The 72,089-nt window shown below is 32.8% G+C and overlaps 1 pseudogene; it reads right to left on the minus strand.

Annotated features, from left to right (window-relative positions):
- Window positions 1-27,957: 27,957 nt before the first annotated feature.
- LOC149254340 (7-deoxyloganetin glucosyltransferase-like) lies at window positions 27,958-30,823 on the minus strand (annotated as a pseudogene).
- Between the last annotated feature and the right edge of the window lie 41,266 nt (window positions 30,824-72,089).

The following is a 72,089-nucleotide window of genomic DNA, read 5'->3' on the forward strand; positions in this document are numbered from 1 at the left end:
GTTCGTTGCTAGCTGAAGAATGCTTGGATTATCCAGAAGCGAAGAGAGATGAGTTTGTAGTAGACAAATATCACAGGGTGCTTGTACGTGATCCTTACAGATTGTAATTAACAACCGACATAGAAAATGATTTGTCATTTATCTTCTAGTAAAGAGAAATGGGATATAAGGACTATTTTTTGTAATATGTTTCTTTAACCTAACTTCTATATATCATGTGGTTATAAGTTTTTTGAACAATTAATTATTGATTATATAGAATTGTTTTCAAATTTCACAATTGGCAAACAGGTGAAATTTTTAGCCATTACTTGGACTAATGAAAACAAAGGTTTCTTTTACAGTTATTATTCAGTGCCCAAGTCTATACTAAAAGTCAATTATGATTTTCTTAGAAAGGTGCACAATAAGGCTGAATTTGTGGCATCATTGAAGGCCTTAAGGTAAGAATTAAGAATAGTATTTTTAAAGGGGACTTGAAGCTGATAATAGATATCCTTAATAAAATGTCTGGAAGCTTTCGATTGGCAAGTGGATCTCGAGGCATGTCAAATGAGAACGTACATAAGATAGATGAGGAAGTGAGTGCATGGAGGCCGGAGCATCAAACAAGAATGGAGGCACAAAGGTTGTGGAGAAGACGTTGCACTAGAGAGAGGCAGAGGTATAAATTATAATAACTCTAGGAGGATTCCAACTCATAATTTATGGCTCAAGTTATCAATTGAAAGTCATCATATAGTACTATGAGTCACCATTTTCCGATTTCTTTCCCAATTCTAGGTCATGATATTACGATCAAGGGGCATGGGCTTTACAAAAATAATGCAACATATGCTACTTGTGCATAGAAAGCAACAAAACTTATCCTCAATCGTTATTAATAATTATGATTTCATATTGTTTTGCATTAAGATACAAAAAAATTATATTAAAATCTGGTAAGCCAAAGGTAGTTATGCTATTAGTCAAGACACTTAGTTAAAAATTTTAACCAAAATAACCACTGGTGAAACACTGGACATCCAAACCAACATTGGCAGCTATTGGTTTGAGGGATATTGAAATATGAACAAAACATCCCTAGAGATAAGTGTAATAGTGAGCTAAGGTAGCTTTGAGGGAGCTAACTAGAACCTATATTATTCTTTTATAGTTGTAATTTTTTTGATTTGTCAATCACACAAATCAACATTTTCTAATTTGTCTCACATATCATTTTGTTCTATTCTTCTATCCAACATTAGGGTGGGCCCCAGCCAAGGCTCAACCTAGTTAGAAAAAAAACAGTATTGCTCTTATCCCTATTTAATGCAACATGTAACCAAGGAAATTACTAAGAAAAATGTAAGTATAATATTCTATATAAAAAAAATGTTTCCTGACAACTTGCATTTTTCTATAATAAATGTTGTTTTATAGATTTAAAAAAAAACATCTCTTAGCCCTTTTACCTCATGACCTATTCCATCTCTCTAACAACTATCAAATGCTAGTATTCTATCTATGTCCACAAAAGGTTGTCTAATGTGCGAGTTAAGTAAGGAAACATGAAAAACTACAACAAGTTTGTAAAGTGCTCATCATTCCGAAATGTGGGCTAAAACCAAAAGTTGAAACTATTAAAGGACTTGACATCAGAAAATATTTCATCTGAGACTTCTCTTTGACAGGTTCCTTAAAGCAAGCCCACCTAAAAGAGTGCAATGGCACATAAAACAAGTCTCCAATGGACTGATATTTGTCAGCGATTCCTTCGATTTCTACATCTTACACTAAAAATTATTTTACCTTGAGGTATTCCAGCCAAGATATGAGGTTGAACAATAGTTGTAACTTCTAAATTGAAAAGATTTAGAAAGAACAATTTTTCTAAGAGATCTGAACAACAACATTAGCATACGACAAACAATCCTCTAAAACCATGTTAACATCCTTGGGCAAAGTTTCATCTTTCTCGGCATTCTATTTGAGGTCAAGAAAGATGTCACAAAAATGGCATGAAGGAACAATTGTGTATAATCGCATCCTAATTCTTACTTAATTCGAGTCCCCAGGGGAAAGTCAACTTAAGTAGGCAATTTATAAGGTTATATTTAGAAGCAAATTAAAATAGGCTAACCTATTTTGTTAGTAAGGCAGAGGTCAAAATCATTCCATAAGGAACCCCAATTTAGTAGACAAACATTTCTACTTTTTGTTTAATCATTATTCCTCCCTCGGTCTTCTGCCTTCCTTAGTAAACACACTTTATAAGTACCCATGCACATTTCAAAACTACTATTCAATGGAAGCAAGTCTTAGTTTGACTGCTTCAAAAGACTAGAAAAATCAGTTATAGATCCTCAACGGTATTTTTATCCCACTGGAATGGTTAGTCCACAATATATTCCATACTCTCAGTCTATTGAGAGAAGAATTTGGCAACATGCACTATTGTTGAATAGCCTCAAGGGTGAGAAATATGACCTGTGAGTGAAGCTGACATTTTGTAGAGAAGGTTCTCAACATCTTTTGATAATATCATGTATTTACATGTCATTCATTACTTCTATTAAATTTTATAGTTCACATATTTCCATGTATTTATCCTTGGGTTTCACCAACAATATGCAGACTTCCTTCAGTATATGAAATTTCCTAGTTGTGTTTTCGCATTAATTTTTGTAGTTGTTTATTCACAAATTTATGCATTCACAATTATATTTGTGAGGTTTAAGGCCATAAAAGCATGGTGACATCAAGGGATGAATGTCATGAAGTTAGGATGGTGTTCCTAATGTGGAAATAGGGTCACAGACAGTTTCTCATAGTCAATGCAATGGATGCCTATTTTTTGAGGCTTAAGGCAACTAGAATAAAAAATCATGATGACATCAAGGGATGAATGCAACAAAGATAGGATATCATGCCTATTTTGTAAACTAGGCTACAGAATGCTAATGTTTTCAACAATATTGTTATGAATGTCTATTTTGGAAATGGGGATTTGCATCTCATAATTGAATTACTTAAGTTAGCCCACGACATGTTTGAATTTTTAGTTGTTGATAGGTTAGAGCATAGTAAACTATGTCAGTGAGACAGCCAAAAGATGATCTCATTTAGATATTAAAAAGATTTGCCTCTAAGATGAGGGTGCCACATAAACTTAATTAACAGTAGTGACATTTCAAGAGATGAGCTACAACATTAAGACATACTAAACGTTAGCTTAAATACTACCCTTGTGATGCATTATCAAATACCATCAAAGAGTATAAAATTTTTGTGCTAACTACAACAGAGACATGAGAATTGTTGTATTATTGAGATTTGGTGGTGAGCTGCTACAAGCATTTCCGCATAATAAAAAAATTTCACATAAAAATATTACTTAGAAAATTCACCTACAACACTACAACCTTTGATTATATGTTTCTTTAACCCAACTTTTGTATATCATGTGGTTATAATTTTTTTGAACCACTAATTATTAATTATATAGAACTATTTTCAAATTTTGCAATTGGCAAACAGGTGAAATTTTCAACATTACTTGGACTCATGACAACAAAGGTTTCTCTTATAGTCATTATTTAGCGCCGAAGTCTATACTATTCTTTGGAATATAGTGTTGGTTATGTACTTTATAATAATTTCTTATTTACTTTCCTCAATTGACTTATTTACTTTATCACAAGAACTTAGTTACTTAGTGTTTTTCCCTGATAGAGAAGGAGAGAGGCTAAATGGAAGGACAGAAAAAAATATCAATATTGATCATCAAGTGTTTTACTATTTCTTGGGCACTAATCAATCTGAGGATATTCTCTTCTGGAAAGATTCAGAACATCCCAAGTGGCTATTTCTCTATCAAGTAACTGAAGATGGAAAGGTTGGTAGAATATCTTGTGTTGTGTTTTAGATAAAATATAGCATCTTAGGTACTCTTTTAGATGGCTACTTCAATTTTATGGTTGTACAATATTGTGTCTTTTTTCTCTTGCACTCGTGCATTCTTGTGCATATTTTTTATAATTTGTATTATTGCATGCTTCTCTGGGTCAGTCACAACATATAATAATATTGCCCTCAAATCCAACTAGTTACTAAAAAGGCTTGTTCATAGATAAGATCTGGGTAATGTTTCTTGGCAAGATTTTATTTGGCTTTAATGTTTTTCAAATATTAAAAAAAGTGTAGCCTTTCAAAAAAAAATTAATCTCCAAAGTGATCTTATTCTTCAACCATCAATGATCATATGTTTCTGAAATTTCACATAATGCAAATTTCTTACAATCCCTCAATCTACGTTGTCTTTTTGTTGTAGTTGTTTTATAGATTTTTAAAAGAACATATCTTATCACTTTTACCTCATGACGTATTCCATATTTCTAACAAATATCAAATGCTAGTATTCTATCTATGTGCAACAAAGGTTGTCTAATGTGCGAGTTAAAGAAGGAAACATGCAAAACTGCAACAGATTTGAAAAGTGCCCATTGTTCCAAAATGTGGACTAAAACCAAAAGTTGAAACTATTGAAGGATTTTACATAAGAAAATATTTCATCTTAGACTCTTCTTTGACAGGTTCCTTGAAGTAATCCCACCTAAAAGAGTGCAATGGCACATAAAACAAGTCTTCAATGGACTGATATTTGTCATCGGTTCCTTTGATTTCTACATCTTACACTGAAAAGTATTTTACCTGGAGATTCAGGGATGTCATAGCTTATGTTGGTAAGCATCCTAAAGGAAACCAAAAAGTCAAAAGTTGGTATTCCAGCCAAGATATGAAGTTGAACAACAGTTGTAACTTCTAGATTGAAAATAACTAGCAAGAACAATTTTTCTGAGAGATCTGAACAACAACATTAGCATATGACAAACAATCCTCTAAAACCATGTTAACATCCTTGGGCCAAGTTTCACCTTTCTCGGCATTCTAACTGAGGTCAAGAAAGATGCCACAAAAATAGAATGAAGGAATAGTTGTGCATAATGACATCCTAATTCTTACTTAATTCGAGTCCATAGGGGGAAAGTTAGCTTAAGCAAGCAATTTATAAGGTTATATTTAGAAGCAAATTAAAATAGGCCAACCTATTTTGTTAGCAACGCAGAGATCAAAATCATTCCAGAATGAACCCCAATTTTAGTAGATAAATATTTCTACTCTTTTCTTAATCATTATTCCTCCCTTAGTCTTCTGCCTTCCTCAGAAAACACACTTTATAAGTACCCATGCACATTTCAAAACTATTGCTCAGTGGAAGCAAGTCCAAGTTTGACTACTTCAGAAGACTACAAAAATCAGTTATAGATCCTCAATGGTATTATTATCCCATTGGAATGGTCAGTCCATAATATATTCCATACTCTCAGTCTATTGAGAGAAGAATTTGGCAACATGTATTATTGTTGAATAGCCTCAAGGCTGAAAACTATGGCTTGCGGGTCAAGCTGACATTCTATAGAGACAGTTCTCAACATCTTTTGATAATATCATGTATTTACATGTCATTCATTACTGTTGTTAAATTTTATGGTTCACATATTTCCATGTATTTATCGTTGGGTTTCACCAAGAGTACGTAGACTTCCTTCAGTAAATGAAATTACCTAGTTGTGTTTTGGCATGAATTTTTGTAGATGTTTATTCACAAACGTATGCACTCACAATTATATTTGTGAGGTTTAAGGTTAGAAAAGCATGGTGACATTAAGGGATGAATATCATGGAGTTATGATGATGTTCCTAATGTGGAAATAGGGTCACAGACAGTTTCTCACAGTCAATGTCATGGATGCCTATTTTGTGAGGCTTAAGGCAACTAGAATAAAAAATCATGATGACATCAAGGGATGAATGCAACACAGATAATATAGCGTGCCTATTGTGTAAACTGGGCTATAGAATGCTAATGCTTTCAGCACTCTTGTTATGAATGTCTATTTTGGAAACGGGGATTTGCATGTCATAGTGGAATTACTTAAGTTAGGCCATCACATGTTTGAATTTTTAGCTTTTTATAGGTTAGAGCATAGTAAACTATGTCAGTGAGATAGCAAAAAGATGATCTCATTTAGATATTGAAAAGATTTTCCTCTAATATGAGGTGCCACATAACCTTAATTAGTAGTAGTTTCATTTCAAGAGATGAGCTACAACATTAAGACGGAGTAAACGTTAGCTAAAATACTGCCCTTGTGCTGCATTATAAAATATCATCAAAGAGTATAAAATTTATGTCCTAACTGCAACACAGACATGAGAATTGTTGTGTTACTGAGATTTGGTGGTGAGCCGCTGTCGGCATTTTCGCATAATAAAATTTTTTCACATAAAATTATTACTTAGAAAATTCACCTAAAATACTACAACCTTTGATTATATGTTTCTTTAACCCAGATTCTGTATATCATGTGGTTATAAGTTTTTTGAACCATTAATCATTGATTATATAGAACTGTTTTCAAATTTTGCAATTGGCAAACAGGTGAAATTTTCATCCATTACTTGGACTCATGACAACAAAGGTTTCTTTTACAGCCGTTATTCAATGTGCAAGTTTGTACTATTCTTTGGAATATAGTATCGGTTATGTACTTTATAGAAGTTTCTTATTTACTTTCTCCGACTGGCTTATTTACTTTATCACAGCTGCTTAGTTACTTATGTTTTTCCCTGACAGAGAAGGAGAAGGGGTAGATGCAGGCACAGAAACAAATACCAATATTGATCATCAAGTGTTTTACCATTTCTTGGGCACTAATCAATCTGAAGATATTCTCTGTTGGAAAGATTCATAACATCCCAAGTGGCTATTTCTCTCTCAAATAACTGAAAATGGAAAGGCTGGTAGAATATCGTGTGTTCTGTTTTAGATAAAATATGGCATCTTAGGTACTCTTTTAGATGGTTGTTTCAATTGTATGGTTGTACCATATCGTGCCTTTTCTTGGTTGCACTCATGCATTCTTGTGCATATTTTTTATAATCTGTATTCTTGCATGCTTTTGTGGGCCGGTCACAACATATAATATATTTCCCTCAGATCCAACTAGTTACTAAAAAGGCTTGTTCATAGATAACATCTTGGTCATGTTTCTTGGTAAGATTTTATTTTTCTTTGATGTTTTTCAAATATCAAAATAAAAAGTGTAACTTGTCAAAAAAAAATTAATCTCCAAAATGATCCTATTCTTCTACCATCAATGATCATATGTTTATGAAATTTCAACTAATGAAAATTTCTTACAATCCCTCAATCTACGTTGTCTTTTTGTTATTGTTGGTCCATCCACATTTTCGCCCTTATTTATTTGATATCTTTCCTTAGGATTTTGACAGCCATCATATTTTGAGACAAAGCAAAACTTTTATTAAAACCATGTTACAACAAGAAGTTCAAATTTAATTTAGTTGTATCAAGTTTAATTCATTTTCCTCTAACACCAATATGATGCATGTTCACTTACGGGGATACTCAAAGACTTTGTTTGTACAAATTAGTCCCCATGAAAATGAAATGCGAGAAAATCTGTGCTCACTGAACTTTTCCAGTAGAGTTCAAGGATTAGAGCTTGGTCCTACTCGGAGGCAGCAAGATGTAAGATTTCACTGTAGCATGGTCCTTGCCTTTTCTTGATATTTTTTGCCTTTCAAAATTGTCAAAGGAGCATTAATTAGCGTTATATGCTATTGCCTTATGGCGTTTCCATTGCAACATCTAGTGCAATTGCTAGTTTTAATGTTATTGGGTTTCTAATTAGAGTGTTGGCATTGTTTTGTCATATATTTTTGGTGTTTTAATTTTTAATGTTATTTGGTTGAATTGTTCTACCTTGATTTATCTTGTCTAACTATGGTCCAAATGCACCAAAACGCTCCGAAGAGAATCCCTATGATTATCAGGAGCCCCTACTCGATCAAAACATTCTATCCTAAGAATATGGGCATATGATGCAGTGCCAAAGGACTAGAAATGATGCACCTAACATTAATGCTAGTATCATATCACCATATTCTCAACACATAACATTTTAATTGACAAAATGAAAAATTTGATCAACGAAGAGGACGTCAATGAAAAACATGATGATATCATGTCCATTGAACAACCTTGATGCTTCTTGGTAACATATTTTTCTCACTTCTATTGTTACATGTTCATTTATGTTTCCTTTTTCATTATGTCTAATTCACTTTGCTTCCCTATTTGATTGGACCATGGGTCTTATTAGCTTCCTAAGATGAGGCATAATACAGTTAATTGAAGGTTCTTGTACTTCCTCTTTTCAAGTAGTAGTTTCTTTTTGAGATACATCTTTTTGATTTCTATTTTGTTGGGTGCATGAGATTGAAGCTAATTAGAGTGTTGGCATTTCTTTTCCATATATATTTAGGTGTTCTAATTTTAATATTATTAGGTTGCCAATTAGAGTGTTGGATTTGCTTTGTCATCTATTATAGGTGTTTTAATTTTAATATTATTGGGTTGTTAATTATAGTGTAGGCATTTCTTTGTAATCTATGTTTGGTGTTTTAATTTTAATTTTATTGGGTTGACTTGTTCTACCTTGATTTATCTCGTAGAACAACCTTGATGCTTCCTGGTAACATACTTTCCTTGATTTTGTTGTGATATGTTCATTTATGTTTCCTTTTTCATTATGTGTGATTCACTTTTCTTCCATATTTGCTTGGAACATGGGTCTTATTAGCTTCCTAAGATCAGGCGGAATACACTAAATTGAAGGTTCTTGTACTTGCTCTTTTCAAGTAGTAGTTTCTTTTTGAGATACATCTTTTTCATTTCTATTTTGTTGGGTGCATGAGATTGAATATAATTAGAGTGTTGGAATTCCTTTGTCATCTGTTTTTGGTGATTTAACTTTAAAGTTAGTGTTTTACTTTTAAGAAGGCAACATAGATATTAAATTTAATAGAATAAAACTCGGTCTATCAATTTTCATTTTAATTTGTTTTCCTCCTTCTTAACTATATTTTGAAAGAAGCATATATAAATAGACCCATTTAGGCCATATAAGTAAACATTTAATATAGTTTTAGTAACAAAATTTTATAACAAGGTAATATATGTGTTAAATTTACTAGAATAAAACTGGTCTATCATTTTTCATTTTCATTTTGGTTTTCCTTTATTAACTATATTTTTTAAATAATAATATAAATAGACCCATGTATGGCATATAATTAAACATGTATTATAGCTTTAATAAAAAAAAATTGATAACAAGGAAGAATAAGTGTTAAATTTCCAAGAATGAAAATAAAAATAAATTAAGAAATATTTCAAACTTGGGTGATTTGAAGCTAAGTTGAATTAGAAAGATTTGTATTTGTGGAATGAACATAAAAGTAAATTAGTAAATACTTTCAACCTTCAGTTGAGTTGAAGCTAGGTTGAATGAATTAGATATTGGAGTTGAGTTGAATTAGATTTCTCTAGTGTTTTCTCCTCGCAATTCTCCAACCATCCAACCAAGTAGAAACAACCTTTCTTGTTGCCTAGCCTTCTGATAGATTTTTCTAAACAATAGTTAGAATTAGATATTTGTAGTTGAGTTGAATTAGATTTATCTAGTTTTATCTTCTTGCGATTCTCCGACCATCCAACCAAGTAGAAACAACCTTTCTTGTTGCCTAGCCTTCCGATAGATTTTTCTAAACAATGGTCTTTTGCACAACCGAACAATACATGTATAAATATATCAAATTAATTTTATTGATTTATTTTTTTTATAGGGATCATAATATCCATTAAACATGGTTGAAAAAAGGACATTATGCATAGAAGTTTCTTTTTATCCCAATCTTGGGCAAGAAGTGATAACTTATTTGTTATGCAATATTGTGATGAAAAATGTCATCCAAAGGAAAATGAATGTACTTGGAAGAACGACAACAAATTAAGCATATTATATTTCATTTTTGGAAGGCTTTGGAACAATGAGGGAGTATGGATCCAATAGAATTGTGGTCTTCACCAACTCTCAACTTGTGTGCAACCAGATGAAAGGTGTGTACCAAGTTAAAAAAGAGAGGTTAAAACAACTGGATGGAGAAGCAAAAAAATATTGTTAGTCAATTTATATCATTTAACATAATACATTTTGCAAATGTTAATAGGATTTATAGTGATCTATTGTATGTGGCAATGCCAATTCAAGGTTTGTGTATGGAAGATGAATTAGTGATAGCACTCTTGTTTCTTCATGTATCATTGTTTTTCCTTGTTGTAGTAGTGCAAATTATTCTTGTAGCTTGAGGGTCTACTTGGTAGTCTTAGTCTTCTTGGTTCTTGGTCTATTTTGTGAGGGTTCCATAAATTTTACCATGGTTTTGGAGGAGGTTATCTCTTCGGATTACTTCTCTTTCCCCTCTAATTCTCCCCCTCGATGGTTGCATGATCCTTCAATAGTGATGGAGGTTTGTGAGGGTGGTTGAGGCTTCCCTTGCTTGATCCCATTACTCCTTCTTACGTTGAAGTACATAGGTGGTTGTCTTGGTTTCTTCACCTTTGGTTTAGTATAGGTACTTAGGGCTACTAGGGTGGAAACAACCTCTTCTTATGTATTCCCCTCTGAAGTACTCTGCTTCCACTCCCCTTTCCTTCTCTTTTGTGGCCTAGAATATGTCCCAATGGCCTTTGGAGTCCTTTATTCTACTATTTTTGTTACAATACACTTAATTGGTTCTTTATTAGGCATTTTTATTTTGGTTCATAGTTTAGTTTGTGCCCTTGCTTATCCTTCTTCCTCCTTTACTTCCTTTTCTAGTTTTTCTTTTTCTCTATGATGTTCTTCTTCTTCATTATCCTCTTCCTCATCTTCTTCTTCAAATTATTCTTAGACATATCCCTTCTTTGTTTCCTCTTCTATAAGATGTAATTGGGCTTGTGCTTTTGTTTCAAAGAAGCCTCTTTGTCCATGTCCACAAAGTCAACCCAAGGTGTAGGGTTTTAAAGACCCTCCAAAGTATCTATAACAATTAATTTGATGAGCCCATAGTGTGCTATGTATTTATTTTTCGCTCATATTAATTTTTGGCTCATCTATGTGATGGACTGGTAAAGAAAGTGAGAAATGCTCAATCTGTCTTGGATGGTAAATTTCATTTGGAACCTCACCTAAAAGAGCATTCTAAACTGATAGGAATAGATAATGTTAAGTATTTCTTCACAAGATATGTACTTAAAAACATAGTATGCTACCTCATCCCAGGGATAGGGTAAAATTTCTCTTGTAACTCCATTTTTATCCTCAATGGGATTCTCTTTTGGGAGGAAAATGTTCTTCTTGGTTATGATAACAACTATCCTCTCTTCCTTCTTCCATCTTACTCTTAGGGAGAATGTTGTTACTCTATTGATAACTTCTTCATTCAAATGGATGATGATTCCACTTACAATAGTAATGGCATCATCCTTTCCTTGAGGCTGGAGACTGAAAACAAACTCTTGAGTAATATCATCATCAAATCCTCTGAACTTTTCAAACAACCCTAGCCATTGATGATTGGAAAATAGATATTTGACAACATTTTATTGGTGAATAATTGATGAATATGTGGGCTCTCTATGGTTGAATCAACCCTGATTATCTTTAATAGAAATTTTCTAAAGTTGGAATGGAAATTCTCCCCTCAACTGTTGTTTTTGGAGATGTATGTGTAATTAGAGTTTTTAGAAAAGAGGTAGAAGGAACAATTTGTTTACACTTTTTGGAATATGGAAGATTTCATGTTTAACTCACAAAAATTGAAATTACCCTTCTTATCATGTTCAATTCAAAATAAACATCCATACTTCATCTTCTTCTTATTCCCAAACTTCTACTAGGAATTGCTACACAATGTATTATTGAAACATTGAAATTTTTTGAAAGTTTTAAGTCAAAAGATGGAAAGGAAAAATATGTACTTACCATCCCTTTTGATGCTACTCCTTGAATTCTAGGGTTTGGGTGATGAAGTTTCTCAGAATTAGGCTCTTTTCATCTCTTTGGACTTTCCACTAACACTCAAAACATATCTTGTAGCACTCAATGTCAATCTTGTAGCAATACCCTACAAGTCCTATAGCCTCTTTAGTTGTGGTCTATGAAAATGATGGCATAGGTAGCTCTATTACCAACATGGAAAATTTTAGGGGCTAATATTCGCAAGTGGGCTAATTTTCCATAATTTTTCCAAAAAAAAGATTCGCCAATTTCCATTTTTTATAAAAATGGTTCACCCAAATTTTACAATATAAAATTATTTTTACCTTAAAAATCACCAACATTATATATAGAGTATATCTAAAATCATTATAAATTTGAATAATTTTAAAAATACATCAATAAACATTTTATAGTTTGCATATTAGGGAATAGTGAGATTCGCTAATGTTTTTAAACTTCAAGATAATTTTCCATCCTTAAAGTTTCCCCTGATTACCAATTCTAGTAGCATGCTTCCTTGTATTTTAAAACATTATTTTTATGCCAAATGAGGCTCGGGCTTGAATTATGTTATTGGTGGTTAGGTGGTTGGAATCAACACATTGTGTGAGCTGGCCCCCACCTACCACCTTCACAAACCTATCATATGCACGTTGGTCCACTCTTCGTAGTTATCACCCCATTTTTGTTTCTTCTTTTTTTCCATGTGTAATGGATGAAGGAGACAACTTCAATTAATTGTTGAAGCTAGCAGAAGCTACTAAACCATCCCTATCTTATAAAATCTCTCTTATCGTGAATTGATAAAAAAATTTAAACCGAGATGTACTTGTAAGAAATGGTTAAGAATTTGCATACTTAAGGTTACTTGATGATGCTCGTGCTGACATGTTGTGGCTAATGATTTGACAATTTGATGCCTGAGCGAGGTTGTTGGAACATGGTTGAGACTATTTGAGTTCCCTCTGAGGTGCAATTTGTTTTCTTCATCGGTCCATTCACTATATTGATTTATTTTTAATGATCATGATTGATTGAATTTCTAGGACTCTAGTGATTAGAAACTAGGTGCGTCCATTGACCAAATGTTGTTGTGTTTGAATATTGATGATCCTGTAGTAGCTTACAAGGGTTTTGTAGATGCTCAAGACTAGTGTTAGGTCCTCCTAAAACTTTATAGTACCCATAGCTCTCGACCTGGTGTATCAAATGTGATCATGTAGGGTTTATGTAGACTGTTATATGATTGTGTGTCTTCCTGTAATAGTCATATAGACCCCTTAGGATCACCATTTTCAATAAGAATTTATTTTCAAAAATATTCATAATTTATAGGAAGGCTACTGATGCAGGTTATGGAGTTTTTATGCGATGGAGATGGGTGGAAAGGAGATGAAGGATTAGGATATTGAGGGATGGTGAGTGGAATATTGTGTGGAAAGGTGAAATCTTATGGAATGGATGGATGATTGGACTCTTATTGTCCCCCTCCCTCATTCTAAAGTGAAAAACTTTGAATTTTATTCTTCCTTTCATGTTGACCATATCCCATAGCAGTACAAGAGAAATCTTATAGTAATACAGGACATTGACATAATCATGTGGGAGAGGCCATGACATGATGTGGAAAGCTTGCGAAAGGTCAATGGATGGATGGAGTGCTCACATAGAGTATGTGAAGATTAATTTTGATGTTTCTTCTCTGACTATGTCGACATTCAATGATTTTCACTGGAACCCTATTATGCATGCAGAAATGTTAGAATGAATAATGTAAGGCCTCCTTTTCACTTTCCTTTTCTTTTTGGTTTTTATTCTTCTTTTAGAATTGTAGGCTACCTCAAGGGAGGTTTTCAACCTATAGGACTAACCCATGTTCCTTAAAAGAGGTTTTCACCTGGGGATATTTTTATTCCCCTTTTCTTCCCTATTCTTTTAGACTCTTTGGCCACCTCATGGAGGTTTTTAGCCCAAGAGCTTGCCTCAAGTGCCTCATGGAGGTTTTCACCTAGGCTTTTGTTTTCTCTTTTTTTCTGTTTCCTTTTCTTCCTTTTCTTCTTATCAAGGGTTGAATGTATTAGTATATTTGAGGCTCCTAATCACGTTCAAATATTTCATTATTGACACAATAACAAAACCCTATTATTAGCATCCCTTTTTGCTTCATTTTTTGCGTCTAGAGCCCATTTTTGGTGTTATTTGTGTCCATTTATCAAACATGGTGCAATACATGATGCGAAGTTTGTACCGAGTTTTGCACCAAGTCTTACACCCTGTTTAGCACCAGGTATTGTAATAGGTTTTGCAACAAATTTTACACCAGGTTTTACGCTAGGTTTTATGCCAAGTTTTGTGCCATCCTTTGCACCATGTTTTGCATCAATTTTGGCACCTAATTTTGCTTCACCAACTTTTGCATCCTCTATTACATCCACCTTTTGCATCTACACTTGCATCAACTTTTGCATTTATTTGCATCCATTCTTCCATCATTTTTTGCATCCCCTTTGCGCCAAGTTTTGCATCGAGGTTTGTGTCTAGTTTTGCATCTACTTTTGTTGCATCCACTTTCACATCTTATTTTTCATCCATATTTACATCCTCTTTTTCATGTATTATTGTGTCCACTATTGCATCGAATTTTCTTGTGCCATAATTTCCACCTAGTTTGGCACCTCCCTTTGCACCCATTTTTGCTTCTAAATTTGCATCCATGATTGGATCACCATACACATCTAGGTTTTCATCAACTTCAAAATCTATTCTTTCATCTCTTTTTGTATCCACTTTTGCATCGAGATTTGCATCAGGTTTTGTGTCTCATATTGTATCTACTTTTGCATCGAATTTTGTTGCATCAACTTTTGCATCCTATTTTTCATCCATTGTTGCACCCATGTTTATGTCCACTTTTTCATCTACATTTGCTTCTTTTTTTGCTTCTACCATTACATCCACTTTTGTTGTGAAAAAATTCGTGCCATGTTTTGTACTTATTGTTGTACCCACGTTTGCTTCCAATTTTGCATCCATCTTCGCATCCTCTCTTGCATCAGATATTCCATCTATTTTTGTATCCACTTTTCTGTTGGGTTTTGTGCCTCATTTTGTATCTTCTTTTACATATAATTCCATTGCATCCATATTTTTCATCCAATTTTGTTTCTCCTCTTGCACCCATGTTTGCATCCACTTTTACATCCCTTATTGCATCTTGTCTTGCATATTTTTTTTTTCTTATTATTACATCCACTTTATCATCCAATTTTTTTGTGCCACAATTTGTGCCATATCTTGTGCCTATCATTGCAACCCACATTTTATTCCATTTTTTCATCCACATTTGCATCCTCTTTTGTGTCCAAGTTTGCATCAAATATTTTTATGTTTTTTTCCATCCCATTTTGCATCTACTTTTACATCCACTTCTGATGTGTCTAATTTTGTGTCCACTATTGCACTCATGTTTGGTCCATGTTTTCATCCCTTTTTGCATCCAATTTTGCCTCCTTTTTTCATCCAAGTTTGTGTCCTTTTTTTGTTCATTGTTGTATCCAGATTTGTTTCACCACAATTCATGCCAAGGTTTATGCCTACTATTGCACCAATGTTTTCTTCCACCTTTTCATCCATGTTTGCATCCTATTTTGTGTCCAAGTTTTCATCAACTATTGCATCTACTTTTTCATCCACTTTTGTGTTAATTTTCTGTCTTTTTTTGAATCTACTTATGTTGTGTCAACTCTTCATCCAATTTTACGTCTATTGTTGCCCCCATTTTTTTTGTTCACTTTTGCGTCCCTTTTCCAACACTCATCATATTTTTTGCATTGATGATATTTCTTATGACATTGACAACTATGAACAACTGATGACAATGTCAATAATTATGAGTATGATGATAATGAAGATGATGACGATGACATGAGTTGTGATTATTATGATAATGAGAATGATGATAAAGCCGATGGTGGTTACAATGACAATGATGATGATGATGCTAATGACCTTGGAGAATATTCCCAATTTTTAAATGTTGTCATGGTCATAATCATAATCATTATATTTGGCGTCGTCTTCCAAGTCATCATCATTTGATCATAATTATCATTATTTTCATCTTGGTCGTCATCAACAAAAATAATGGCATGAATGATAATTATGATGTTCATGACGAATATGATAACAATGATGATAGAAATTACATTAATTATGTTGATGGGGATGATTAAAATTATAATGACGATGATAATGGTAGTGAAGATGATGATCATCGATCATCTCTCAAAAATAAAGTTGTTATTTCTCTTACATATATCATGTGTCCTAACAACCCTTTTCGAGCGCTCATAATTTTTTTGGGTTGATGATATTTCTTACGAAACCTATAATTATGAACAATTGAAGACAATGTCCATAATGATCATGATGATGATGCTGACATGAATGGCGATTATGATGATAATGAATTGATGACAATAATGATGACGATGGCGGTGGTAATGATGGAGATAATGAAGATGATGACACTCCCTCTAAACTAGGGAGGTACTCATAATGAGACAAAAAGGTACTCTCAAGTTGAAATATTCATATATGAATGAGTCTAGATTGAGAAGCTTAAACGATGGTTTACATCATCATAGCCAACATTTTCAAAATAACAAGGCTTGACTAACAAGTTCTATCTCTCCATTAGATCAGAGCACAATGTTGGGAGGCATAAATTTGGACACCACTACCTCTCGAGGAACTTACCCCACTAGAATGTTCACCAGTTATGTGATCACATGATGATTTCCTAATACACTATCATAATATTTGACACCAAGAAATATCGATCCTCATGACCATTCTTATCTTGGATTAATGTACTTCATTTATGGTAGTTAGTCCTATTCAAAGTACAAATTCTCAAATAATATTGGTCCCGGATGTTTATCTAATCCACCTTTCTCCCTACTGGTGTCTTTACTACGCTTACCACTGTTACTCTTGAACATAGTACATGACATATGGATAATATGGTGTCCACCCTCACTCCCTCTCAACTAGGGACGAGACATCCACAAGAATAATATTTTCTCAAGAATACCCATAATTTTCATAGGGAATAACATCATTAATTTGTTTTCATCACATGATGGCTTTATCATTAAGAATTCATAGATTTGTGGCAAAATATTTCTCCTTTTGTCATTTGTGATGAAAGAAAATAAAAAAGTCAAAGCCAAAATCATTAAAGGCACACTATAATGATTTATATAAGTCTAAACGCTAAGGTTGAAGTGAAAATTCATAAAAATGTTATATCTATGAGTTGTGCCAAACTTATGAAAACCTTACTCCCTAAGTCCTATATATAAGAAAAAGAAAAGGAAATAAAAATAAGGCCCAATGAATTGTAACTCATTTATTCACTCCCTCTTTAGACAACATATGAATATATACACTCCTAGTCACACTAGTTCACATGTTTGTCATGGTTAAATCATGAAGACCTATTTTCCCCTTTCATTTTCACTTCATCATTTAAGCACCTAATTGAGGAACTAGGGAATGTTTGTTGCCTAAGGGTTTCATTTCTACTCTTGGTTTACTTATGTCACACTATGGTCAATTTATGTGACAGAGTGAAATACTTAAGTTTGTGGAATTATTAGAAAAGTGTATTAAGTTATTCACCACACGCACATGTATTACATCTCATTGATCCACATGTGTGGGTTGGAGACTCATTGCTTGAAAAATTTAATGGAGACAACTTTAGGGTTTTAATGGTATATTTTACAAAATGTCTTGGTAAATATTTTGATTCATCCTGTATTTTCCTCAAGACACTTGATAATATCGAAGTCAGTCCCAATAATCCATGGATATGGGGAGTATAAACTACTTGCGCTAGAAATGGAATTGAGAAATAAAGGTTTTCCATTTGTGATATTGGAGTCATAGATATTGGATACATGGTAGTAGTCCTCGATGTTAATTAACTAAAATTGTATTGTCGTAATGCGAAAAGTTGTAAACATATTGGTAACCTTGATGTCCTGATCATTCCAAATAATATCCATTTCACCTAAGTATATCTAAGCATCAATCACTACTTGGAAATTCCTCCCCCATTTTCTAATTATATGAGGTAGAACCTCACTTAATATTTTTGTTTCTTATATCAACATTATTGATGGGTTCTTTGTGTACCATTCTTCTTGTAGGAGTCTTTCTTTTCCTTTACTATTGAGACCCTCATGTTCCATGAGACTATTTTCATGGAGAATTTACACAAAAAGGAAGTATAATGTTACTAAGAAAAACATGTTTTAAGATTTAAGTGCTTGGACAGGGCCACTTCATGATTCCTTAACTTGGGACCGAATGGTGAACTTGATGGCCTTAAGGGAAATTGACCCATGAAAATCTCAAAAATATGTGAATTTTGACTTTATCACATACAAGTTAATATACTAAAAAACTATTCATAACAATTTCATCAATCAATGGATCATTAAAAAAAATATCCAAAACAATTTCATCAAGCAATGAATCATTACATTATAAAATACAGTCTATAAAACTTTTGGGAACTTTGTTCTAAACCATGCTCAAAACCAACATATTTATGAATAATATGGACAATAAAAAAAATTCATAAATTAAATAACATGATATCAAGCCTAAGAAATGTCACTAACAGAAAACTAAAAGGAATGCAACTAATTGGAGTGACCACTCAAGGCCACCATAAGACAATTAACCTATTAGGACCAAGATTAATGGGGACAAATATCTACAAAGGACAAAGGAAAACCTATTTTAACTTTATTGTTTTATTAGGTGCAAATTGAACATCTCAAGATATAATGAAGAGCATAATTAATTTTATTGCATTAAGAAAACGCACGCACATCCTATAACTTAGCAAGGAAGAGATGTATAATACCCATCTCAGTGACACAACAGATGGAATTAAGTTACTTTTTATATATATAATTTAAACTTATATCATAAAATCATGAATTTAGCATGAATGGAATGTTTAAAATCCATTTTTATAAAAATAAAATATTTTTTTTGTTATAAAAAAATAAAAAACGTAAGCAAATAATTTTTTCTTTTTAATTTAAAATAATTTTTAGAATTGTTTTAAACACTTCCCTCCATTCTAAGAAGCAAAAATAACAATAGAAATAAGGACGAACCAAAAATATTCCTTTCCTTGGTAAGTGTTTCCCACCATTTATTCCACTCACTCGCGTTATTCATAAAACAAAAATAAGTGTTATCTCACACTCTTTTGGCAAGGCCTATTGAGCTTCTCCTGTGATATATCTATTCCTTGATGGAGTCCTTGATATATTGATCAAGTTTTGATTCCTTGGAGATTAATTAGAGAAAAAAAAAAACATTAGTACTCTTAATTCCAAGTTCAATGCCTTGGATGGTGGACAAAAGGCAAGGGAGGGGTTGCTATCGTGGTCATAATTCGAAGTTCATTGTCTCTGATGGTGGATGAGGCAAGGGAGGGGGTTGCAGTTGTGCTCATGGTCATGATTTTTTCTCATTTACATTATATTTAGGGAGTTCAAATCAATTTGAATGGAATCATTGTCATCACTAGGTATAATGGATTAAGTGTGATAATGGAAAAATGAAGTAATTATTTGTGAGTATTTGTTCTTGAACGAACATTAGGATCCATTTTATCATAGAGAAAAGTACATGCATTAAAAACAACTCAATATTTCATGTGACATTCATATTTTATGCGACTTATTTTTCATTAAAAAAAATCACATTTTCATGTGACATTCTTTATTTGTTAAAAGAAATTATATTTCTAATATTAATTACAATTGTAATTTGAAATAAAGCTTACATTAACTCTTAATTTTCTAATTGTGCATGGACATCATAAGAAACATTCGCAATATAATATGAAGAACAAATGATTACTTACTTCATATGCATTAAAAAATGCTTCTACTACTTAATTTGAATTACAAGTGTAATCTTAGTGCATCTCCAATATATCGTAAACCATATTCTCATTTTATTTTTTAGTACTATTAAATGTTATTATCTCCTACCTCATTTTATAGTTAGGATTCTAATAAAAATATGCATTGTGCTATAGAATTAGTACTAACATGTAATATTGATATTTTTTCGAGAACACTACAGGTAATGACAATGAAGATGATGATGTAGACTATTTTTAGATTACATAATATATTAGAGACGATGATGATCAGGATGGTGTTGGAGTTGGTGATGATTACATGGATGACATTATCAGGATGGTCAGGATGATGATCATGGAAATGATAATGAGGATGATCTTAATTATGAATTTTATGGTGCTAGCTAGCCATGTTTTATTTTCTATAGTTAGTTGGGATGTCTTAATATGGTAATTATACATTTGAATTTTAGATGATTCAAATAATGTTGACGATACTATCGGTACTATCTTGTTACTTTATTAATATGTTGAAAATTGCTTACATTCCTTTTATGAAGAATTATTGTGTATGATGAGATTCTTAATTTTTTATGGATGTTGTGAATTTACCTTAGAATAAAGATATCTATGAAACATTTTTATTTGGTAATCACACATTTACTTTTAGTTGATTTGATTAAATATGATGATGATATTATCATTTTTATCTTGTTTTATGTATATATTGAAAATTATCAAAATTTTTTTGATGGAGAATTATTATGTATGATGATATTACTATTTTGTTTATGGATGTTGTAAATTTACCTTAGAATAATGGTGTTCACAAAAGATTTTGATCTAATAATCACACATTTGAAACTTAGTTGATTTGATTAAAGATGATGAGGATATTATTAGTATTATCTTGCTACTTTATATATGTGTTGAAAACTTTCAATGTTTTTTGACGGAGAATCATTATGTATGATGATATTACTATTTTTGGATGTAATGTTGTGAATTTACCTTGGAATAATGATATTTGCGATAAGTGTTCATTTAGTAGTCATATATGTATATTGAACATTGTCAATGATATTTTGATGGTGAATTTTTATATATGACAATGCTGCTATCTTTTTTATGAATGTGGTCAATTACCCCTTAAATGTGTTTACAAATATTAATTTATCAATTTGAATTGTGATATCTTCTTAAATGTGTTATACATGACAATACCTCCTCATCATCTTGGAGGAGAAAACTATGTTGTTGGTTGAAATACCCCTTTCTCATAAACTATACAAGACTATAATACAAGGTATGTACCATGAGGACCATGTTATCCTAGTCTATAACAAATTGTCCCCTTCATTTAACTTTTGTTACCAAAATTCTCACTCAGTCACGAGGAAAAAATCTCGAGTTAACTAGAATTTGACACTCTTGTTCACTTTCAGAAACTCATATTGTGGAATGTGATCTCTTTATCCTCATCTTTAGATTTTTCCTAAAAAAGAAAAACATGCAAAAGCGGGAAAGAGCCATAAAGCATGGAGAATATTTTTCCTAAGCCCAAAAGCATCTAAAAAGTGGAAAAGGCCATTTTTATATGAGGAAACATTATTCACCCAAAATCTTTTGCCCAAATTGAACTAATGAGGAATTTGGGAAATATTCATAGCCTTCACTTTCCTATATATTAGAGGCTTGGCTATTGAGAAAAGGATGGGAATTCTTGTATTGTCACGCTGCTGAGATCTATCTTGAGAGGGAGAGTTTTAGAGCTAAGAGTTGGGGGAGGTGATACTACAACTACATCTAATGGTTGTAACTTTCCTCCAACTCCTTTATTAATATAGATCAATTGTTCTTCCTTTTGTATGTTGCTATTCATTCTTTACTTATTCTATTTAACTAATGATTGTATGGGATTTTTGTTTATATTTATTTATTCATTCATATTTATATGTTTATGATAGATTCGATTATAAAGATATTATGTTGTGAAGGTTTCCTTTTTCTCTCTCTTATGTGTAGGACCTAGCTTTAGAGCTAACTAGGAGCACTTCCCAGCTACACTAAAAACTCCAAAAAGACTTGCATGCGAGGACTCACAGGAATTCCTTCTCTTTTTATTAATCTCTACACTAGATCTTGATCAGTCTATCCTATGTTTCCGGGATAAACTGAGAGGGTTTTATGTTCATCTAACCATGTATTAAATCCTACAGAAAAATGATATTTTGAAACTGTAATATATTTCACAGTGTAATTAAAATTAGTAAAATGAACCCATAAAGGGGGTCATAAATGGAAATAAAAGTAAAACTCTAAACAAGAAGCCAAAAGTGCATGTAACCATGGATGCAAAATTGGGAGTAGAATTGTATGTTAAACTAGCCATCAAAACAAGATGCAAACAATGACACAAAAAGGGTTTTAAAGTAGAATTTAAAAAGGGTGCAACACTAGACACAAAGAAGGGAACAAAATAGGGCATACAACAGGATACCAAATTGGTCGCAAACAAGGATGCAAAAATGGACACCAAAATGAGGATGCAAAGAATAGTGTAAAATTAGGATGTAAAATTGGGTTCAAAACGGATGTAAGAAAAGACACAAAACAAGATGAAAAATGGGACTAGAAAAGGGTGAAACCAAGGATGCCAAAAATGATGCATAACTAGATGAAAACCAAAACTAAAATCTAGGTGCAAAATGAGATGCAAATGTGGACACAAAATGTGGCAGAAAAAGGATGCAAATTTGGATGCCAAAAATGATGCAAAATTAGATACCAAAAAGCATGAAAAAATGGACATAAAAAAATGGTGCAAAATTGGACACAAAAGTAGAAAAAACGGTTCAAAAATTTGCATAAAAATGGCTTAAATTTGGATGAAAATTGAGATGCAACATTGGATGCGAAATCAGGTGTAACAAATGATTCAAAACATGGCTCAAAAGCAAATGCAAAAGTAGACGTAAAAAATGGCTCAAAATTGAATGTAACATTAAACACAAATTGGGATGCAAAGGTGGATGCAATAAATGGTTCAACATAGGATGAAAATTTAGATGCTCAAAAGGATGCAAAATTGGATGCAAGAAATGGTGTTAAAAATGATGCTAAATTGGATGCAACAAATTATGCAAAATTAGATCCAAAATATGGTGCAAAATAGGATGCAAAAAAGGAAGATAAATAAAACACAAAAGTGGATGCAAAAATGGATGCAAAATTTGGCACTAAATCAGATTCAACATATGGTGAAAAATTGGATGCAAAAAATGGTGTAAAAAAGGCAAAAAAATTGGCGCAAAAATAGATGTAAAAATAAGTACAAAATTAGAAGCAAAAAATGGCATAAGACTAGATGCAAAAACTGACACAAACTAGATGCAAAAAAAGGCACTAAATCAGATGCAAAAGATGCTATTAAACTCGATGCAAATTATGACACAAAACTAGAAGTAAAGAATGGCACAAAACATGAAGCAAAAAATGATGCAAAAAATGGCACAAGACTAGAAGTAAAACCAAATGCAAATATTGGTGTAAAATATGATGCAAAATTTGGCATAAAAATGGATGCAAAACTTGGCGCAAAAAAGGACGCTTTAAAAATTGTACAATAGAGCCAGATTTTGAGACAGCATGCTCATCCCAATTGAGAAAAAAATGCACTAAAATGTGGTGCTAAGTCTGGCGCAAATTTCCTGTTTTGTTGTAGTGTGAATTGGTAAATTCCTCCTTTGACAGAGGCTTCTCGTAGAGTTTCAACCTATAAAAATTAACCAAAAGTGGGATCTTCCCATCATCAATTGTTTATATCTGAATAAATCCATTGTCATAGAATGTTTCCACTGGGTAGGGATCTAGCCATGTTGTCATCAATTCCCCTTTGAAGTCCTTGAATCTGGATTCATATGAGAGGGCCAAATGACCTTTCTGGAAGGTATTCTCCCTGATTTTTTTCTGATGCCAAACCTTTCTTGTCAATTGAACCACTTCAGTATGCATAAGAGCCTACAATCTGAGTTCATCAAGGGAATTAATTTGTCCTCTCCTCAGATAGTATGATGTCTAGATCAAGTCATGTCTCTATTCTCAAGGTGGTATACTCAAATTCGATATACAATAGTGTTTCCTTACCATAAACCAACTTGAAGGGGGTGAATTTGGTGGTGTTCTTCCATGTAGTATTGTAGGCTGAAGTGGCCTCCACAAGCCTAACTTCCCAATCCATCTTGCTTCTGCCAACAACCTTTGTAAATATGCCTTCCAATCCTTTGTTGGTCACTTCCACTTTCCCATTTTCTTGAGAGTGATATGGGTTGGACTTCCTATGCCTCATGTGACATTTTTTTATTATCTCCTCTATCAAATTAGAATTGAATTGAGTTCCTTTGTTAGTGAGTACTTCCGTTGGGAAACCAAATTTGTAGAAAATTTTCTCCCTTAGTAATTTTTCCACCTTTTATTTTGTTGTTGCTTTAATTTCCTTCACTTTAGCCCACTTTGTTAGAAAATATGTAAATATAATAATATACCACTTTTGTCCAAATGGTGGGTCAACGAGTCCAATGATATCCATACCCCACTTTTCAAATGGCTTACGAACCACTTGAGGTTGTAGTGGAATTTCATCCTTTTGTGTGGGCTTACCCATCCTATGACACTCATCACATCAAGCAGTGTACCTCCTAGAATCTTGATGTAGGGTAGGTCAATAATATCCTGCTTGGAGAATCTTGAAGGTTGTCTTCTTGGTAACGAAATTCCCCCCACAAGGCCCATCATGGCATGCTAATAGGATATCAAAGGCTTCATCTTACCTTACACATCTCATCAAAATCTGATTTGGGCCCAATCTGAAAAGGTTACCCCCAATCCATGTGTAAGGGGTACTCTTTTTCAAAATATTTCTCTTTTCCTTGGAGGATAGATTGGGAGAAATTGTCCAACAACCAAGAATTTTTCTATGTCATCAAACCAAGGTGACATAAATGAAATGGTGAAGAGTTGCTCATCTGTGAGCTGTTAATATATGATCTCTTCATTATGTAAAGGCAAGGTTAGTATATACAAGAAATATGCAACCACATTCTCTTTCCTTGGCTTGTCAATAATGGTTAGATCAAATTATTGCAATAAAAATAACCATCCAATAATATTAGCATTGACATCGGGTTTTTTCATCAAGTACTTAATGGTTTCATGATCAGTGTGCACAAAAACTTAGTACCCTGTAATGTATTGTCTAAATTTATTCAAGGAATGTACAATAAACAAGAGCTCTTTTTCAGTAATTGTATAGTTAAGTTCAACCTTCGATAAATTCCTACTAATGAAACAGATAGCAGAAGGCAACTTACCCTCCAACTGTCCCAAGGTTTCCCTTACAAATTTGTAAGATGCATCTGTGTGAATATTAAAAGGAAAGGCCAAATTTGAGCCATTGAGAACTAGTATAGTTATCAACTTCTCCTTGAGATCTTCACATGCTTATTGACATTGGTCTTTCCAACAAAAATATGAATCTTTTGTTAGTAAAAAAAAACAATGGTGATTCCATCTTATTAAAATCCTTGATAAATATCCAATAATATCCAACTATTCCTACGAAACTCCTAACATCCCATTTTTTCTAAGGAAAATGGACCCTTCTGTTAATGAAAATAATGTCATTGTCAACTTGAATCCCTTCCTTAGAGAGGAAGTGGCCTAGAAAAATCTTTGCAATCATAAAGAAAATCATGTTTTTTTGGACTTAAAAGAGAGATTCATTTCAATTCATATTTTCAAAACTTTACACAAGATATAGAGGGATTCTTGGAATGCATATCCATAAGGAGTGAATTCGTCCATATAAATTTCAATTGACTCATGAACAAGATCGGAAAAAATACTCAATACTACCCTCTAGAAGGTAGCAAGGGCACCACAAAAGCGGAAAGGAAGGACCATATAGGAAAACATCCCCCATGGACATGTGAAGGTGGTATTATCCTAGTCTTCAGTACTAATTTGGATCTCATTGTACCCGTTGAAACCATCTATAAATGAAAATAATGTTTTCCGTGCAAAACCATCCAAAACTTGATCAATAAAAGGTAGGGGAAAATGGTCTTTCTTGGTAGTCTTGTTAAGTTCCATGTAGTCAATGCAAACTCTCTTTTTCCCATTTTTTTGGGCACAATAAAAGGAGGTGATACCCATTCACTATATGAAATAGGATAACTAATAAATCTTGCATCCAATAATTTATGCAATTCTTCTTTTACTATGTATTTAAGTTTAGGGTTCACCCTTCTCTAGGGTTGATGAAACGGTTTGTGACCTTCTTTGATATTTCGTGCTTCAAATCACCTTCTTTTTCCACGTTTGCAGACATGAGTGAAGAATGTATGCTCGCATACAAGAGCCTCTTCAACTATCTTGTTTTCACCAATGAGGAATCAACATCAATCTTCTTATCCTTTTTTAGATGAAGCTCTGAATAGATTTTCCTATTTTTAGCTTCTCGATGTCCACCTTTCTTGCAGTAAGTGCAAAGTTTCTTTAACATCCACACTTTCTTTCCATTCTCTTTATTCTGATGTGGAGATGGGTCTTCATGTCATGTCCATTTCCCAGATGACAAATTTGATATACAAAGCCATTCTTTTCCAACACTTGGTAACACAATCGTTATTCAACCCAGAAAATGTGCATGGTTTCGTGTACCACAAATCTACATTTTCAATCTTCCTATAATCAAAAGGAATTTTGGAATAATTAGCTTTAGTGTACCTTTAATGGTTTCCTTTGGTCCACTCTCTAATGTGAACATGTTCTAAAATTAGTGATAGATAATTTTATTCCAACAATCAATTAATTATTTTTCATGTTTGTAAAGAGGACAAAAATTATGTCACCATGGAGCTATACTTAAGGTTGTGGTACTTTACCTATTGTATGTTTCAGAAGCTTTTATGGGCATATTTTCTGGTCGAATTTGTCCAAAATTTGGTAAGGATTTGTTAGAATCACAAGTTTGAGTTATTAACTCTCCACAATCCAAGTGCAATACAAATTTTTCATACGTTTAGTTTTGATCTCTAGAATAAAAGTCCTATAAAAAATTTTCATGATGCTAAATTCATATATGCACTCAAGAATGTATTCAAAACAATTCAAATTGAAAATTTGACTAAAAAATCCAAATTATATATAACCCTTCAAATTTGTTAAAAAGGCAAAAAAAATATAATGAATTTAAAATCATTCTTATTTACAATATTATATGGTAAGAAAAATTCCTTTATACTCCTTTTTCTCTATTTTATAAAAAAATTTTAACATAATTTTACTAAAATTTTGAAAAACTTCAAAAGTTAAATGAAAATCATTCCCCTATCTACCATTCATTTATTGTTTATTTGGAAATAATTATTATTCATCTATTGTTTATTTGGAAAATAATTAATTTATAGTGATTTTTTTATAAATGTACCAAACATTTTAGTCATTTTTTATTTTAGTCAAATATTTTTTCTTTTAATTCTTTATTTATATTCTTTTAACCCGTGTTTAATTATTTAAGTTAATATCAAATTTGGTGGTGCTAGGTTTATATTTAAAGAGATTTAAATCCCACTTTATCTGTATAAACTGCTTATTCATATTGGTTAATTTTTGAACGTATTATTTTAATTATTTTCAATACTTCAAAACTAAAACATCCTTAATCGTATTTTTCTATTTCATATCTTTAAATACACAATTTAATATAAACGCAGTGTATTACTTATATGTGCAAGATACTTATTCACTCAAGATATCCACTTCTTGAAAAATCCAAGGATAATGTATCCATTAAGCCCTGCTTGAAGTAATAAATAATATAAGGCAATGTATACCCATTGAAAAAACTTAAATCTATTGCATGATCATCTTAGAGCGAAATCTTGGAATCATACAATCAGTCAGGAAGAATGTTACCTATATATGGCCCCAATATAGCGCCAATATAATTATCAGTCACTCCAGCATCCAGTGATGAACGGTCGACCATATAACCCAAGAGTTTGACACTGAAATCAGCTTTGCAGAGCTCTACGCTAAACCCAACAATTACTGACTTCACCTTAACTACCTTGACCGCGAATATCTATCATACCATGTTTCTTCGGTAACTTATATCTATTCTACCTTGTTTTTGTGAGAGGTTAGAGAACACCCTGGAGCTACCTGAAGATCCACAAATTAGAGAACTGTAGGTAACTTTAAAGAGAAATGAAATTAAAAACTAGATACCGGAACCTACCAACATTCGCGTTTAAACTTCTGCCTCAACCATCTGGGCTATAATTTGATGCATTCTTTTGAGGAATTATTTGGTGGAGTAACTTCTCTAAGTTGTTGTTAGAAGATCCTCCATCCTGGACAGCGCGCTTCGCAGCTTGTTTCAGTTTTCCAACTCTTTTCCTCATTTTAACTCCTTCCTCTCCTCCTATCAAATTCCTCACCAACACTGCCACCTCTTCCCTCTTCACCGTCTTTTTTAAATGCATTCCTATTCCCCACTCTTCACAAATGAATTTCGCATTTATATGTTGCTCAGCCAAAAAGGGCCAGCATATCATCGGCACTCCCGCGCTTATGCTTTCCAACGTGGAGTTCCACCCGCTATGAGTGAGAAACCCTCCCAAAGAAGGGTGGGACAGTACTTTTATCTGGGGCGCCCACCCCACCAACAGACCTCTATCCTTTGTTTCCTCAATGAATTCCTTTGGCAATATGGCAGATTCACCATTAACTATATCTGGCCGGATAACCCACAAAAAGTGGTGGTTGCTGGAGGCCAATCCCCATGCAAATTCCAGTAGTTGTTCATTGGACAAAACTGCAATGCTTCCCAAACAAACGTACACGACAGAACATGGTTTCTGTGTATCCAACCATGTAAGGCAGCAACTTTCTTCATTCCACATACTCAATTCATCCGAGGGTCCTTCTTTACTCTTACAATGAAATGATTGAGATAGCAGTAGAGGACCGATGGCATATACACGGAAGTTAACTGAGAGTGCCTCCAAAACTGGGCGTTCCAGTTCTTCGAATGTGTTAACTAGTAATGCAGCTGCGGATAACGTACCTTGGCCTACCATTATTCCACTCTGAAAACCAGGGTCCGAAATGTCTGTGACTAAGAGGAAGTTGGGCAGCTCCCTCAACCGCGGGGGCATTCCTGGGATGCAAGTGATTTTCACTTCATCAAGATATTCCTTGGTGAGGCAGCTTTCATCTGTCAAACACAAACATTATTCATCACAATACAAAGTACAATGGCAATTCCATCCAAAGTGCGAAGAACAGATTGAAACTACAAAAGATATGACATGTATACAATTGTTTCAACAACGCAATCATTTTCAAAATGTGGTGTGGGTAGATAATATGCGACCGTTTGGATCGTGTAAGCTACGCATTTCCACCCATAGAGATCAAAATATAATTAAGATTAATCAGTTTCTTAACCCATTGTATTTATTCCACCAACTTTCCATCGTATATATTCCATATCTTAAAGTAAACTTTGTTTATAAAACTTTATTTTTAGGAATTTAGATCAATTTTAAAACAACTTTGTTATCAATTTTCCAAAGAGATGATAATAAAACAGGTAACTCAAATCAAACACCCCCATTTCATAGGAGGAATAAAGTACAGAAAATGCTTAGGACAATATTAGCAATGTCCTTTACCCGGTCAAACATTTCGGGCAATAGCCCATATACAGATTGGACAAAGTCTAATTCCTTTTAAAATCTCTTCGTTCATTTTCCGTGACGCATCGAAAAATTGTGACGCCTCAATGTGCCCCAGTTGAAAGATTCTCCTCACGGCTAGAAAACAGACCAAGATAGTTTATATACATAGAGCCCACGTAATATTACTGTTTTCTGGGACGAGAAAACTTGTCTATATTATCATTTTTGGAATATTTTTTATAAATTAGATTTTGAAATATTCTTAGAATCTGTAATTTTAGATTTTATTTAAAATACCAAAAAGTTTTTATCAATAAAACTATTTTACTCTACATTAAATTTACAGATACATTTTAAATCGGAGTATAAATCTTTGGGCGATACATTTTAAATTGTGATTGATTTTGATACACAGAAAATTAACATACCTCCTGCACACAAAAATGACATGCACAAATCTAGAAATCGGCCATCAATTGGGGATTCTTAACCTACGCAAGACTTAAAAGTTCCATATATCACCAAGACTTAGTTGGTTGCAGGATGCAGCTTGATTGCTTGTGCGTGGATGTAAATAGAAGGAATGCAGACTAGCTTATTTACATTGAACAAACAACTATGATGTTGACATTTGTTGCGTACCTTTGAGAGGAAGATATCCTTTCTCGATGAGCAGAGGAATGGAAAAGTAAGCGGTGAAACCGAAGGCACTGGTCGGCCAGAAGGCAACTCTGGGAATACCATATTCGTTCGCAACATCCTGCGTCTTCGATAAAAGTCCATCCGACACTATAAAGGTGACTGGAGGAACGTTGGGAAGATGGTGGAGCCTCTCCATCAATTTGCGGAAGTGAAGATGAGCGTTGGCGGTCATAGATTGGAAGATGAGCGTTGGCGGTCATAGATTCAGGCAGAGTTTCGAATCGTATATTCATATGATTCCTATTACACATAAGGGAATCATCATCATGGGTCAAAATCACCCCACATTCAGCCAGACGCCTTTGGACAAATTCTGTAAGCACGAAAGTGATATAGAACTCGCGGGTGGACAAAACATGGGCCAAATTCATGAAGGGTTTTATGTGGCCCTGCAGCGGAAACGGAAATAATACGGCATGAAGGGACCGCTGATCGACTGATTGTGTGGCTTCCATGTGTTCATTCATTTGTCAGTCACCAGAAGAAAAATAGAGGGATCTGAATTCTGGAAGAAGCACGGTGATGTAGAACTGTTTATAGAGATTTTTCACAACATTAATTACTTCCCATTACAGTTGCATAGAAACATAAGACTAATGTGGTCATTGTAAAAATTAATGTAGTTCTCTCATTTTTTTTTGGTGAATGGAATGACACGGAAGATTTACTTTTAATGAAATATCTAAGTATCTTCGATTATAGTCGATGTTTGGAATTTGGAGGGAGGCTGATAAAAATAAGTGAGTCCTTTGTTTGGAAATGGAAAGACGAAATAAGTATATATTTCAGATCACACTATCAGAGTTGGAGTATCTCTTCGTCGAAAATGGAAGAAAATTATTTTGGCATGACCAGATCTTTTTTGTTGCCGCAGGAATTTTTATCCCACAAACAGTTTCACTTTAAATTAAAACCATTTCCATAAAGAACCTTATCCTTGATCTATATTTTTCAGGTCAGCGGAAAAATTAAAGTTTCATTGGCATAGTGGAACTTTACTATGAGAGATAATCAGAAAGGATTTTCCAATTTTTTTCACAAGGGTCAGCTTAAGTGTAATGCTAGTAAATTAGTAAGCTAATTTCAGCTATAACTTAAATAAAAAAAATTGATGTAATTATTTAAATGGATTATCTTTATGGATACTGTGCATACATGAACAACATCGGAGATAAAGATAGAGTTTGATTATTCAACTTTCTCCGGATGCTCCTTAAAAGGAATTTTACCTATACAAGTAATCAATCCGGTAAAGTTTTGTTTCCTTATCTATATCACACATATAGACTTTTTTTTCTCTATCTAAAGGAAAAAAAAAAAAAAAAAAAAGAGTTTGATTAATTATTTATATGATATTATAATATCTTTTAAGTTTAAATTATTAAATTAATATTTTTTATTAAAATTTATAATTTTTACAAATTTATAAATATATTATATCAAATAGAATTAATTAGAAAAATATAAAAATAACAATTATGAATTATAATGTAAATCATATTCATAAATATAACGTGAAGTTGAATTTGAAAGAAAAACAATAACTTATAAGTTATATTATATATTCAATAAAACTAGTAGTTTTTTCTTGGGGACAAAAACAAATTAAATATAAATTAAGGTAAATGAGAAATAAAATAAATATTTAAAAAATATAATATGTGAAAATATGTTTAATAGGTTGAATAGTAAAATATTATATATATATATATAAATATTATTTTTTATATTTAGGTTTTGGTTAATTATATTTTTAGACCTAATATTTCTGAAATAATTTCTTCCAAAGCAAGCTGATGCTAATAAAAGAAAAAGGCACACTGGCACACTGACATCCTCTGTGACCATTCCATGTAGTTTACCTTTTCAGCATAGCATCTTCTACGGACCTGAGAGTGCTTGTGGCGGTGTTAACTGCAGCAAAAGCAAATATAGAAAACGCACACTGACACCGTACTGGAATTACGCGTTAGGCTGGCACTGGGGCGGTCTTAGCTGCAGGGAGAAAACAAATATAGAAAAAACCACTGACACCTAGCAGTGTAGGGTGGATTAAGTTCATGATGTCTTTATCATTGAATCATCATTACCTAGGTGGTATTATTGTTCAGAACAATTTAGTGGCAAGAAATGGGTGTAAATTTGGTGATTTGGAATTCTCTAGTGGTATGTGGTAAGGAACCAACATGGTTTTTGGTTCATTGGTGATTTATGTATTTATTTTGGTTGACACCTTGAGTTTGAGACTTTTTGTTTGATAATGATTTTTTTCTATTCATGGTCAATAGTTAACCAACTTAGATCCATCTAACACTGGATCTATCATGCATCCAGAGGGATCAAATCCCTCTAGGTGCAAACCTTCTTTTCTACTCGAGGGATTTGGATCTATCATGCACCGAGAGGGATCAAATCCCTGGCCATTCCAGAACACAAGCTGGAGCACTGGTACAAGCTGGAGCACTGGTTTCAAAGTATGCTCGAGAGCCTCTATATCCAAAGCCTATTCATGTTCCAAGTCCCTATCCAGATCCAAACATAGATAAAGATCCCGCACCATTTTACCTCGTTAAAGCAGCAAAAGGATCAAATCCCTCGAGGTGCAAACCTTCTTTTCTGCTCGAGGGATTTGGATCTATCATGCACCGAGAGGGATCAAATCCCTCTAGGTGCAAACCTTCTTTTCTGCTTGAGGGATTTGATCCCTCTCGGCTCTGGGGGCATGATACATCCGGTGTTAGATGGATCTAAGGTGGTTCTAGTTGAGGGGAAAATGTCACACTTTTATATTATCAGTATTATGTACATGTTTGAGATAAAATTCAAAATTCACATTATGTTTTCTTTGCTTGGCATGGTGATATCATTCTCCTTGGCATGGTGATATCATTCTCCTTTGATTAGTTTGTGTGTCTATATGCGTTTGGATTTGCATGGTAATATTTGTAAATGTTACAGTTGTTGTGTTATATTTTACATGTGTATGTAATTGTTTATTAGTGATTAGTTGGTGATGAAGATTTAGTGAGACAACCTTGTGTTATCTTTTACATGTGTATGTAATTGTCTATTAGTGATTAGTTGGTGATGAGGAAGTGAGACAATATTGTCAATAGTTTGCAAGAGGATTGATATTGCACATCTATTTCAATTAATTTTAGGTATCACAACTTCTCACAACTAGTTAACTCTTAACAGTGTTCCTCCAGGTATTATTAAATATATCATGAAGGGTAGTTTTAATAACTTACAAAGTCAAAATTACTGTTGAAATATTTTGTTTCTTTCCTAATGTTTGAAATAATTTATTTCCTTCAAGAATATTTTCATGATCTTTTTATCTATAGTCTATTTGCAAAGTCTAGAAATAATGTATTTTTGAATTTTTTTTAAATGAGTGGCTAGATTTATAAAATATTTACATTATTTGTTCTCCAAACAATTATCACATCTCCTTCAAGAATATTTTGATTTGTTTTGAATGTTTATAAATATAAATTTTCTTCTTATAAATATTTTGAATACATTGTTGTATGCAATTATCAATTAGTAATTTTGAATATATGTAATTTTGAATAATGTAATTGTATATTAGTAATTAGTTGGTGATGAAGCAGGGAGATAATCTTGTCAGGGATTAATTTTCACTTTGCACGAGGATCGATTTTTCATATCTATTTCATTTTAAGTGTAGGTATTGTAACTTTTAAGAACTAATTAACTCTTAATAGTGTCCCTCTAGGTATTACTAAATATATCTTGATTTTTTTTTTATTATAATCTACAACCTCAATATTAACAACATCTAATGCATCTAATGAAAACAATCAAATAGGATTAGAAAACAACATCTACACTGAAATCAATGCATCTAGTCCAAACAATCAAATAAGATTAAAAAACAACATCTACACTAAAATCAATGCATCTATTTCATGAAATCAAATGATATTAGAAACCAACATTTACAGTGAAATCAATGCATCTAGTGCAAGCAGTCAAATAGGATTATAAATCCACATCTACACTAAAATCAATGCATCTAGTGCAAGCAATAAAATATAATTAGAAATCAACATCTACACTGAAATCAATGCATCTAGTGCAAACAATCAAACAGGATTCGAAATCACCATCTACACTAAATTCAGTGCATCTAGAGTAATCAAGTAGGATTATAAATAAACATCTACTCTAAAATCAACGCATCTAGTGCAAACAATCAAATATAATTTGAAATCATCATCTACATTGAAATCAATGCATCCAGTGCAAGCAATCAAATATAACTAGAAATCAACATCTATATTGAAATCAATGCATCTAGTCCAAGCAATAAAAAATGATTAGAAATCATCATCTAAACTGAAATCAATGCATCTAGTGCAAGAAATATTCTTCCCTCTCTCCTCCCTCCATCCATATCTATATCTCCCTCCATTTCTCCCTCTTTGTCTCTCTATATCACCCACTGAAACACACATGCTCCTCTCTCCATATCCATCTATCCCTTCCTCTCTCCCTGCCTCTCTCCATCTCTCTCTTCTTCCCTCTCTTCACATTCCATCTATATCTCTATCTCCTTTTGCCTTTCCTTTGTCTCTCTATATCACCCCCAAACCATATAGACTCTTTCCCCATATCTATATATATATATCTCTCTCCCTCTTCCTCTCCCTCTCCCTCTCTCTTCCCCTTATATCCCTCTCTCCACCTTCTATCTCTCTTCCATACTACTCTCCTCTTTTCCCTCTCTCTCTCTCTATCTCTCTTATCACTCCTCTCTCTGACGCCCTCCCTCTCTTCCTTATTCTCTCTCCCACCTCCCTCTATCTCTTCCCTCCATATCTCTCTTTTCCCTCCAACTCTGTCACTATCTCCCTACCTCTCTCATTCTCTCTCCTTCTCCCCCTTCCTTCCATCTCTCATTCTTTGTCTCTCTATCTCACCCCAAAACTTACACACTCTCTCTTCATCTCTCTCTCTCTCCACTTTTCTCTCTCTATGTCTTTCTTCTTCAATCCCTCTCTCCCCCTCCAACTCCATGTCTCTATCCCTCCCTCTCTCCTCCTCTCTCTCAAGTCCTCTCTTTGATCCTTCCCCTCTCTTCCTTTCTCTCCTACATCCCTATTTCCCCCATCTCTCTCTCTCTCTCTTTATCTATCTCTCTCTTCCCTCCAACCTTGTCACTAGCTCCCTCCCTCTCTACTTCTCTCTCTCCCACTCTCTCCCCCCTCCATATTTATGTCTCCCTCTTTCTCTCTTACCATTATCTCCCTCTCTCACTCCTCTCTTTATCTCTCTCTTCATTCCTCCTCTCCCCTCTCCATTTTATCTCCATCTCTCTCTTGTCACTCCCTTATCTATCCACCTCTATCATTCTATGTTTTTGTTCTTCCCTCCATATATATCTAGAGTTAATATATATACAATGATATATTAATATATATTATAATATAACAAATTGAATAATATATTAAATTTAATAATGTATTGGTCCAAAGTTATTAAATTGAATAATATTAATATTACAATATATTAATATTAATAATGATGTTTTTTATATGGCATGATAAATTTTTTTATAATAATGTGGAAATATTTGTGTCTTTCATGACTATAACATATCCATAGGATATGATTTTTCCTTTTAAAATTATTTTACAAATATTTAATTGAAAAAAATATTGAATTAACCTTTTTCTTTGATTTAAGAAATTATATTGGCTTTAGTAAAGAGTAAAGATGTTTAAAATTTTACCTAATTTGGAATTTTAATGTGGTAATTTTTTTGTTAAAGGTAAATTTATGACCCATTCAAATTCACTTACATGATAATGAGATAATTTATTATCCATTCAAACTATATCTAATAATACATAGTTATATTTTAGTAACTAATCTTAGTCCATCAATAAGATTTAAAAGTTATATATAATATAATTTAAGATTGAAGCTAATGTTTTGGGTGACACTAACGAAAATTAATTTTATTATTTTTTGAGGACGTGACATACTTACACATAGGGTTCATACCGGGTTGCAGAATGTGCCTCTAGGCCCAATGATATTGCCTTTAATAAAGAGTAAAGATGTTTAAAATTTTCCTAATTTGGATTTTGATGTGGTAAATTTTTTTGTCGAAGGTAAATTTATGACCCATTCAAATTCACGTATATGATAATGAGATAATTTATTATCCATTCAAAAATATATACTAATACATAGTTATATTTTAGTAATTAATCTTAGTCCATTAATAATATTAAAAGTTATATATAATATAATTTAAGGTTCAAGCTAATGTTTTGGCCGACATTAGCGAAAATTATTTTTATTATTTTTTGAGGACATGACATACTTACACATGGGGGTCATATTAGGTTGTAGAATGCACCTATCGGTGCAACAAGGCTATTAATTATTTTTCTAGTTGTTTAGAGTGACAACCAAAAGACTGTTGATTTAATTTTCAACCTGAGGTTTGTAGGGGAAGTTCCAAATTGCCATCCATTGTATATGCTAGTACAATCATGTATGTGCCTAAAATTGTTGTAACGAAATGGTTGTCATAGTTATAGATATATTGATTCTCTTACAAGTCACCAAGTGATCTAAGTCACATTGCTTTTGTAGAAATATAGAGGAACATTGTCTAATCTATGTTGCAAGAATGTGAATTGTAAGAAAAAAAATCAATCTGAGAGGAAAGTGAATCATAGTAGGATCTAGAGGTGACTCGCTCAAGTATTAAAATGGTCTCCATTAATTCACACTTCCTTTTAAAGAAGATATAAATAATATAACCAATTGAAAATGTTTAGGGAAATAGAGTAATTTAACCCTAACTTAAGAAAACCCTAACATGAGTTGCGACAAAAACCCTAACTTAAGAAATGTTTTAAATCTTTCACGAAACTAATTTAGTGAGTAAATGAAGATAACATCAACACTTGACTTACAACAATAAGCCTATAGTTTTGAGTTGTAGCAATGTAAATTATCATATTTGTGGAAATTAGTGATTTAGGGTTACAAAAATACAAAAACCAAAGTTAATGTAGAAATAAATAGAAAAATAATTACAACTAAGTCTATGTTATGTATGAATATAGTACCTGAATAAAGAGGGGGGCCTACCTCCTTTGGCAAGGCACTGAGTAGAAAGCCAATAGAATGTGAATGCTCGACACAATATTACTCTAATTAGAGAGGAAAGAAAATCAAATTGCATAAGTATGGAAAGTACAATAATATTCTTAGTTTCTGGTTACTAGTTCCTAGCTACCCACCTAAAGGACAATAGAAGGCTTTTATAAAAGATGTTTTCTATTTAAATAATTGAAACAATTGGATGGATAACCATGGTAACTAGGCTATTCATCTTGTTGCATCATATTCTTTAAAAAATAATAGAAAACAAGCATTGTGTGACACGATTCAATTATGTGATAGGTGGTAGTAGAGTCATCCACTTTTCTTGGTCATCCAATTTCTCATGAGAAATTATTGTCAACTACTCGACCGATCCAAAATTGGTAGTTAGATAGTTTACTGTTGCACTGATGCAATAGCCACAAAGTTGTAGCATTGTCATGAAAGTTGCAACAAGTAGAAGAATACAAAGTTGGAGCAATGCATCACTACAAGGGGAACCACAAGTTGCAACAAAAATGTCAGGGGAAGTACAAGTCACAATGATAAGAATTGTAACACTAGATTCATAACAATGATGTCAATAATCTAAAGTTGTGTATCTTTGTAGTTTCATCCTAGATTTGCAAATGCAGTGAAGAGTTGTAGCAATGATAAATAGTTGTAGCAACTATGGTCACATCTCACAGTTGCAGAAATTAAAACTTGCCCTGCATGAGAATGTTGTAGCACATATAGGGATTTGAAAAGCCTACAAATAGATGCATCCATGGCTAATATAATTATGTTGAGTAGTACTTGTGTAGCATTTGTATCTTATATGCCACTATTAGTACATAAAAGAAATCATTTCCCAAAAAATGTGAAAGAATAATTGTTGAAATGGAACATATAAGGATATCCCTACCTTGACCAAAAATGTATCAAAATGGATGGAAAAGGTAATAAGAAATGATGGAAATTTGGAAAATGGTGGAGAAAGTTATTAAACAGATGCTAAAAATATGTCAAATTAGGCATTTGTCATCTTCCCCCAGTCAAACACATTACATGTCCTCATGAAACTAATAGTTGGTATGAATCTAAGAATGCAAGGATCCCATGGGGGTTACTGAGAACGTAATCAATATATGCTACCTCATCTTCATGAAAATACTTCCCTTTTTCCTAAATTTCCCTCCAACAACCCCATTTCTTCCTTTCTAGTCAACCAATAATCCTTCCTATACTCTATAGTTGGAAATCAAATCATATAATAGTGGAATTTCAACCCAATCTATTTTCTTCCACAACTCTCCATGCATTTAATGTATTTATGCACTCTTTCCAATTATATCTTCATATTGCTAAAATTGAAGGGGTATTTTCTTTGGGTTTCTTTTGTAGTTGATTCCACCATTCCACACATCCTTCCATAGCTAATTTCTCTATTATCTCAATTTGTGTCCTAAAATATGTGATGGCTTTCTATTTATTCTTAGTTATGAATTCTACATGTTAGGAAGAGAAATTCCATTGTTTATGAATGTTAAGTTACTATAAGGGCATGTGATACTCACCCCTAATTGAAAAATTAATGGAAAAATTATGTTGTGCAATTTTATTGGTTGATTTCAAGTTAACATGGTTAATGAGGTAGGACAAGAATTCTCTCAATTGTACATCACACGCAAAATCATTGGGGTGCCAAATGGGATAATGAAATATCGAAACATTATGCTCATAAAGCTAATAGAGGTAGTTCTTCTTATCATTGGTTCATGCACAATAGGCCTCTAGAAATGTGGTTGGGCTTGTGATTTAATGACTTACTAGTGATTATGGATTTCCTTTGCAACATTTTGATTTTTTCTTGTAAAAACAAAATGTAGTAATTTAAATTTACTGCTCTGTTGATCATGGTTGGTTTAAACCAAAGTCAAGCGTTGCGAGGTTCATTCGTAATTAAATTTTTTGTTTAAGTTTTAAATTGGAATTTTTTATGATGTTTTTTGTTTTTTTGTAGCTTGGCACCAAAGGAATTTTGGTTGGTTGCACTCGCCATTGGAAGCTTTCTGATCCTCCTTGTCTAGATTATGTAAGTCTCCCTCCTTGTCTAGACCAGGTAAGTATCCCTCCTTGTCTAGCCTCCTCATCTGGACTAGGTAAGTCTACCTCCTTGTATGGTATATTTCCTTACCCCATGGGATATGCCACAACATATGGGTACAAGTGATCTTCTCGCAATCGTATTGGTAATTTTTTTTGTCACCTGATAGGTTACTAGCATCAAATTCACCACTATTAGCATTATCGTTAAGATTCTCTTCCCTTAGCTCGTCCATCCCAAGTCTTACTGGGGAGTTTTCACTCAACTTGTAGTTAACTGAGTCAAAGGGACTTATCATACTAAAGAAGATAAGATTAAACCCTACAAGGCACTTTTAGATAGACTTAGAGCAACCTTTGACGAATTTTATATAGATTATATCCAGTTTCCAACATGGTGATGCCATGTCCTCGGTCGCTTCCCCCGTTAGTACAATAGAACTATTCTTCCTCTAATTCTGATGTTGCCTCCTCTCTTGGAACTGGATATACTCAATCTCGAATGGGATATGTGACAGGAGACTATGCAATTAATTCATAATAAAATGTGCTCACCTCTAGCTTAGATTCCCCCAAATCATTGTTGTCACATGGGGTACACTCATTCTTCTCGACACAGGGAATCATTGTTGTCACATTTCACACTTTTCTTTGATTTGGATTTTATAATATAAAACTATGAGTTGCAGTTTAAAAAAACACACTTGTAATAAATTATTTGCAGTTTTGCTCAAAACAAGAATTGATCTATTTTAAGTATTTTTTTTTCATTTTGAAATTGCATTTGAGGCTTTTTATAATGACAAAAGATTAGCTACTAATCTCGTACATATATTTATTGGTGGATCCAACAATGTAATGTCATCCACATGTCAAAGACTGTAATTGTAAGAATGTACCTTATTTTCTAGTTCTCTGTTTTTTCTATTGATTGTACCATATTGTGTAGTATTTGCTAAAGTGCTAGATTAACTTTGTACTAGAAAATACCTGCAAACTTTTATTTCAATCCTCCACATTATCAATTTGTTCTAGGTCACTTTTGCTTCCCTTTATGGTAATTCCTGGTGGCATTACAAACATGACTTTCCTCCCTCTATCTATACTGACTCTGCAACTATTGTTTCATTGTTCATAGTGATACACTGTTCACCATTGACATTGATTATGTTTTCTACTTGAAACTCCTTTCTTGAAACTAGTTTTATGTTTGGGTTGTGGTGTATTGAGAATTTCACTGGGATATGCATTTATCTTTGTTATAGGTTAGCGAAGCTACAAGACTTCCATCCCTATCGAAGAGACTAAGATCTATTAGTGATAAACTTGATCAAAAATTCAGAACAATTCTAGCTCTACAGTCATTAAAGCAAGATTCATTTTGGCTTATTTGGGATTCATTTTTTCAGTTTTAGCACATTTGAGAGTGATTGTTTTAAGGCATCAATTATGAGAAAAAAAGTTTATCTGTACAATTTGATTGACGAAACAATGAAGATCTTTGTGGACCTATATCTTGTGGCATGAAATCTAGGATTTAAAATCAAGCCATATATTTTCTAATATATATGTGTGTGTGTGTGTGTGTGTGTGTGTGATTGAATAATTTACTGTTAATTGATAATCTGATAATATTCAATAAAAATTGAAGGAAAACTTGCATTGCCTACATATTTATGGATGTCATATATGTTGAAATATATAATATGAAATATGATATCAAAATCAGCCATATATCTTTGCATCTAAAAGTATATAACATTATTTATAAATCTTCTTAAGTGCATCATTTTTGCCTTACATTTTATTGGAGAGGTTGAAAATAGAAGTTAATTTTAGAGAATTGAACTATTTCAAACTCTATGTAAAGTTTGAAATAGTTCAAACTAAGATTTACGCATAGGATTTGTTGTGAGTAAATTGTTCCTCCATTAAAACCGATTCTTCAAACCCAACCTAACTAATATGGCTAAAAAATAGTGAACTCAACCCAACTTGGGAAATAAAAATAGTGAACATTGAACTCAACCAAACTTGCTGAAAAACACGGTGAATAGTGAACTCAACCCACCTAACCTATGAATAGTGACATTATTGAGTTAAGCCGATGATATATGTGAGTGAAAGGAGTGTGAAGAGAAACATCATTGGGTTAAATAGATCACAGTGAAGTTTGGTTGGGAAAAATTCCATTCAAAGTTTTAAACCTGCTTCCTGTCCATAATTTTGTAAAGGTTGAAACAATTTCATTTTTTTTTGGGAATAAACAAATTCAATTGTTTTCACCCTTTATTGTCCTTTAACCTTCGAACGATATCGGTCAACCCTTTTATAGTTCTACTTATAAGATGAAGTGTAAATTTTTTGTTTCGACAAATCTGTACATATGATCTCTTTTGTCTCCTCCAAACTTCAAATTTAATTTCATTTGAGATACATCATTTTCATTTGTATTTTTTTGGGTGCACGAGATTGAAGCTAATTAGAGTGTTGGCATTTGTTTTTCATCTATTTTTGGTGTTGTAATTTTAATGTTATTGGGTTGACTTGTTTAACCTTGATTTATCTCATAGAACAACCTTCATGCTTCTTGGTAACATACTTTCCTTGCTTCTATTGTTATATGTTCATTTATGTTTCCTTTTTCATTATGTGTAATTCACTTTGTTTCCCTATTTAATTGGAACATGGGTCTTATCATCTTTCTAAGATGAAGCATAATACACTTAATTGAAGGTTCTTGTACTACTCTTTTCAAGCAGTAGTTTCTTTTGAGATACATATTTTTCATTTCTATTTTGTTGGGTGCATGATATTGAAGTTAATTAGAGTGTTGGCATTTCTCTTTCATCTATTTTTGGTATTTTAATTTTAGTGTTATTAGGTTGATAATTAGATTGTTTGCATTGCTTTGTCATCTATTTTTGGTGTTTTAATTTTAATGTTATGGGGTTCACTTGTTCTACCTTGATTTACCTCGTAAAACAACCACGATGCTTCTCGGTAACATACTTTCCCTGCTTCTCTTGTTATATGTTCATTTATGTTTCCTTTTTTATTATGTGTAATTCACTTCAATCTTCCCTATTTTCTTGGAACATGGGTCTTATTAGCTTCCTAAGATGAGACATAAGACACTTAATTGAAGGTTGTTGCGCTTTCTCTTTTCAAGTAGAAGTTCCTTTTTGAGATATATATTTTTCATTTCTATTTTGTTGGGTGCATGAGATTGAAGCTAATTAGGGTGTTGGAATTGCTTTGTCAACTATTTTTGGTGTTTTAATTTTAATGTTATTGGGTTGCTAATTAGAGTTTTGGCATTGCTTTGTCATCTATTTTTGGTGTTTTGATTTTAATGTTATTGGGTTAACTTGTTCTACCTTGATTTATCTCATAGAACAATCTCCATGCTCCTTGGTAACATACTTTCTTTGCTTATGTTGTTATATATTCAGTTATGTTTCCTTTTTCATTATGTGTAATTCACTTCAAACTTCCTTATTTTCTTGGAACATGGGTCTTATTAGCTTCCTAAGATGAGGCAGAATACAGTTGATTGGAGGTTCTTGTACTTTCTCTTTTCAGATAGTAGTTTCTTTCTTAGATACACATCTTTCATTTTTATTTTGTTGGGTGCATGAGACTGAAGTTAATTAGAGTGTTGGCATTGCTTTGTCATCTATTTTTGGTGTTTTAATTACGCCGTAAGGAATTTCCCTCTGAAATCCACTCTCCTCTTATCTTACCTATCAAACTATGATCTGTTTGATTTGATGTTAGACGATTAAAATGTTTACTATCGTTAATCAAAGATTTAGTTATCACTGAAAAAAATAACAATAATAATCTAAACTTCATCATCATTTTTAAGAACCAAGGAACCGTGAAGGTAGAGAGCCATGGCCTGCATTGCAAATGAACGTGGACGGCCATGGCTTGCCATATCTTTTTCAAAAACCAGTGAACCCTGAAGGTAGACTGCTATGCCATGGCTTGGGTTGCAGAATGAAGGTAGACGGGCTTGCAACGGGCTTGCATTGCAGAATGGAGGTAGACGGCCATGGTTGCAACAGGCTTACATTGCAGAATGAAGGTAGATAGTTCTCCTTGTGTGAAATAGTGGTGTGGAGAGAAAGAGGGTATATATAGGCAAACAAACTTTTTGTTTCAGTCTGAAGATGGGTTAAAGGGAAAGAAAAGCCATGGTGGGTTTGAAGCTGCCAATCCCAGCTCAGGAAGACACATTTTCTAAGCCACTCCCTAAGCCCATAAAATGAATTGTACTTGCAAGTTGCCCTGTGTTCCTCTTGAAGAAGTTACACTGGAAGATCTCCAGAAAATTTCAACTTTGGGGTGCGGGAGCAGTGGCAAGGTCTACAATCATTTTCAATTATTTGTATGAATCTCAAAGCCATTACTAATTCTCTTGTTTGGGCATTTTAGTAGTACTAGATACCTTACCATATTTTAGAGCCATTAATAATTCTCTTGTTTGGGAATTTTTTCAGTAGTACTGGATACCTTACTGGATTTGGCTTTCCTTCCTGTTCATATTTTTCTTATCGCTTTTGGAAATAAATTAGATTTTATTAAAATTTTCCTAATTATTAACTGCATATCTCTGTACACAATGCAGGTTCATTTGGAAGGGCATCAGTCTGAATACAAAGAGAAGTTTGCCGTGATTTATTAACTTGTACACAATGCAGGTTCGTTTGGAAGGGCATCAGTCTGAATACAAAGAGTAGTTTTCCGTTATTTATTAACCGTTCGGTTAGGTTGTACCAAGCTCTTGAATTTAATATGGGTTCGTTGCTAGCTGAAGAATGCTTGGATTATCCAGAAGCAAGGAGAGATGAGTTTGTAGTAGACAAATATCACAGGGTGCTTGTACGTGATCCTTACAGATTGTAATTAACAACCGACATAGAAAATGATTTGTCATTTATCTTCTAGTAAATAGAAATGGGATATAAGGACTATTTTTTGTAATATGTTTCTTTAACCTAGCTTCTATATATCATGTGGTTATAAGTTTTTTGAACAATTAATTATTGATTATATAGAATTGTTTTCAAATTTCGCAATTGGCAAACAGGTGAAATTTTTAGCCATTACTTGGACTAATGAAAACAAAGGTTTCTTTTACAGTCATTATTCAGTGCCCAAGTCTATACTAAAAGTCAATTATGATTTTCTTGGAAAGGTGCACAATAAGGTTGAATTTGTGGCATCATGGAAGGCCTTAAGGTAAGATTTAAGAATAGTATTTTTGAAGGGGACTTGAAGCTAATAATAGATATCCTTAATAAAAAGTCTGGAAGCTTTCGATTGGCAGGTGGATCTCGAGGCATGTCAAAATGAGAACGCACATAAGATAGCTGAGGAAGTGAGTGCATGGAGGCCGGAGCATCAAACAAGAATGGAGGCACAAAGGTTGTGGAGAAGACGTTGCACTAGAGAGAGGCAGAGGTATAAATTATAATAACTCTAGGAGGATTCCAACTCATAATTTATGGCTCAAGTTATCAGTTGAAAGTCATCATATAGTACTATGAGTCACCATTTTCCGATTTCTTTCCCAGTTCCAGGTCATGATATTACGATCAAGGGGCATGGGCTTTACAAAAATAATGCAACATATGTTACTTGTGCATAGAAAGCAACAAAACTTATCCTCAATAGATATTAATAATTATGATTTCATATTTTTTTGCATTAAGATACAAAAAAATTATATTAAAATCTGGTAAGCCAAAGGTAGTTATGCTATTAATCAAGACACTTAGTTAAAAAATTTAACCAAAATAACCACTGGTGAAACACTGGACATCCAAACCAACATTGGTAGCTATTGGTTTGAGGGATATTGAAATATGAACAAAACATCCCTAGAGATAAGTGTAACAGTGAGCTAAGGTAGCTTTGAGGGAGCTAATTGGAACCTATATTATTCTTTTATAGTTGTAATTTTTGTGATTTGTCAATCACGCAAATCAACATTTTCTAATTTGTCTCACATATCATTTTGTCCTATTCTTCTATCCAACATTGGGGTGGGCCCCAGCCAAGGCTCAACCTAGTTAGAAAAAAAACAGTATTTCTCTTATCCCTATTTAATGCAACATGTAACCAAGGAAATTGCTAAGAAAAATGTAAGTATAATATTCTATATAAACAAAATGTTTCCTGACAACTTGCATTTTTCTATAATAAATGTTGTTTTATAGATTTTTAAAAGAACATCTCTTAGCCCTTTTACCTCATGACCTATTCCATCTCTCTAACAACTATCAAATGCTAGTATTCTATATATGTCCACAAAAGGTTGTCTAATGTGCGAGTTAAATAAGGAAACATGAAAAACTACAACAAGTTTGTAAAGTGCTCATCATTCCGAAATGTGGGCTAAAACCAAAAGTTGAAACTATTAAAGGACTTGACATCATAAAATATTTCATCTGAGACTCCTCTTTGACAGGTTCCTTAAAGCAAGCCCACCTAAAAGAGTGCAATGGCACATAAAACAAGTCTCCAATGGACTGATATTTGTCAGCGATTCCTTCGATTTCTACATCTTACACTGAAAATTATTTTACCTTGAGGTATTCCAGCCAAGATATGAAGTTGAACAACAGTTGTAACTTTTAAATTGAAAAGATTTAGAAAGAACAATTTTTCTAAGAGATCTGAACAACAACATTAGAATACGACAAAAAATCCTCTAAAACCATGTTAGCATCCTTGGGCGAAGTTTCATCTTTCTCGGCATTCTATTTCAGGTCAAGAAAGATGTCACAAAAATGGCATGAAGGAACAATTGTGCATAATCACATCATAATTCTTACTTAATGCAAGTCCCCAGGGGAAAGTCAACTTAAGTAGGCAATTTATAAGGTTATATTTAGAAGCAAATTAAAATAGGCTAACCTATTTTGTTAGTAAGGCAGAGGTCAAAATCATTCCATAAGCAACCCCAGTTTAATAGAAAAACATTTCTACTTTTTGTTTAATCATTATTCCTCCCTCGGTCTTCTGCCTTCCTCAGTAAACACACTTTATAAGTACCCATGCACATTTCAAAACTACTATTCAATGGAAGCAAGTCTTAGTTTGACTGCTTCAAAAGACTAGAAAAATCAGTTATAGATCCTCAACGGTATTTTTATCCCACTGGAATGGTTAGTCCACAATATATTCCATACTCTCAGTCTATTGAGAGAAGAATTTGGCAACATGCACTATTGTTGAATAGCCTCAAGGGTGAGAAATATGGCCTGCGAGTGAAGCTGACATTTTGTAGAGAAGGTTCTCAACATCTTTTGATAATATCATGTATTTACATGTCATTCATTACTTCTGTTAAATTTTATAGTTCACATATTTCCATGTATTTATCCATTGGTTTCACCAACAATATGCAGACTTCCTTCAGTAATGAAATTTCCTAGTTGTGTTTTCGCATTAATTTTTGTAGTTGTTTATTCACAAATTTATGCATTCACAATTATATTTGTGAGGTTTAAGGTCATAAAAGCATGGTGACATCAAGGGATGAATTCCATGAAGTTAGGATGGTGTTCCTAATGTGGAAATAGGGTCACAGACAGTTTCTCATAGTCAATGCAATGGATGCCTATTTTGTGAGGCTTAAGGCAACTAGAATAAAAAATCATGATGACATCAAGGGATGAATGCAACAAAGATAGGATATCATGCCTATTGTGTAAACTAGGCTACAGAATGCTAATGTTTTCAACACTCTTGTTATGAATGTCTATTTTGGAAATGGGGATTTGCATCTCATAATTGAATTACTTAAGTTAGCCCATGACATGTTTGAATTTTTAGTTGTTGATAGGTTAGAGCATAGTAAACTATGTCAGTGAGACAGCCAAAAGATGATCTCATTTAGATATTAAAAAGATTTGCCTCTAAGATGAGGGTGCCACATAAACTTAATTAACAGTAGTGACATTTCAAGAGATGAGCTACAACATTAAGACAGACTAAACGTTAGCTGAAATACTACCCTTGTGATGCATTATCAAATACCATCAAAGAGTATAAAATTTTTGTGCTAACTACAACAGAGACATGAGAATTGTTGTATTATTGAGATTTGGTGGTGAGCTGCTACCAGCATTTTCGCATAATAAAAAAATTTCACATAAAAATATTACTTAGCAAATTCACCTACAACACTACAACCTTTGATTATATGTTTCTTTAACCCAACTTTTGTATATCATGTGGTTATAATTTTTTTGAACCACTAATTATTAATTATATAGAACTATTTTCAAATTTTGCAATTGGAAAACAGGTGAAATTTTCAACATTACTTGGACTCATGACAACAAAGGTTTCTCTTATAGTCGTTATTTAGCGCCGAAGTCTGTACTATTCTTTGGAATATAGTGTTGGTTAAGTACTTTATAATAATTTCTTATTTACTTTCTTCGATTGACTTATTTACTTTATCACAAGAACTTAGTTACTTAGTGTTTTTCCCTGATAGAGAAGGAGAGAGGCTAAATGGAAGGACAGAAACAAATACCAATATTGATCATCAAGTGTTACACTATTTCTTGGACACTAATCAATCTGAAGTGGCTATTTCTCTATCAAGTAACTGAAGATGGAAAGGTTGGTAGAATATCTTGTGTTGTGTTTTAGATAAAATATAGCATCTTAGGTACTCTTTTAGATGGATACTTCAATTTTATGGTTGTACAATATTGTGTCTTTTTTTCGCTTGCACTCGTGCATTCTTGTGCATATTTTTTATAATTTGTATTATTGCATGCTTCTCTGGGTCAGTCACAACATATAATAATATTGCCCTCAAATCCAACTAGTTACTAAAAAGGCTTGTTCATAGATAAGATCTGGGTAATGTTTCTTGGCAAGATTTTATTTGGCTTTAATGTTTTTCAAATATTAAAAAAATGTGTAGCCTTTCAAAAAAAAATTAATCTCCAAAGTGATCCTATTCTTCTACCATCAATGATCATATGTTTATGAAATTTCACCTAATGCAAATTTCTTACAATCCCTCAATCTACATTGTCTTTTTGTTGTAGCTGTTTTATAGATTTTTAAAAGAACATATCTTATCACTTTTACCTCATGACCTATTCCATATTTCTAACAAATATCAAATGCTAGTATTCTATCTATGTGCAACAAAGGTTGTCTAATGTGCGAGTTAAAGAAGGAAACATGCAAAACTGTAACAAATTTGAAAAGTGCCCATTGTTCCAAAATGTGGCCTAAAACCAAAAGTTGAAACTATTAAAGGATTTTACATAAGAAAATATTTCATCTGAGACTCTTCTTTGACAGGTTCCTTGAAGCAATCCCACCTAAAAGAGTGCAATGGCACATAAAACAAGTCTTCAATGGACTGATATTTGTCATCGATTCCTTTGATTTCCACATCTTACACTGAAAATTATTTTACCTTGAGATTCAGGGATGTCATAGCTTATGTTGGTAAGCATCCTAAAGGAAACCAAAAAGTCAAAAGTTGCTATTCCAGCCAAGATATGAAGTTGAACAACAGTTGTAACTTCTAGATTGAAAAGAACTAGCAAGAACAATTTTTCTGAGAGATTTGAACAACAACATTAGCATATGACAAACAATCCTCTAAAACCATGTTAACATCCTTGGGCCAAGTTTCATGTTTCTCGGCATTCTAACTGAGGTCAAGAAAGATGCCACAAAAAGAGAATGAAGGAATAGTTGTGCATAATGACATCCTAATTCTTACTTAATTCGAGCCCATAGGGGAAAGTGAGCTTAAGCAAGCAATTTATAAGGTTATATTTAGAAGCAAATTAAAATAGGCCAACCTATTTTGTTAGCAAGGCAGAGATCAAAATCATTCCAGAATGAACCCCAATTTTAGTAGATAAATATTTCTACTCTTTTCTTAATCATTATTCCTCCCTTAGTCTTCTGCCTTCCTCAGAAAACACACTTTATAAGTACCCATGCACATTTCAAAACTATTGCTCAGTGGAAGCAAGTCCAAGTTTGACTACTTCAGAAGACTACAAAAATCAGTTATAGATCCTCAATGGTATTATTATCCCACTGGAATGGTCAGTCCATAATATATTCCATACTCTCAGTCTATTGAGAGAAGAATTTGGCAACATGTATTATTGTTGAATAGCCTCAAGGCTGAAAACTATGGCTTGCGGGTCAAGCTGACATTCTATAGAGACAATTCTCAACATCTTTTGATAATATCATGTATTTACATGTCATTCATTACTGTTGTTAAATTTTACAGTTCACATATTTCCATGTATTTATCGTTGGGTTTCACCAAGAGTACGTAGACTTCCTTCAGTAAATGAAATTGCCAAGTTGTGTTTTCGCATGAATTTTTGTAGATGTTTATTCACAAACGTATGCACTCACAATTATATTTGTGAGGTTTAAGGTTAGAAAAGCATGGTGACATCAAGGGATGAATACCATGGAGTTATGATGGTGTTCCTAATGTGGAAATAGGGTCACAGACAGTTTCTCACAGTCAATGTCATGGATGCCTATTTTGTGAGGCTTAAGGCAACTAGAATAAAAAATCATGATGACATCAAGGGATGAATGCAACACAGATAAGATAGCGTGCCTATTGTGTAAACTGGGATACAGAATGCTAATGTTTTCAACACTCTTGTTATGAATTTCTATTTTGGAAACGGGGATTTGCATCTCATAGTGGAATTACTTAAGTTAGGCCATGACATGTTTGAATTTTTAGCTTTTTATAGGTTAGAGCATAGTAAACTATGTCAGTGAGACAGCGAAAAGATGATCTCATTTAGATATTGAAAAGATTTGCCTCTAAGATGAGGTGCCACATAACCTTAATTAGTAGTAGTTTCATTTCAAGAGATGAGCTACAACATTAAGACAGACTAAACGTTAGCTAAAATACTGCCCTTGTGCTTCATTATAAAATATCATCAAAGAGTATAAAATTTATGTCCTAACTGCAACACAGACATGAGAATTGTTGTGTTACTGAGATTTGGTGGTGAGCCGCTGTCAGCATTTTCGCATAATAAAATTTTTTCACATAAAATTATTACTTAGAAAATTCACCTAAAATACTACAACCTTTGATTATATGTTTCTTTAACCCAGATTCTGTATATCATGTGGTTATAATTTTTTTGAACCATTAATCATTGATTATATAGAACTATTTTCATATTTTGCAATTGGCAAACAGGTGAAATTTTCATCCATTACTTGGACTCATGACAACAAAGGTTTCTTTTACAATCGTTATTCAGTGCGCAAGTCTGTACTATTCTTTGGAATATAGTATTGGTTATGTACTTTATAGAAGTTTCTTATTTACTTTCTCCGACTGACTTATTTACTTTATCACAGCTGCTTAGTTACTTATGTTTTTCCCTGACAGAGAAGGAGAAAGGGTAGATGCAGGCACAGAAACAAATACCAATATTGATCATCAAGTGTTTTACCATTTCTTGGGCACTAATCAATCTGAAGATATTCTCTGCTGGAAAGATTCATAACATCCCAAGTGGCTATTTCTCTCTCAAATAACTGAAAATGGAAAGGCTGGTAGAATACCGTGTGTTGTGTTTTAGATAAAATATGGCATCTTAGGTACTCTTTTAGATGGTTGTTTCAATTTTATGGTTGTACAATATCGTGCCTTTTCTTGGTTGCACTCATGCATTCTTGTGCATATTTTTTATAATTTGTATTCTTGCATGCTTTTGTGGGCCGGTCACAACATATAATAATATTTCCCTCAGATCCAACTAGTTACTAAAAAGGCTTGTTCATAGATAACATCTTGGTCATGTTTCTTGGTAAGATTTTATTTTTCTTTGATGTTTTTCAAATATCAAAAAAAAGTGTAACTTGTCAAAAAAAAATTAATCTCCAAAATGATCCTATTCTTCTACCATCAATGATCATATGTTTATGAAATTTCAACTAATGAAAATTTCTTACAATCCCTCAATCTACGTTGTCTTTTTGTTATTGTTGGTCCATCCACATTTTCGCCCTTCTGTATTTGATATCTTTCCTTAGGATTTTGACAGCCATCATATTTTGAGACAAAGCAAAACTTTTATTAAAACCATGTTACAACAAGAAGTTCAAATTTAATTTAGTTGTATCAAGTTTAATTCATTTGCCTCTAACACCAATATGATGCATGTTCACTTAGGGGGATACTCAAAGACTTTGTTTGTACAAATTAGTCCCCATGAAAATGACATGGGAGAAAATCTGTTCTCACTGAACTTTTCCAGTAGAGTTCAAGGATTAGAGCTTGGTCCTACTCGGAGGCAGCAAGATGTAAGATTTCACTGTAGCATGGTCCTTGCCTTGCCTTCATATTTTTCTGCCTTTCAAAATTGTCAAAGGAGCATTAATTAGTGTTATATGCTATTGCCTTACGGCGTTTCCATTGCAACATCTAGTGCAATTGCTAGTTTTAATGTTATTGGGTTTCTAATTAGAGTGTTGGCATTGTTTTGTCATATATTTTTGGTGTTTTAATTTTTAATGTTATTTGGTTGAATTGTTCTACCTTTATTTATCTTGTCTAACTATGGTCCAAATGCACCAAAACGCTCCGAAGAGAATCCCTATGATTATCAGGAGCCCCTACTCGATCAAAACATTCTATCCTGAGAATATGGGCATATGATGCAGTGCCAAAGGACTAGAAATGATGCACCTAACATTAATGCTAGTATCATATCACCATCTTCTCAACACATAACATTTTAATTGACAAAATGAAAAATTTGATCAACGAAGAGGACGTCAATGAAAAATATGATGATATCATGTCCATTGAACAACCTTGATGCTTCTTGGTAAAATATTTTTCTCACTTCTATTGTTACATGTTCATTTATGTTTCCTTTTTCATTATGTCTAGTTCACTTTGCTTCCCTATTTGATTGGACCATGGGTCTTATTAGCTTCCTAAGATGAGGCATAATACAGTTAATTGAAGGTTCTTGTACTTTCTCTTTTCAAGTAGTAGTTTCTTTTTGACATACATCTTTTTGATTTCTATTTTGTTGGGTGCATGAGATTGAAGCTAATTAGAGTGTTGGCATTTCTTTTCCATATATTTTAGGTGTTCTAATTTTAATATTATTAGGTTTCCAATTAGAGTGTTGGATTTGCTTTGTCATCTATTATAGGTGTTTTAATTTTAATATTATTGGGTTGTTAATTATAGTGTAGGCATTTCTTTGTCATCTATTTTTGGTGTTTTAATTTTAATTTTATTGGGTTGACTTGTTCTACCTTGATTTATCTCGTAGAACAACCTTGATGCTTCCTGGTAACATACTTTCCTTGATTTTGTTGTGATATGTTCATTTACATTTCCTTTCTCATTATGTGTGATTCACTTTTCTTCCATATTTGCTTGGAACATGGGTCTTATTAGCTTCCTAAGATCAGGCGGAATACACTAAATTGAAGGTTCTTGTACTTGCTCTTTTCAAGTAGTAGTTTCTTTTTGAGATACATCTTTTTCATTTCTATTTTGTTGGGTGCATGAGATTGAATATAATTAGAGTGTTGGAATTCCTTTGTCATCTGTTTTTGGTGATTTAACTTTAAAGTTAGTGTTTTACTTTTAAGAAGGCAACATAGATATTAAATTAAATAGAATAAAACTCGGTCTATCAATTTTCATTTTAATTTGTTTTCCTCTTTCTTAACTATATTTTGAAAGAAGCATATATAAATAGACCCATTTAGGCCATATAAGTAAACATTTATTATAGTTTTAGTAAGAAAATTTTATAACAAGGTAATATATGTGTTAAATTTACTAGAATAAAACTGGTCTATCATTTTTCATTTTCATTTTTGTTTTCCTTTATTAACTATAGTTTTTAAATAATAATATAAATAGACCCATGTATGACATATAAATAAACATGTATTATAGCTTTAATAATAATAATAATAATAATAAAAATGATAACAAGGAAGAATAAGTGTTAAATTTCCAAGAATGAAAATAAAAATAAATTAAGAGATATTTCAAACTTGGGTGATTTGAAGCTAAGTTGAATTAGAAAGATTTGTATTTGTGGAATGAACATAAAAGTAAATTAGTAAATACTTTCAACCTTCAGTTGAGTTGAAGCTAAGTTGAATGAATTAGATATTGTAGTTGAGTTGAATTAGATTTCTCTAGTGTTTTCTTCTTGCAATTCTCCAACCATCCAACCAAGTAGAAACAACCTTTCTTGTTGCCTAGCCTTCTGATAGATTTTTCTAAACAATAGTTAGAATTAGATATTTGTAGTTGAGTTGAATTAGATTTATCTAGTGTTATCTTCTTGCAATTCTCCGACCATCCAACCAAGTAGAAACAACCTTTCTTGTTGCCTAGCCTTCCGATAGTTTTTTCTAAACAATGGTCTTTTGCACAACCGAACAATACATGTATAAATATATCAAATTAATTTTATTGATTTTTTTTTTTATAGGGATCAGAATATCCATTAAACATGGTTGAAAAAAGGACATTATGCATAGAAGTTTCTTTTTATCCCAATCTTGAGCAAGGAGTGATTACTTATTTGTTATGCAATATTGTGACGAAAAATGTCCTCCAAAGGAAAATGAATGTACTTGGAAGAACAACAACAAATTAAGCATATTATATTTCATTTTTGGAAGGCTTTGGAACAATGAGGGAGTATGGATCCAATAGAATTGTGGTCTTCACCAACTCTGAACTTGTGTGCAACCAGATGAAAGGTGTGTACCAAGTTAAAAAAGAGAGGTTAAAACAATTGGATGGAGAAGCAAAAAAATATTGTTAATCAATTTATATCATTTAGCATAAGACATTTTGCAAATGTTAATAGGATTTATAGTGATCTATTGTATGTGGCAATGCCAATTCAAGGTTTGTGTATGGAAGATGAATTAGTGATAGCACTCTTGTTTCTTCATGTATCATTGTTTTTCCTTGTTGTAGTAGTGCAAATTCTTCTTGTAGCTTGAGGGCCTACTTAGTAGTCTTAGTCTTCTTGGTTCTTGGTCTATTTTGTGAGGGTTCCATCAATTTTACCATGGTTTTGGAGGAGGTTATCTCTTCGGATTACTTCTCTTTCCTCTCTAATTCTCCCCCTTGATGGTTGCATGATCCTTCAATAGTGATGGGGATTTGTGAGGGTGGTTGAGGCTTCCCTTGCTTGATCCCATTACTCCTTACGTTGAAGTACATAGGTGGTTGTCTTGGTTTCTTCACCTTTGGTTTAGTATAGGTACTTAGGGCTACTAGGGTGGAAACAACCTCTTCTTATGTATTCCCCTCTGAATTACTCTGCTTCCACTCCCCTTTCCTTCTCTTTTGTGGCCTAGAAGATGTCCCAATGGCCTTTGGAGTCCTTTATTCTACTATTTTTGTTACAATACACTTAATTGGTTCTCTATTAGGCATTTTTATTTTGGTTTATAGTTCAGTTTGTGCTTTTGCTTATCCTTCTTCCTCCTTTACTTCCTTTTCTAGTTTTTCTTTTGCTATATGATGTTCTTCTTCTTCATTATCCTCTTCCTCGTCTTCTTCTTCAAATTATTCTTATACATATCCCTTCTTTGTTTCCTCTTCTATAAGATGTAATTGGGCTTGTGCTTTTGTTTCAAAGAAGCCTCGTTTTCCATGTCCACAAAGTCAACCCAAGGTGTAGGGTTTTAAAGACCCTCTAAAGCATCTATGACAATTAATTTGATGAGCCCATAGTGTGCCATGTATTTATTTTTCCCTCATATTAATTTTTGGCTCATCTATGTGATGGACTAGTAAAGAAAGTGAGGAATGCTCAATCTGTCTTGGATGGTAAATTTCATTTGGAACCTCACCTAAAAGAGCATTCTAAACTGATAGGAATAGATAATGTTAAGTATTTCGTCACAAGATATGTACTTAAAAACATAGTATGCTACCTCATCCGAGGGATAGGGTAAAATTTCTCTTGTAACTCCATTTTTGTCCTCAATGGGATTCTCTTTTGGGAGGAAAATGTTCTTCTTGGTTATGATAACAACTATCCTCTCTTCCTTCTTCCATCTTACTCTTAGGGGGAGTGTTGTTACTCTATTGATAACTTCTTCATTCAAATGGATGATGATTCCACTTACAATAGTAATGGCATCATCCTTTCCTTGAGGCTGGAGACTGAAAATAAACTCTTGAGTAATATCATCATCAAATCCTCTGAACTTTTCAAACAACCCTAGCCATTGATGATTGGAAAATAGATATTTGACAACATTTTATTGGTGAATTATTGATGAATATGTGGGCTCTCTATGGTTGAATCAACCCCGATTGTCTTTAATAGAAATTTTCTAAAGTTGGAATGGAAATTCTCCCCTCAACTGTTGTTTTTGGAGATGTATGTGTAATTAGAGTTTTTAGAAAAGAGGTAGAAGGAACAATTTGTTTACACTTTTTGGAATATGGAAGATTTCATGTTTAACTCACAAAAATTGAAATTACCCTTCTTATCATGTTCAATTCAAAATAAACATCCATACTTCATCTTCTTCTTATTCCAAAACTTCTACTAGGAACTGCTACACAATGTATTATTGAAACATTGAAATTTTTTGAAATTTCTAAGTCAAAAGATGGAAAGGAAAAATATGTACTTACCATCCCTTTTGATGCTACTCCTTGAATTCTAGGGTTTGGGTGATGAAGTTTCTCAGAATTAGGCTCTTTTCATCTCTTTGGTCTTTCCACTAACACTCAAAACTGATCTTGTAGCACTCAATGTCAATCTTGTAGCAATACCCTACAAGTCCTATAGCCTCTTTAGTTGTGGTCTATGAAAATGATGGCATAGGTAGCTCTATTACCAACATGGAAAATTTTAGGGGCTAATATTCGCAAGTGGGCTAATTTTCCATAATTTTTCCAAAAAAAAGATTCGCCAATTTCCTTTTTTTATAAAAATGGTTCACCCAAATTTTACAATATAAAATTATTTTTACCTTAAAAATCGCCAACATTATATATAGAGTATATCTAAAATCATTATAAATTTGAATAATTTTAGAAATACATCAATAAACATTTTATAGTTTGCATATTAGGGAATAGTGAGATTCGCCAATGTTTTTAAACTTCAAGACAATTTTCCATCCTTAAAGTTTCCCCTGATTACCAATTCTAGTAGCATGCCTCCTTATCTTTTAAAATATTATTTTTATGCCAAATGAGGCTCGGGCTTGAATTATGTTATTGGTGGTTAGGTGGTTGGAATCAACGCATTGTGTGAGCTGGCCCCCACCTACCACCTTCGCAAACCTATCATATGCACGTTGGTCCACTCTTCGTAGTTATCACCCCATTTTTGTTTCTTCTTTTTTTCCATGTGTAATGGATGAAGGAGACAACTTCAATTAATTGTTGAAGCTAGCAGAAGCTACTAAACCATCCCTATCTTATAAAATCTCTCTTATCGTGCATTGATAAAAAAATTTAAATCGAGATGTACTTGTAAGAAATGGTTAGGAATTTGCATACTTAAGGTTACTTGATGATGCTCGTGCTGACGTGTTGTGGCTAATGATTTGACCATTTGATGCCTGAGTGAGGTTGTTGGAACATGGTTGAGACTATTTGAGTTCCCTCTGACGTGCAATTTGTTTTCTTCATCGGTCCATTCACTATATTGATTTCTTTTTAATGATCATGACTGATTGAATTTCTATGACTCTAGTGATTAGAAACTAGGTGCATCCATTGACCTCCTAAAACTTTATAGTACCCATAACTCTCGACCTGGTGTATCAAATGTGATCATGTAGGGTTTATGTAGACTGTTATACGATTGTGTGTCTTCATGTAATAGTCATATAGACCCCTTAGGATCACAATTTTCAATAAGTATTTATTTTCAAAAATCTTCATAATTTATAGGAAGGCTGCTGATGCAGGTTAAGGAGTTTTTATGTGATGGAGATGGGTGGAAAGGAGATGAAGGATTAGGATATTGAGGGATGGTGAGTGGAATATTGTGTGGAAAGGTGAAATATTATGGAATGGATGGATGATTGGACTCTTATTGTCCCCCTCCCTCATTCTAAAGTGAAAAACTTTGAATTTTATTCTTCCTTTCATGTTGACCATATCCCATACCAGTACAAGAGAAATCTTATAGTAATACAGGACATTGACATAATCATGTGGGAGAGGCCATGAAATGATGTGGAAAGCTTGGGAAAGGTCAATGGATGGATGGAGTGCTCACATAGAGTATGTGAAGATTAATTTTGATGTTTCTTCTCTGACTATGTCGACATTCAATGATTGTCATTGGTACCCTATTATGCATGCAGAAATGTTAGAATGAATAATGTAAGGCCTCCTTTTCACTTTCCTTTTCTTTTTGGTTTTTATTCTTTTTTTAGAATTGTAGGCTACCTCAAGGGAGGTTTTCAACCTATAGGACTAAACCATGTTCCTTAAAAGAGGTTTTCACCTGGGGATATTTTTATTCCCCTTTTCTTCCCTATTCTTTCAGACTCTTTGGCCACCTCATGGAGGTTTTTAGACCAAGAGCTTGCGTCAAGTGCCTCATGGAGGTTTTCACCTAGGCTTTTGTTTTCTCTTTTGTTTTGTTTCCTTTTCTTCCTTTTCTTCTTATCAAGGGTTGAATGGATTAGTATATTTGAGGCTCCTAATCACATTCAAATATTTCATTATTGACACAATAACAAAACCCTATGATTAGCATCCCTTTTTGCTTTGTTTTTTGCGTCTAGAGCCCATTTTTGGTGTTATTTGTGTCCATTTATCAAACATGGTGCAATACATGATGCAAAGTTTGTACCGAGTTTTGCACCAAGTCTTACACCCCGTTTAGCACCAGGTATTGTAATAGGTTTTGCAACAAATTTTACACCAGGTTTTACGCTAGGTTTTACGCTAGGTTTTATGCCAAGTTTTGTGCCATCCTTTGCACCATGTTTTGCATCAATTTTGGCACCTAATTTTGCTTCACCAACTTTTGCATCCTCTATTACATCCACCTTTTGCGTCTACACTTGCATCAACTTTTGCATTTATTTGCATCCATTTTTCCATCATTTTTTGCATCCCCTTTGCGCCAAGTTTTGCATCGAGGTTTGTGTCTAGTTTTGCATCTACTTTTGTTGCATCCACTTTTACATCTTATTTTGCATCCATATTTTCATCCTCTTTTTCATGTATTATTGTGTCCACTATTGCATCCAATTTTCTTGTGCCATAATTTCCACCTAGTTTGGCACCTCCCTTTGCACCCATTTTTGCTTCTAAATTTGCATCCATGATTGGATCACCATACACATCTAGGTTTTCATCAACTTCAAAATCTATTTTTTCATCTCTTTTTGTATCCACTTTTGCATCGAGATTTGCATCAGGTTTTGTGTCTCATATTGCATCTACTTTTGCATCGAATTTTGTTGCATCAACTTTTGCATCCTATTTTTCATCCATTGTTGCACCCATGTTTATGTCCACTTTTTCATCTGCATTTGCTTTTTTTTTTGCTTCTATCATTACATCCACTTTTGTTGTGAAACAATTCGTGCCATGTTTTGTACTTATTGTTGTACCCACGTTTGCTTCCAATTTTGCATCCATCTTCGCATCCTCTCTTGCATCAGATATTGCATCTATTTTTGCATCCACTTTTCTGTTGGGTTTTGTGCCTCATTTTGTATCTTATTTTACATATAATTCCATTGCATCCATATTTTTCATCCAATTTTGTTTCTCCTCTTGCACCCATGTTTGCATCCACTTTTACATCCCTTATTGCATCTTGTCTTGCATATTTTTTTTGTGCTTATTATTACATCCACTTTATCATCCAATTTTTTTGTGCCATATCTTGTGCCTATCATTGCAACCCACATTTTATTCCATTTTTTCATCCACATTTGCATCCTCTTTTGTGTCCAAGTTTGCATCAAATATTTTTATGTTTTTTTCCATCCCATTTTGCGTCTACTTTTAGATCCACTTCTGATGTGTCTAATTTTGTGTCCACTATTGCACTCATGTTTGGTCCATGTTTACATCCCTTTTTGCATCCAAGTTTGCCTCCTTTTTCATCCAAGTTTGTGTCCTTTTTTTATTCATTGTTGAATCCAGATTTGTTTCACCACAATTCATGCCAAGTTTTATGCCTACTATTGCACCAATGTTTTCTTCCACTTTTTCATCCATGTTTGCATCCTATTTTGTGTCCAAGTTTTCGTCAACTATTGCATCTACTTTTTCATCCACTTTTGTGTTAATTTTTTTGTCTTGTTTTGAATCTACTTATGTTGTGTCAACTCTTCATCCAATTTTACGTCTATTGTTGCCCCCATTTTTTTTGTTCACTTTTGCGTCCCTTTTCCAACACTCATCATATTTTTTGCATTAATGATATTTCTTATGACATTGACAACTATGAACAACTGATGACAATGTCAATAATTATGAGTATGATGATAATGAAGATGATGACGATGACATGAATTGTGATTATTATGATAATGAGAATGATGATAAAGCCGATGGTGGTTACAATGACAATGATGATGATGATGCTAATGACCTTGGCCAATCTTCCCAATTTTTAAATGTTGTCATGGTCATAATCATAATCATTATATTTGGCGTCGTCTTCCAAGTCATCATCATTTGATCATAATTATCATTATTTTCATCTTGGTCGTCATCAACAACAATAATGGCATGAATGATAATTATGATGTTCATGACGAATATGATAACAATGATGATAGAAATTACATTAATTATGTTGATGGGGATGATTAAAATTATAATGATGATGATAATGGTAGTGAAGATGATGATCGATAATCTCTCAAAAATAAAGTTGTTATTTCTCTTACATATAGCATGTGTCCTAACAACCCTTTTCGAGCGCTCATAATTGTTTTGGGTTGATGATACTTCTTACGAAACCTATAATTATGAACAATTGAAGACAATGTCCATAATGATGATGATGATGATGATGACATGAATGGCGATTATGATGAAAATGAAATGATGACAATAATGATGACGATGATGGTGGTGATGATGGCGATAATGAAGATGATGACACTCCCTCTAAACTAGGGAGGTACTCATAATGATACAAAAAGGTACTCTCAAGTTGAAATATTCATATATGATTGAGTCTAGATTGATAAGCTTCTATGATGGTTTACATCATCATAGCCAACATTTTCAAAATAACAAGGCTTGACTAACAAGTTCTATCTCTCCATTAGATTAGAGCACAATGTTGGGAGGCCTAAATTTGGACACCACTACCTCTTGAGGAACTTACCCCACTAGAATGTTCACCAGTTATGTGATCACATGATCATTTCCTAATACACTATCATAATATTTGACACCAGGAAATATCGATCCTCATGACTATTCTTATCTTGGATTAATGTACTTCATTTATGGTAGTTAGTCCTATTCAAAGTACAAATTCTCAAATAATATTGGTCCCGGATGTTTATCTAATCCACCTTTCTCCCTACTGGTGTCTTTACTAGGCTTACGACTATTACTCTTGAACATAGTACATGACATATGGATAATATGGTGTCCACCCTCACTCCCTCTCAACTAGGGACGAGACATCCACAAGAATAAAATTTTCTCAAGAATACCCATAATTTTCATAGGGAATAACATCATTAATTTTTTTTCATCACATGATGGCTTTGTCATTGAGAATTCATAGATTTGTGGCAAAATATTTCCCCTTTTGTCATTTGTGATGAAAGAAAATCAAAAAGTGAAAGCCAAAATCATTAAAGGTACACTATAATGATTTATATAAGTCTAAACGCTAAGGTTGAAGTGAAAATTCATAAAAATGTTATATCTATGAGTTGTGCCAAACTTATGAAAACCTTATTCCCTAAGTCCTATATATAAGAAAAAGAAAAAGAAATAAAAATAAGGCCCAATGAACTGTAACTCATTTATTCACTCCCTCTTTAGACAACATATGAATATATACACTCCTAGTCACACTAGTTCACATGTTCGTCATGGTTAAATCATGAAGACCTCTTTTCCCCTTTCATTTTCACTTCATCATTTAAGCACCTAATTGAGGATCTAGGGAATGTTTGTTGCCTAAGGGTTTCATTTTTACTCTTGGTTTACTTATGTCACACTATGGTCAATTTATGTGACAGAGTGAAATACTTAAGTTTGTGGAATTATTAGAAAAGTGTATTAAGTTATTCACCACACACACATGTATTACATCTCATTGATCCACATGTGTGGGTTGGAGACTCATTGCTTGAGAACTTTAATGGAGACAACTTTAGGGTATTAATGGTATATTTTACAAAATATCTTGGTAAATATTTTGATTCATCCTTTATTTTCCTCAAGGCACTTGATAATATCGAAGTCAGTCCCAATAATCCATGGAGATGGGGAGTATAAACTACTTGCGCTAGAAATGGAATTGAGAAATAAAGGTTTTCCATTTGTGATATTGGAGTCATAGATATTGGATACATGGTAGTAATCCTCGATGTTAATTAACTAAAATTGTATTGTCGTAATGCGAAAAGTTGTAAACATATTGGTAACCTTGATGTCCTGATCATTCCAAATAATATCCATTTCACGTAAGTATATCTAAGCATCAATCACTACTTGGAAATTCCTCCCCCATTTGGTAATTATATGAGGTAGAACCTCACTTAATATTTTTGTTTCTTATATCAACATTATTGATGGGTTCTTTGTGTACCATTCTTCTTGTAGGAGTCTTTCTTTTCCTTTACTATTGAGGCCCTCATGTTCCATGAGACTATTTTCATGGAGAATTTACACAAAAAGGAAGTATAATATGACTAAGAAAAACATGTTTTAAGATTTAAGTGCTTGGACAAGGCCACTTCATGATTCCTTAACTTGGGACCGAATGGTGAACTTGATGGCCTTAAGGGAAATTGACCCATGAAAATCTCAAAAAGAGGTGAATTTTGACTTTATCACATACAAGTTAATATACTAAAAAAATATCCATAACAATTTCATCAATCAATGGATCATTAAAAAAAATATCCAAAACAATTTCATCAAGCAATGAATCATTACATTACAAAATACAGTCTATAAAACTTTTGGGAACTTTTTTCTAAACCATGCTCAAAACCAACATATTTAAGAATAATATGGACAATAAAAAAAATTCATAAATTAAATAACATGTTATCAAGCCTAAGAAATGTCACTAACAGAAAACTAAAAAGCATGCAACTAATGGGAGTGACCACTCAAGGCCACCATAAGACAATTAATCTATTAGGACCAAGATTAATGGGGACAAATATCTACAAAGGACAAAGGAAAACCTATTTTAACTTTATTGTTTTATTAGGTGCAACTTGAACATCTCAAGATATAATGAAGAGCATAATTAATTTTATTGCATTAAGAAAACGCACGCACATCCTATAACTTAGCAAGGAAGAGATGTATAATACCCATCTCAGTGACACAACAGATGGAATTAAGTTACTTTTTATATATATAATTTAAACTTATATCATAAAATCATGAATTTAGCATGAATGGAATGTTTAAAATCCATTTTTATAAAAACAAAATATATTTTTTGTTATATAAAAAAAAAACGTAAGCAAATAATTTTTTCTTTTCAATTTAAAATAATTTCTAGAATTTTTTTAAACACTTTCCTCCATTCTAAGAAGCAAAAGTAATAATAGAAATAAGGACGGACCAAAAATCTTCCTTTCCTTGGTAAGTGTTTCCCACCATTTATTCCACTCACTCGTGTTATTCATAAAACAAAAATAAGTGTTATTTCACACTCTTTTGGCAAGGCCTATTGAGCTTCTCCTGTGATATATCTATTCCTTGATGGAGTCCTTGATATATTGATCAAGTTTTGATTCTTTGGAGATCAATTAGAGAAAAAAAAAAACATTAGTACTCTTAATTCCAAGTTCAATGCCTTGGATGGTGGACAAAAGGCAAGGGAGGGGTTGCTATCGTGGTCATAATTCGAAGTTCATTGTCTCTGATGGTGGATGAAGCAAGGGAGGGGGTTGCAGTTGTGCTCATGGTCATGATTTTTTCTCATTTACATTATATTTAGGGAGTTCAAATCAATTTGAATGGAATCATTGTCATCACTAGGTATAATGGATTAAGTGTGATAATGGAAAAATGAAGTAATTATTTGTGAGTATTTGTTCTTGAACGAACATTAGGATCCATTTTATCATAGAGAAAAGTACATGCATTAAAAACAACTCAATATTTCATGTGACATTCATATTGTATGCGACTTATTTTTCATTAAAAAAATCACTTTTTCATGTGACATTCTTTATTTGTTAAAAAAAATTATATTTCTAATATTAATTACAATTGTAATTTGAAATAAAGCTTACATTAACTCTTAATTTTCTAATTGTGCATGGACATCATAAGAAACATTCACAATATAATATGAAGAACAAATGATTACTTACTTCATATGCATTAAAAAATGCTTCTACTACTTAATGTGAATTACAAGTGTAATCTTAGTGGATCTCCAATATATCGTAAACCATATTTTCATTTTATTTTTTAGTACTATTAAATGTTATTATCTCCTACCTCATTTTATAGTTAGGATTCTAATAAAAATATGCATTGTGCTATAGAATTAGTACTAACATGTAATATTGATATTTTTTCGAGAACACTACAGGTAATGACCATGAAGATGATGATGTAGACTATTTTTAGATTACATAATATATTAGAGACGATGATGATCAGGATGGTGTTGGAGTTGGTGATGATTACATGGATGATATTATCAGGATGGTCAGGATGATGATCATGGAAATGATAATGAGGATGATCTTAATTATGAATTTTATGGTGCTAGCTAGCCATGTGTTATTTTTTATATTTAGTTGGGATGTCTTAATATGGTAATTATACATTTGAATTTTAGCTGATTCAAATAATGTTGACGATACTATCGGTACTATCTTGTTACTTTATTAATATGTTGAAAATTGCTTACATTCCTTTTATGAAGAATTATTGTGTATGATGAGATTCTTAATTTTTTATGGATGTTGTGAATTTACCTTAGAATAAAGATATCTATGAAACATTTTTATTTGGTAATCAGACATTTACTTTTAGTTGATTTGATTAAATATGATTATGATATTATCATTTTTATCTTGTTGTTTTATGTATATATTGAAAATTATCAACATTTTTTTGATGGAGAATTATTATGTATGATGATATTACTATTTTTTTATGGATGTTGTGAATTTACCTTAGAATAATGGTGTTCACAAAAGATTTTGATCTGATAATCACACATTTGAAACTTAGTTGATTTGATTAAAGATGATGAGGATATTATTAGTATTATCTTGCTACTTTATATATGTGTTGAAAACTTTCAATGTTTTTTGACGGAGAATCATTATGTATGATGATATTACTATTTTTGGATGTAATGTTGTGAATTTACCTTGGAATAATGATATTTGCGATAAGTGTTCATTTAGTAGTCATATATGTATATTGAAAATTGTCAATGATATTCTGATGGTGAATTGTTATATATGAGGATGCTGCTATCTTTTTTATGAATGTGGTCAATTACCCCTTAAATTTGTTTACAAATATTAATTTATCAATTTGAATTGTGATATCTTCTTAAATGTGTTACACATGACAATACCTCCTCATCATCTTGGAGGAGAAAACTATGTTGTTGGTTGAAATACCCCTTTCTCATAAACTATACAAGACTATAATACAAGGTATGTACCATGAGGACCATGTTATCCTAGTCTATAACAAATTGTCCCCTTCATTTAGCTTTTGTTACCAAAATTCTCACTCAGTCACGAGGAAAAAATCTCGAGTTAACTAGAATTTGACACTCTTGTTCACTTTCGGAAACTCATATTGTGGAATGTGATCTCTTTATCCTCATCTTTAGATTTTTCCTAAAAAAGAAAAACATGCGGAAGCAGGAAAGAGCCATAAAGCATGGAGAAGATTTTTCCTAAGCCCAAAAGCATCTAAAAAGTGGAAAAGGCCATTTTTATATGAGAAAACATTATTCACCCAAAATCTTTTGCCCAAATTGAACTAATGAGGAATTTGGGAATATTCATAGCCTTCACTTTCCTATATATTAGAGGCTTGGCTATTGAGAAAAGGATGGGAATTCTTGTATTGTCACGCTATTGAGATCTATCTTGAGAGGGAGAGTTTTAGAGCTAAGAGTTGGGGGAGGTGATACTACAACTACATCTGATGGTTGTAACTTTCCTCCAACTCCTTTATTAATATAGATCAATTGTTCTTCCTTTTGTATGTTGCTATTCATTCTTTACTTATTTTTTTTAAATAATGATTGTATGGGATTTTTGTTTATATTTATTTATTCATTCATATTTATATATTTATGATAGATTCGATTATAAAGATATTATGTTGTGAAGGTTTCCTTTTTCTCTCTCTTATGTGTAGGACCTAGCTTTAGAGCTAACTAGGAGCACTTCCCAGCTACACTAAAAAATCCAAAAAGACTTGCATGCGAGGACTCACAGGAATTCCTTCTCTTTCTATTAATATCTACACTAGATCTTGATCTACTAAGAATCCTGAGCCTTAGAACAACCTTTCTCTTAATCAGTCTATCCTATGTTTCCGGGATAAACTGAGAGGGTTTTATGTTCATCTAACCTTGTATTAAATCCTACAGAAAAATGATATTTTGAAACTGTAATATATTTCACAGTGTAATTAAAATTAGTAAAATGAACCCATAAAGGGGGTCATAAATGGAAATAAAAGTAAAACTCTAAACAAGAAGCCAAAAGTGCATGTAACCATGGATGCAAAATTGGGAGTAGAATTGTATGTTAAACTAGCCATCAAAACAAGATGTAAACAGTGACACAAAAATGGTTTTAAAGTAGAAATTAAAAAGGGTGCAACACTAGACACAAAGAAGGGAACAAAATAGGGCATACAACAGGATACCAAATTGGTCGCAAACAAGGATGCAAAAATGGACACCAAAATGAGGATGCAAAGAATATTGTAAAATTAGGATGTAAAATTGGGTTCAAAAAGGATGTAAGAAAAGACACAAAACAAGATGAAAAATGGGACTAGAAAATGGTGAAACCAAGGATGCCAAAAATGATGCATAACTAGATGAAAACCAAAACTAAAATCTAGGTGCAAAATGAGATGCAAATGTGGACACAAAATGTGGCAGAAAAAGGATGCAAATTTGGATGCCAAAAATGATGCAAAATTAAATACCAAAAAGCATGAAAAAATGGACATAAAAAAATGGTGAAAAATTGGACACAAAAGTAGAAAAAATGGTTCAAAATTTTGCATAAAAATGGCTCAAATTTGGATGAAAATTGAGATGCAACATTGGATGCGAAATCAGGTGTAACAAATGATTCAAAACATGGCTCAAAAGCAAATGCAAAAGTAGACGTAAAAAATTGCTCAAAATTGAATGTAACATTAAACACAAATTGGGATGCAAAGGTGGACGCAATAAATGGTTCAACATAGAATGAAAATTTAGATGCTCAAAAGGATGCAAAATTAGATGCAGGAAATGGTGTTAAAAATGATGCTAAATTGGATGCAACAAATTATGCAAAATTAGATCCAAAATATGGTGCAAAATAGGATGCAAAAAAGGAAGATAAATAAAACACAAAAATGGATGCAAAATTTGGCACTAAATCAGATTCAACATATGGTGAAAAATTGGATGCAAAAAATGGTGTAAAAAAGGCCAAAAAAATTGACGCAAAAATAGATGTAAAAATAAGTACAAAATTAGAAGCAAAAAATGGCATAAGACTAGATGCAAAAACTGACACAAACTGGATGCAAAAAAAGGCACTAAATCAGATGCAAAAGATGCTATTAAACTCGATGCAAATTATGACACAAAACTAGAAGTAAAGAATGGCAAAAAACATGAAGCAAAAAATGATGCAAAAAATGGCACAAGATTAGAAGTAAAACCAAATGCAAATATTGGTGTAAAATATGATGCAAAATTTGGCATAAAAATGGATGCAAAACTTGGCGCAAAAAAGGATGCTTTAAAAATTGTACAATAGTGCCAGATTTTGCGCTAGCATGCTCATCCCAATTGAGAAAAAAATGAACTAAAATGTGGTGCTAAGTCTGGCGCAAATTTCCTGTTTTGTTGTAGTGTGAATTGGTAAATTCCTCCTTTGATAGAGGCTTCTCGTAGAGTTTCAACCTATAAAAATTAACCAGAAGTGGGATCTTCCCATCATCAATTGTTTATATCTGAATAAATCCATTGTCATAGAATGTTTCCACTGGGTCGAGATCTAGCCATGTTGTCATCAATTCCCATTTGAAGTCCTTGAATCTGGATTCATATGAGAGGGCCAAATGACCTTTCTGGAAGGTATTCTCCCTGATTTTTTTCTGATGCCAAACCGTTCTTGTCAATTGAGCCACTTCAGTATGCATAAGAGCCTACAATCTGAGTTCATCAAGGGAATTAATTTTTCCTCTCCTCAGAAAGTATGATGTCTAGATCAAGTCATGTCGCCATTCTTAAGGTGGTATACTCAAACTCAATATAAAATAGTGTTTTCTTACCATAAACCAACTTGAAGGGGGTGAATTTGGTGGCGTTCTTCCATGTAGTATTGTAGGCTGAAGTGGCCTCCACAAGCCTAACTTCCCAATCCATCTTGCTTCTGCCAACAACCTTTGTAAATATGCCTTCCAATCCTTTGTTGGTCACTTCCACTTTCCCATTTTCTTGAGAGTGATATGGGTTGGACTTCCTATGCCTCATGTGACATTTTTTTATTATCTCCTCTATCAAATTAGAATTGAATTGAGTTCCTTTGTTAGTGAGTACTTCCGTTGCGAAACCAAATTTGTAGAAAATTTTCTCCCTTAGTAATTTTTCCACCTTTTATTTTTTTGTTGCTTTAATTGCCTTAACTTTAGCCCAATTTGTTAGAAAATATGTAAATATAATAATATACCACTTTTGTCCAAATGGTGGGTCAACGAGTCCAGTGATATCCATACCCCACTTTTCAAATGGCTTACGAACCACTTGAGGTTGTAGTGGAATTTCACCCTTTTGCGTGGGCTTACCCATCCTATGACACTCATCACATCAAGCAGTGTACCTCCTAGAATCTTGATGTAGTGTAAGTCAATAATATCCTGCTTGGAGAATCCTGAAGGTTGTCTTCTTGGTAACGAAATACCCCCCACAAGGCCCATCATGGCATGCTAATAGGATATCAAAGGCTTCATCTTACCCTACACATCTCATCAAAATCTGATTTGGGCCCAATCTGAAAAGGTTACCCCCAATCCATGTGTAAGGGGTACTCTTCTTCAAAAAATTTCTCTTTTCCTTGGAGGATAGATTGGGAGAAATTGTCCAACAACCAAGAATTTTTCTATGTCATCAAACCAAGGTGACATAAATGAAATGGTGGAGAGTTGCTCATCTGTGAGTTGTTAATCTATGATCTCTTCATTCTCTAAAGGCAAGGTTAGTCTATACAAGAAATATGCAACCACATTCTCTTTCCTTGGCTTGTCAATAATGGTTAGATCAAATTATTGCAATAAAAAATAACCATCCAATAATGTTAGCATTGAGATCCGGTTTTTTCATCGAGTACTTAATGGTTTCATGATCAGTGTGCACAAAAACTTAGTACCCTGTAATGTATTGTCTAAACGTATTCAAGGAATGTACAATTAACAAGAGCTCTTTTTCAGTAATTGTATAGTTAAGTTCAACCTTCGATAAATTCCTACTAATGAAACAGATAGCAGGAGGCAACTTACCCTCCAACTGTCCCAAGGTTTCCCTTACAAATTTTTCAAATGCATCCATGTGAATATTAAAAGGAAAGGCCAAATTTGAGCCATTGAGAACTAGTATACTTATCAACTTCTCCTTGAGATCTTCACATGCTTATTGACATTGGTCTTTCCAACAAAAATATGAATCTTTTGTTAGTAAAAAAAACAATGGTGATTCCATCTTATTAAAAACCTTGATAAATATCCAATAATATCCAACTATTCCTACGAAACTCCTAACATCCCGTTTTTTCTAAGGAAAATGGACCCTTCTGTTAATGAAAATAATGTCATGGTCAACTTGAAGCCCTTCCTTAGACAGGAAGTGGCCTAGAAAAATCTTTGCAATCATAAAGAAAATCACGTTTTTTTGGACTTAAAAGAGAGATTCATTTCAATTCATATTTTCAAAACTTTACACAAGGTATAGGGGGATTCTTGGAATGCATATCCATAAGGAGTGAATTCGTCCATATAAATTTCAATTGACTCATGAACAAGATCGGAAAAAATACTCAATACTACCCTCTAGAAGGTAGCAAGGGCATCACAAAAGCGGAAAGGAAGGACCATATAGGAAAACATCCCCCATGGACATGTGAAGGTGGTATTATCGTAGTCTTCAGTACTAATTTGGATCTCATTGTACCCGTTCAAACCATCTATAAACGAAAATAATGTTTTCCATGCAAAACCATCCAAAACTTGATCAATAAAAGGTAGGGGAAAATGGTCTTTCTTGGTAGTCTTGTTAAGTTCCATGTAGTCAATGCAAACTCTCTTTTTCCCATTTTTTGGGCACAATAAATGGAGGTGATACCCATTCACTATATGAAATAGGATAACTAATAAATCTTGCATCCAATAATTTATGCAATTCTTCTTTTACTATGTATTTAAGTTTAGGGTTCACCCTTCTCTAGGGTTGATGAAACGGTTTGTGACCTTCTTTGATATTTCGTGCTTCAAATCACCTTCTTTTTCCACGTTTGCAGACATGAGTGAAGAATGTATGCTCGCATACAAGAGCCTCTTCAACTATCTTGTTTTCACCAATGAGGAATCAACATCAATCTTCTTGTCCTTTTTTAGACGAAGCTCTAAAGAGATTTTCCGATTTTTAGCTTCTCGATGTCCACCTTCCTTGCAGTAAATGCAAAGTTTCTTTAACATCCACACTTTCTTTCCCTTCTCTTTATTCTGATGTGGAGATGGGTCTTCATGTCATGTCCATTTCCCAGATGACAAATTTGATGTACAAAGCCATTCTTTTCCAACACTTGGTAACACAATCGTTATTCAAACCAGAAAATGTGCATGGTTTCATGTACCACAAATCTACGTTTCAATATTCCTATAATCAAAAGGAATTTTGGAATAATTAGCTTTAGTGTACCTTTAATGGTTGCCTTTGGTCCACTCTCTAATGTGAACATGTTCTAAAATTAGTGATAGATAATTTTATTCCAACAATCAATTAATTATTTTTCATGTTTGTAAAGAGGACAAAAATTATGTCACCATGGAGCTATACTTAAGGTTGTGGTACTTTACCTATTGTATGTTTCAGAAGCTTTTATGGGCATAATTTCTGGTCGAATTTGTCCAAAATTTGGTAAGGATTTGTTAGAATCACAAGTTTAAGTTATTAACTCTCCACAATCCAAGTGCAATACAAATTTTTCATACGTTTAGTTTTGATCTCTAGAATAAAAGTCCTATCAAAAATTTTCTTGATGCTAAATCCATATATGCACTGAAGAATGTATTCAAAACAATTCAAATTGAAAATTTGACTAAAAAAACCAAATTATATATAACCCTTCAAATTTGTTAAAGAGACAAAAAAAAAAATATAATAAATTTAAAATCATTCTTATTTACAATATTATATGGTAAGAAAAATTCCTTTATACTCCTTTTTCTCTATTTTATAAAAAAAATTAACATAATTTTACTAAAATTTTGAAAAACTTCAAAAGCTAAATGAAAATCATTCCCCTATCTACCATTCATTTATTGTTTATTTGGAAATAATTATTATTCATCTATTGTTTATTTGGAAAATAATTAATTTATAGTGATTTTTTTATAAATGTACTAAACATTTTAGTCAAATATTTTTTCTTTTAATTCTTTATTTATATTCTTTTAACTCGTGTTTAATTATTTAAGTTAATATCAAATTTGGTGGTGCTAGGTTTAAATATTTTTTCTTTTAATTCTTTATTTATATTCTTTTAACCCGTGTTTAGTTATTTAAGTTAATATCAGATTTGGTGGTGCTAGGTTTATATTTAAAGAGATTTAAATCCCACTTTATCTGTATAAACTGCTTATTCATATTGGTTAATTTTTGAACGTATTATTTTAATTATTTTCAATACTTCAAAACTAAAACATCCTTAATCGTATTTTTCTATTTCATATCTTTAAATACACAATTT

The sequence above is a fragment of the Pinus tabuliformis genome, chromosome 7 (genome assembly GCF_031772625.1).
Source record: "Pinus tabuliformis cultivar Carrire ecotype Pingquan chromosome 7, CPIR1, whole genome shotgun sequence".
NCBI lineage: Eukaryota > Viridiplantae > Streptophyta > Pinopsida > Pinales > Pinaceae > Pinus > Pinus tabuliformis.